At 48.8% G+C, this 67,679-nt stretch overlaps 3 protein-coding genes across 5 annotated transcripts in view; 1 reads left to right on the top strand and 2 right to left on the bottom strand.

Moving 5' to 3' along the window:
* Il17ra (interleukin 17 receptor A) overlaps positions 1-6,248 on the top strand; it is a 23,993-nt gene extending 17,745 nt beyond the window's left edge. For both annotated transcript variants that reach the window (XM_031383221.1, XM_031383222.1), the window contains exons 10-13: positions 654-665; positions 878-985; positions 2,521-2,562; positions 3,519-6,248. In XM_031383221.1, the coding sequence (XP_031239081.1) occupies positions 654-665; positions 878-985; positions 2,521-2,562; positions 3,519-5,020 (1,664 nt within the window). In that variant the 3' untranslated portion in view covers positions 5,021-6,248. The remainder of the gene's footprint in view (positions 1-653; positions 666-877; positions 986-2,520; positions 2,563-3,518) is intronic.
* Positions 6,249-11,613: 5,365 nt separating this feature from the next.
* Positions 11,614-16,987, bottom strand: Tmem121b (transmembrane protein 121B). Its single transcript, XM_031383223.1, has one exon. The coding sequence runs from the start codon at positions 16,729-16,731 to the stop codon at positions 15,007-15,009; it is 1,725 nt and encodes a 574-aa protein (XP_031239083.1). The 5' UTR covers positions 16,732-16,987; the 3' UTR covers positions 11,614-15,006.
* Positions 16,988-33,346: 16,359 nt separating this feature from the next.
* On the bottom strand, positions 33,347-56,393 carry Hdhd5 (haloacid dehalogenase like hydrolase domain containing 5). 2 transcript variants are annotated; one of them, XM_031383226.1, is made up of 8 exons: positions 56,208-56,393; positions 49,222-49,425; positions 46,548-46,660; positions 43,609-43,702; positions 42,172-42,202; positions 39,404-39,578; positions 34,488-34,676; positions 33,347-34,269 (listed from the first exon to the last, which is right to left on the bottom strand). In XM_031383226.1, exons 1-8 carry the CDS (start codon positions 56,364-56,366, stop codon positions 34,032-34,034), a joined length of 1,203 nt encoding a protein of 400 aa, XP_031239086.1. In that variant the 5' UTR covers positions 56,367-56,393; the 3' UTR covers positions 33,347-34,031. The 2 variants fall into 2 exon arrangements, with proteins under 2 accessions (XP_031239086.1, XP_031239084.1); XM_031383224.1 differs by having other exon boundaries at positions 33,347-34,315; positions 56,208-56,388.
* Between the last annotated feature and the right edge of the window lie 11,286 nt (positions 56,394-67,679).

Raw genomic sequence — 67,679 nt, forward strand, 5'->3', positions numbered from 1 at the left:
GTGTGTGTGGTCAGACACTGTCCACTGGAGAGGAGTCCTGACTGTGGGGAGAGGGAAGATTAGCTTAGAGCTGCTGGTGTTCATGGTGGAATACAGATGCCACCCCTAAGTTGGCCTCCTCAATGCCTTTCACTAGTTCTGCACCCGTAGGCAGAGGACTTAATCTTATCAACTGTTTCCTTGACTAAAAAATGAGATAGCTATTCTCAGAGAGTTAGAACTATGTACCATGGAAGTACTTTAACATGCCAAGTTCAAATATGAGAAAATTGAGGCAAGATATTAATTTGCCCATGTTCACATACCAAAGCCATAACCCCAGGTTCCTACTTGAGCTTGTAGGGGTTGGCAGCCACATGTCCCTGCTCTCTGCTTCTGCCACATGCAGATCAGACAGGGGCCAGTGTGACACTGTAGTGGAAGGAGCCCTGGCCCCCTTGGGAAGAGTGGAGTTTCTTAGAGCTTCAGCTGAAGGAGCTCCATGTGTAGCTATACCTGTGTGCAGTTAAGGTTGTCATTGGTATCTAATGGGTTGAGGTCATCAGTGGGCATCACTGGTAGGTTAAGGCCATTGCTGGGCATTTGTGACTGCTTTAGATGATTGCTAATCATTAAGACTAACCCTGTCCCTGTTTCCTTTTGTTCTATTACAGTTCATGAGGCAGGTAAGTCCTTCCTTCAGTCAGGGTCATTCCCAAGGGGCCACATGAGGTCCCAGCTGACCCCTGGGCCAGTCCCGAAGGCATGCTGCAGCCTCAGCTAGCCTCAGCTAGCCAGAGGGTGAAATCATCAGTGTGGTCTGGTACAGGCCGTAGCTGGCAGCGCCTGGGCTGGGGGGGGGTGTGGGTCCCTGCCTAGACTCACTCTGTTCTGTTAGTTGCAGACTACATTCCCCTCTGGGTGTATGGCCTCATCACACTCATAGCTATTCTGCTGGTGGGATCTGTCATCTTGCTGATCATCTGCATGACCTGGAGGCTTTCTGGTAAGGAGTACGCTGTGGCTTCCCTGTTTCCTGGAATTAAAGGCTAGCTCCATGCAGGACCTTTTGGAGTGTCAGGCTTCTCTCTGGCAAAATGGCAGTTATAATGATATGTGCATCGTGAGGCCGAAGTGAGGATTAAAGAAAGTAATGAAGGAGAATTCTTTCCTCAGAACCAGGCACATGGTGTTGCTCAAGGCTGTTCACCACAGTGATTTTTTTTTGTTAATGTTTCTAAAGTCAGCAGGTTGGAAGGACCTAGTGTGGAATTTCCCTGCACCAAGCCGTGCTGCTGTAGACAGCAGCCTACACAACTTCATCCCCAAGTCCCCAGCCTTTGCCTCTGAGGTCAGAGAGGAGTCGATGGGACAGCAGGGTGTGGCTGAAAAGACTCTGACCCTGAACTCACTCAGGAAGACCCTCACTCTTCCCCAGCTTCATAGTCACAGGATGCCTAACCTTAGACTGCATTTCCTTGTCTATAAAATAGGAGGCTAAGGCCTCCGAGAGCCTAGAGGGACTGTGTTCATTCCCTGCCTACTCTCCACTGGCTGAGTTTTAACAGGCAGAAGGTGTGTTGACTAGACTTTCCCTGTCCTAGGATAGAATGTATCTTTGGTCATCTGGGAAGCCTGCTTCTCCACTTGCTGATGTTCACCCAGACCATGGTTTATCTTGAGTTGTGGAGAGGGTCATGACATTTCATGCTGATGCTGAAACATGTCCAGCCGCTATTACATTTTCTTCTTCCCCGAGTGTCCCCACCACAGGGAAGAAAAAAGGAGGAGAAAACTCACTCACTAGTCATTAGAGTATCTGTGACAGTTCTGGGCAAAGGCCCAAAGAATGGGGACAGAAATTAAGATTCTAACTCTCTCCTTTAGGACCTGAGGTAACTCAGGGGTAGAGCACTTGCCCAATATGTCCAAGGCCCTGGTTTCCCTCCCTGACCACAAAGAAATAATCACATGTCCAAGGAGAACAATTACTTAAGAGTGTAGTTCCCGTTCTTTACCTCAAAGACACCAGGAGGAAATGTCGAAAGGGTCATGGGGGCTGCTTCTGTCAGGCAGTGTTGTAAGGTGTCTGCTTCCCGCGTGGACTGCCCTTCTCTCCAGTGGAGTCCGCTCACAGAGGCTTGAGCAGCAGAACTGCAGAAAGGGGCCAGGGAGTCCACCCCAGCTCAGGTCTGTGGCTCTCAGCTTGGACAGTGCTACAGAATAATCCAGACCCCAGCTGACTGAAGGGCAGCACTTCCCACATAACCTTGAGAATGTCCCTCCATAGCAGCACTCCTCAGAAACAATGAAGTGTCAGAGGCATTAGTCCCTGTTTACCCAGCTGACCCAGGGCTCACACCTACATACCCATATGACTTGGTCTCTGCAGAAGCCCAGAAATGTCTAGTGGTCACTGGCTGGGGCCTGCTCCCCTTGTTCATCTGTGTCTTTAAGCAGCCTTCCATCAGACACCTGTGAGCCAGTCAGTCTTTGTTTCTCTTTGGAATAAGCCACTCGATAGATTTCTTTTCCTTGCAGGAGCTGATCAAGAGAAACATGGTGATGACTCCAAAATCAATGGTCAGTAGTGCATGCTCTGTGGGCTCTGCCTGCTTTCTGAAGCCTGCTGGGTTCCTGGGGGAGATGGATCTATTGTGTCTCTGGTCAGACTCCTGAGTCCTTTCAGAAGGCCCCACCCCTACTTAGGTCTTATATCTCCACCTCATGCAGAGAGGGCTATTGGATGCTCCAAACACTGGGTCTGGAGTTCCTTTTTTAGTTGTTTAGACAAAGAAGAGAAGGTGAACATTTCTTGAAGAGAATGGGTGTTTATTGTCTGTGAGCACTGTACCTTTAATTCTTCTTATTTATTTTGATTTGGGGGCCTCATTATGCAGCCTTGGCTGGCCTGCAATTTTCTGTGTAGATCAGGCATAGAGATATTCCTGCCTCTGCCTCCCAAGTGCTGGGATTAAAGGGATTAAAGTGCACCACTATGTCTGGCTTCTTTTCATTTAAAATGATGAAAGTATCAGCCAGTGACCAGCTGGCGCTGTGTGGAGGGAATTGTGGTGGTGGTGCAGAAGGGAGAGAGATTGGTTCCTGTTCACACAGGGCCCTCACTGCTTCCCCACATAGCACAAGGCAATGTAACAGCATCTGGTCTACCAGAAGGCTGTTTGCTGAAGATAGAAAGCCAGACTCTGCCTTTGATGCAGATAGTTCATAGGCTGACTCTAGAGCAGTGGTTCTCAACGTTCCTAATGCTGCAACCCTTTAATAAGGTTCCTCATAGTGTGGTGACCCCAGACATAAAATTATGTTTGTTGCTACTTCATAATTATAACTTTGTTACTGTTATGTAGCCTTTGTACTGTTATTCATGACATAAATATATGATATGCAGGCTATCTGATACATGATCCTGTGAAAGGGTCGTTCAATCCCCAAAGAGTTAAGAACCTCTACTCTAGAGGGCGATGCCCAGGTTCAGTCCCGGGCATGAGAAGCAGCACATGTTTCTTTGTCTCTTACAGGCATCTTGCCGGTAGCAGACCTGACTCCCCCACCCCTGAAGCCCAGGAAGGTCTGGATCGTCTACTCTGCTGACCACCCCCTCTATGTGGAAGTGGTCCTAAAGTTCGCCCAGTTCCTGATCACTGCCTGTGGCACTGAAGTAGCCCTTGACCTCCTGGAAGAGCAGGTTATCTCTGAGGTGGGGGCCATGACCTGGGTGAGCCGACAGAAGCAGGAAATGGTGGAGAGCAACTCCAAAATCATCATCCTGTGTTCCCGAGGCACCCAGGCAAAGTGGAAAGCCATTTTGGGTTGGGTTGAGCCTGCTGTCCAGCTGCGGTGTGACCACTGTAAGCCTGCTGGAGACCTTTTCACAGCAGCCATGAACATGATCCTGCCAGACTTCAAGAGGCCAGCCTGCTTCGGCACCTATATTGTTTGCTACTTCAGTGGCATCTGTAGCGAGAGGGATGTCCCCGATCTCTTCAACATCACCTCCAGGTACCCACTCATGGACAAATTTGAGGAGGTTTATTTCCGGATCCAGGACCTGGAGATGTTTGAACCTGGCAGGATGCATCATGTCAAAGAGCTCACGGGGGAAAATTACCTGCAAAGCCCTAGTGGCCGGCAGCTCAAGGAGGCTGTGGTTAGGTTCCAGGAGTGGCAAACCCGGTGCCCCGACTGGTTTGAGCGTGAGAACCTCTGCTTAGCCGATGACCAAGATCTCCCATCCCTGGATGAAGAAGTGTTTGAAGACCCACTGCTGCCACCAGGGGGAAGAATTGTCAAACAGCAGCCCCTGGTACGGGAGCTCACTTCTGAAGGCTGCCTTGTGGTAGATGTCTGTGTCCGTGAGGAAGAAAGTGGAATGGCAAAGCTGGACCCACAGCTGTGGCCACACAGAGAGCTAGCGGCTCAGACCCTCCAAACCACAGTGCTGCCAGCAGAACAGGTCCCTGCAGCTCATGTGATGGAGCCCCTCCATCTTCCAGCCAACAGTGGAGCAGCTACCCAGCTGATGATTGCAGGGGACAGCGAGGCTTGCCCGCTGCTGGGGGTCCAGAGGAACAGCATCCTTTGCCTCCCCGTGGACTCCGATGACTTGCCTCTCTGTAGCACTCCAGTGATGTCACCTGACCACTTCCCAGGCGATGCAAGAGAGCAGCTAGAAAGCCTAATGCTCTCGGTGCTGCAGCAGAGTCTGAGTAGACAGCCCCAGGAGAGCTGGCCGAGGCCCGAGGTGCTCCTCAAGGACTGCACACCCTCTGAGGAGGAGCAGCGGCAGTCGGTGCAGTCAGACCAGGGCTACATCTCCAGAAGCTCCCCGCAGCCCTCCGACTGGCTAGCAGAGGAGGAAGAGCTGGGACTGGGTGAGCCAGTTGAATCCCTCTCTCCGGAGGAACTCCAGAGCCTGAGGAGCCTCCAGAGGCAGCTTTTTTTCTGGGAGCTTGAGAAGAACCCTGGCTGGAACAGCTTGGAGCCACAGAGACCCGCCACAGAAGAGCAGGCTCCCTCCTAGGCCTCCTGATCCTGCTATTAAGGGGGATGTTGTACTCTGTGTGTGTGTGTGTGTGTGTGTGTGTGAAGTGCCTGACTTGGGATGTGGACATCCGTCTGGCATAGTGTTGTATAGCTGAAGTCCCAGCACTTGGGGACTGAGCCTTGATGAACTCCTGAACCCAGGGATTCAGGGCCAGTGTGAAAACATAGCAAGACCTCAGAAATAAATGCAGACATCTTGGTTCTGATCCCTAGACACCCCCCTTTACCTGATATGAACATCTGGTCATCGATGCACAAGAATCCACAGCCCGTTCCCAGAGCTCATAGCCAAGTGTGCCACATTCCTTGAACATTTATTCTGGACCCCCTAGCCAGGCATTTGGAAATCAAAAACAAGTTACTAAGAAGCTTACAATTCAGTACGAATGTAAAGTTAGCCAGGATGAATAGAGAGCTTCTCTTGGCTGCAGAAGAACCCCCAAGAGCCTGGGGTGGGGTCTGGGCTAGAGGGGCTGCTTTCCTGGGAGGGGAGCAGCCTGTGGATTGAGTATTAAAAAGGAGCTAGAGCTCAGGGTGGAGAGAGCTCTGTGGGGCTAGGGTGGGAGCAGCTGGGGACTCCTTTCATGAGTGGATCTGTTGCCCTGTGGGGGAGGAAACTGCATGCCAGATATACCGAGAAGTCTTCTCAGAGCAGTTTTTTAGAAAGAGTCAGTATAGAAATGGGTGATGCAAAACTTGAGAAGCAGGAAGAGGCGTGTGAAATCCTGTGCTCGAGTGCTGGCTGCCAGTCCGTGGGAGGGCTGTATCATATGATTCTTCATGGGCTGCAGCCACCAGATCCCAGGAGCTTGGGAGTCTGAGATCCCTCAGCTCTACCTCAGGATACAGAGATACAGTGATGGAGTTAAGAAAGATGTGAGGGCAATGGGAATGGGGGCATGGCATGACAGTGGAGAACATGCTGGGTCCTCCCAGGTCAGAGGAAAGTATGTCACTTTATAAGGGATGAGGAGAGGTTGTTTAAGGTAGCTCCTGGGGCGCCCTCTTGGGGCAGACAGCAGCCTTGCGGCTTAGGTTCTAGTGAATGCACAGGTCTGTATGCCCTGGCTGCCCACTGCCAATTATCTATACTTCAGTGAGAAAAGGACCATGAAATGCTGTGGGAAGCGTGAACTCAGTAATTGTGTGTGTGCATATGTGTGTGCAGTAATGAAGACTTAATAAAGTTGCTATATTGGTAAGAATTCACAGTTGTTATTGAATCACCTCTTACTCAAGAAGTTCCTACAGACAAATCTTGCCTAGCATTAGCAAGCCCTTGCAGTTCCAAGTCTCAGACAGTGTGTGGCCTATATTCAACCCTGCAGCAGCCAAGTGAGAGAGAGAGAGCCCCTCCCACCCATTAGCCTTCTCCAGCTCTGTTTCTTCAGAAATCCAGGCAGCAAGGGTCTAGATGCCAGTCAACCTTATAGCATCCGCCGCCCCAGCTTCAAATATGAACTTAAATGTAAGTTCTCTGATTAGCAAACCAGCCCCACGGTGTCCAGCCTCACTCAGGGCTCACAGCCCCACATCAGCCCAGAACTGCTCCCCACGGTATCCAGCCTCACTCAGGGCTCACAGCCCCACATCAGCACAGAACTGCTCCCCTCGGTGTCCAGCCTCACTCAGGGCTCACATCCCCACATCTGCCCAGAACTGCTCCCCACGGTGTCTAGCCTCACTCACTCAGGGCACACAGCCCCACATCTGCCCAGAACTGCTCCCCACGGTGTCCAACCTCACTCGGAGCTCACAACCCTCAGCTTCTGGCTGCTGCCATTAGACCATATCAGTACATTGGTTCTTCTGCATGATTTCTTTCTCCTGAGATCTTATAGAGACATCCATGTAGTATAAAGTTCACAATTGTCCCTCTGCAGCTGAGTGACTTGGCATAGTCAGAGTTCAGTGACAAACAGTGTGATCAGCTTTAGAACACTTCCGTACCTCAGAAGCCTGGTCTCACTCCTCCCCTACCTCCTCAGCCCCAGGCAGTACCAGGTCTGCTTCCTCCCACTCTCTACACATGTTGGTCCTAAATTTCCCGTATCATAGGATCAGAATTCTCAGGGGCTTCTTGGCTATATCATTTCTTCATGCCCATCCCTCCTTAGAGGTCTTTGTTCATCATGAATGTTAGAAATTCTAGAAACTGGTATCTGCTGTCAGACAAACGCCAAGATCATCAAGAACATTAAAACCACTCCTTTCTGCTTGTATTATTCTAAACCATGCTTAATGAAACTGTTTTGGCCTGGCATGGTGGCAAATTTGAGTCTCAACAGAAGTTCCAAGCCAACCTTGGTTATAATAAGACCCTGTCTCAAGACAGGAAAGAAATTTAAAAAGGAGTTTCCACAGGTAAAGAAGCTTGCTGCTCAGGCTTGCTATCCTGAGTTCAGTCCCCAGGGCCTGCTTGGAAGGAGACCCTGTGTGATCACAGCAAAGATTTCACAATGTGTACATACACACACGACATGTGAGTATGTAGGCACATATGCCAGTAACTAGGAATAAGTGGACCCTTGCTTGGGTGGCTAGGTGTGGCTGCCTCAGAAAAAAACAGAAAAAGATGGCTGAAGAGCACTTGCTGCTGCTTCAGAGGACCCAGGCTCAATATTCCACACCTACATGGCAACTCACAACTACCTATAACTCCAGTTTCAGGGGACCCAGTGTGCTCTTTTGATCTCTTCAGGCACTAGGCACACACACAGTGCACATCTTTTTTTTTTTCCCTTTCTCCCTCTTGCTCCAGGCCCCCTCTCTCTGGCCCCCTGTTCACTCTGGCCCATAGTTTTTTTTTTTTGTTGTTGTTGTTGTTGTTGTTGTTGTTGTTTGTTTGTTTCTCATTATGGATGGTTGTGAGCCACCATGTGGTTGCTGGAAATTGAACTCATGACCTCCGGAAGAGCAGTCAGTGCTCTTAACCACTGAGCCATTTCTCCAGACTGTCTTTTAAGATTTTATTTGCAAGGAAGCCCCCCACCAACAGAAGCTGTCACCACCATGTTCTGCTTTTCTTGGCTCTTTGCCTATCTCCTAGAAAGTAGCAGAGGGAGGCTTAGCGAGTAGAACACATCAGCCAGCATGTGACCAGAATGGGCATGGGACATGTATCCTTGACAGGCACTTCACTGCATCTCCAGGCAAGCTCCTGACTTCTTTTTCTGGTTTTGAGCCTAATCAAGAAATGAGGTGGGGAATTTGGGGGACGATGAACAAGGAAGGAGTAAGGGACAATTAGAGGTGACCTAGGCATCACTTGATATAGTGTTTCAGTCCAGATCTAGTTTCTTGGCACTGCTTGGGAAGGCCCACACTCAAGTTCCTTAGCCACGTCTCCAGCTGCATCGGAGCTGACATCTGTGATGGGAGATGAAGATGGGTTCGGTTAGTTTTTACTTACCTATAAAAATAAAACAGGTAAGAACTGCAGTTCAGTGATAGATGGCTCGCTCAGCCTGAGACCCTGGGTTACGTCCCCAGTCCCGGAAGTAAGACAAGAAAACATAAAAATAAAGTAGGGACCAAGGAGGGGGATGGTGTCCTGGGGATGTAGTGGACAGTTAGATGCCGGAGTATTTAGACTCCCACTCTAAGTAAGTGGAAGAACAGGCTTTGCCCTACCCCAGCACCTCCGGAGGAAACCTGCTCACCAAAGGCCACCAGACGACACCGTGGGCTCCGGCCTGTGAAAGAGAGCAACAACCCGAGAGCTCTCTGTTAGCCGATAAGTTCCTTACAAAGAGCATCCCGGCCCAGAAGCTGAGCAGCTTTAGAGCGACAACTTTCCTAGGCTCCAGGTTGCTCTCTCTAAGCATTAGCTCCTACCTCATAGCTTATCTGTAGGGGACCGGTGAAGTTCACATGAGAGGAACTGACATCTCCACCCCAGGAAGCGCTAGAAACATGTTCACCACAGCCGGGCCCCTCTGTGGCTTCCCCACCACATTGCTGCCTCTCCCCAGAAGCTCAGCGGCTCCCTTCCTCAGTCTGAGCCTCTGACCTGGTTCTGGGCTTGAGCAGCTTGTGTATCCTCAGGCATTGCTCAGCCTCTTCTCCTGCTGCTTCCTGCCCTCTCCCTCTAGTGTTTGCTTTCCGAGATTATCAAAGCTAACTTTGCCCAGGATTGGCTCACACCAAGTGAATATATCATTGTGGGAAAGTGGCCACAGGGCAGAACACTAGAGCTTGTTATGTTATAGGATTCTGTTACAGAGGCTAACACAGGAGCTGGCAGGGAAGCATGCTCCTGGCTGTCCACGTTATCTCATACCCAAGTGGCTCCCAGGGCCCTGTATTTGTTCCTGCTCTTTCTCCAGCTATCTATATCGTGGCCTCTGCTGGCACCAGGTCTCCACTCCAGCCCTTCCCATTTTGGACAATGAAGGTGGGTGGTCATTGCATGGAGACAGCCTTTGTCTATTATTGGACCTTGACATCCTCTCTGTCCTTGCTTATGGATGAGTAAAGGTCTTGTCCAGCCTGCCCTGTCCACTCCTCACCTGGATACTTTTCCTAAAGGGTCACTCTTGGGTTATGGGCACCTTAGTAGGAGCTAGCATCCAGGATCCTTCATCTCAGACTGGAGAAGAAGGGAATATAGCGGTGGCCTGAGGAGGGAGTGACCACACCTTGGCAAGATGCCTTCTTTGGTTGACTTTATTCTCCTCTTCCAGGAGACCTGCTCAGAAAGCGAAATCAGTTTTGCTTTCAGCTGCAATTGAGCTTAAACGCAGGGAACGTTGACCCCACTGAGCATCTGACATCTGAAGGCTCCTGTGAAGTGAAGGTCTGAGAAGTGACAGAGCCAGGGTTAAAGTGGCTGGAAGAAGCCTTTGCTGGCTGTAGGTAGCCTTCACTAGCTTCTTCTCTCCCAGTGCCTCAGGAGAAGGAGCTGAAGCCACCCGACAGGTGACTGTTGAGGAATGAGCTAGCTGCTCGGCACCTTGGCCTGGTGCCCCAGGGTGTGATTTTGTCCTCTTCCTTGACACCAGTACTGCACCACTGTTTACCCTGTCCCCACACTAAACCCTCCAGCTTTCCTGGGTGTTTCTGAGGAACTCCAGATGACCAAAGCGCCAACAGGCACTACTGGCTTACCTGGAAGATATTTCTAAATATGTATGACTTAGGAAGAAATGAAAATGTGCTATCCTGGAGATTATATATATATAATATATATATAATCTTTTTAAAATGTTCTTTTATTTATTTGTGTACTAATTTGGTGTGTGGTGTGGTGGAGGGTACATGCACACACCGTGGTGTACCTGTGGAAGTCAGGAACAGCCCTGGGACACAGCTCCATCCATCCTGAGGGCTCCTGGCTCAGTGGCAAGTGCCTTAACCCTCAGAGCCATCTTGTTTACCCACTGCATTCCATTTTTTGTTTGTTTTGGTTTTCGAAACAGGGTTTCTCTGTGTAACCCTGGCTGTCCTGGAACTTGATCTGGAGACCTGCCTCTGCTCCTGAGTGCTGGGATCAAAGGTGTGCACCAGTACTGCCTGACTTTTCCCCCTCTCATTTCATTCTCTTTTCTGTGTGTGTGCATTGCTCTCTCTTTTTTAAACATTTATTTATTTATTTATTTATTTATTTATTTATTTATTTATTTTATGTATGTGAGTACACCAGAAGAAGGCGTCAGATCCCATAACAGATTAGTTGTGAGCCACTATTGAACTCATGACCTCTGGAAGAGCAGTCAGTGTTCGTAACCACTGAGCCATCTCTCCAGTCCCTCTCTTTTCATTCTTAACATGTCCCTTCAAGCTACCATGGCTCCTGATTTTTGTTTTGTGTTTACATATTTAAATTATTTACTTCTTTGATCTATATATCTGTACGTCACCTGTGCCCCATGCTTGGGGAGGTAGGAAGAGAGCATCAGATTCCCTGGGACTGGAGTTGTCCCCAGAGACTGGTGGTTATCATCCTCCCACTGGGAGTTGAACCTGCATCTTTTGGAAGAGCAGCCAGAACTCTTGACTTTTGAGCCATCTCTCCAGACCCTGCAACTTTGGGTGAAATCCCAGTGGTCTGCGTGAGAATCTCCGGTCTCCTTCCTGTGTTTTTGTTTGTTGGTGTTTTGTGTTGTTTTGGAACAATGACCTTACTTATTCCCTTTGCTTCCGCTTGAGCGAAGAGCCACATAAGAAGAAAGAATAGATGATTTCTTGCTGGGCATGTTGCTGTAGTCCCAGCCACTGTGCAGACTGAGGCAGGAGGATTCCTTGAAACCAGTCTGAGAGTATAGTGAGAACCTGTCTCATACAAGCAGATTATCTTTCCTGCTTTCCACCCTAGTAAGCTACTCATGGAGTAAAAGAAAACCCGAAACAACTGGGAAATTCCTCTGTAAACAACAGAAGGTCTGAAGAGACGGCCCAGGCCCACCCAAGCCCCAGTCGCTGCCCCCCCGAATCACACGCCAAATACTTCGCTAAGGTATGCCCACAACACCAACACCAACCTACAAAAATAATGACAAATGTTACAGTGACATTTAAGAATTCAGTGAGGAAATCAGGACAGGAATGGTCTTAAACCACACAGGAAGCTTGTCATAAGTCTCAAGTTTTTATTTTCAGAACAGAGTCTGGTTTTATTTTTAAAAAAGAGGGGGGAGAGTGATGAATGCTAGCGGGGTGACACTTCTTTGCTTCTTCTGGGCTCATTTTCCCAGCTCTGTGGCCCCCACACCGGCCTGCTTCCCAGGGCATGTTTAACAGGAATAGTCTTGGTTGGACAAAGCAGGGTACACCTGTTTTCTTGGGAGGCTAAAGAGGGCTCCCTAGACCCCCAAATTCTAACCAGCCCTGGAAACACAGTGAGATGCCCACTCAAAGAAATGTTTCAAAGGTGGGGCTCAAGCCTTTAGAGAGAGCACAGACTGAATAAGACTTGGTGTTGGGGATGCTGCGCAGCAGGCTGACGAGCAGTTGCCAAGCGTGCTTGAGGCCCCGGGTTTACTCCTCAGTACTACAAAGTAATTAATTTATCTTTAAAAAAAAAAACAGATACCATGGGCTGGAGAGATGGCTCAGTTTAACCACTGACTGCTCTTCCAGAGGTCCTGAGTTCAAATCCCAGCAACCACATGGTGGCTCACAACCATCTGTAATGAGATCTGATGCCCTCTTCTGGTGTGTCTGAAGACAGCTACAGTGTACTTATATATAATAAATTAATTAATTAAAAAACAAAAACAAAACAGGTGCCATTTGAAGCTCAGGTATTAAATGGCCTTCTGCTTCCATGCTTAGAGGAGCTCGGAGGCTAGGAGCCCACAAGGCTAAATTCTGAGCCCAGGGTTCTTTTCCATGATCCATTTTTCGGGCACAAGTCTCAGGACAGTGTACTATTCTGGTCATGACCCTTTGGGGACATCTCAAGTCTAATCCCTAGCTACAGATACCCTAGAAAGCAAGAGAAGAAACAAATAGGCCTTACTAGTAGGTCATGTGTGAATGGAACAGGGGAATGACTGAAAAGACCCAAAATAGATATCCCAGAGGAAGGGCCCAGCCCTGAGTCAGAATACTTACAGAAGACACATTGATGTGCAGGACTTGTGCTGGGCCTTCACTAGGCCCTCAAGCAGTCCTGGCCTCTCTCACAAGTGGCCACATGACCATGTCTCTTGATGTACCAGGGAAATGCCAGCCTTCTGTCCTAAATCCAGTCAGTGACAGTCTCTCAGCAGCATTTCCACAGCAGAGGGACAGCTATCCAAACAGTAGAAAGAGGGTGGGTTGGGGGCCAGCCAGAGCCGGCCATGGCTCAGAGATCATTTCTTTTCACAGTCATTGAAATTAGGTAGCAAGAAACACAGCAAAGCTGAGAAACAGACAGAATACTGGGAGCAGCTGCAGCCCCCATCCAGGCCTTAGGCCTAGGACCTTGAGTCCAGTCAGAAGGAGAGTCAGCCAGCATGAGGAGAAAAGGCAGGCTTACTGTGGAAAGCAACTAGTTGACACTGGCTGAGGTCAAGAGAGCAGGAACGTAGGGTGCAGACTGTAAACACCCTCCACAGGGCCCACGCTAGCTGGGCAGGCCCATGAGTGTTCCGGTTCAGCCTTCCATGCTTCTAGCCACATAGATTTCCTCAGCCCATAGCCCCAGGAGGCTGAGTAAGAGGGGCCCCATGCAGCCCTTGGGGAAGGTCCCCTTCTCAGAAGGTCCTGATAGAGTCAAAGGAGATAAGGGACTTGGGCCTGGCGGCTGAGTTAGTAGTCAGTGACTTAGCACTTTGGGCTTGCCTCTGTGCTTCAGTCTTTAGAGAACCCTGTGATGCCTGTCTCTCAACTGAGTTCGCAAACCTTCCTCAGCTCTCCCAGCCTAAGGCCAGACACAGTACAGAAGCAGAGCCCTCCTCAGCTCCCCAGCCTAAGGCCAGACACAGTACAAAAGCAGAGCCCTCCTCAGCTCCCCAGCCTAAGGCCAGACACAGGATAGAAGCAGAGCCCTCCTCAAGTCCACCTGGATGGCTTCTCCTCTGTCTACGTTTACGGCAGCATTACGACCAGGGCTTTCAAGCCCCGAACCCAAAGAATACTACCCTAGAGGCCTAAACAGTAAAATGGTATGGCATCCAAACCTAGCAGGCAGCCGAACCACAGATCATTTTTTTTCTGGTCCCTCGTCTAGATTCATTACGCCACATACAACTCCTAAAACAGGAGAGGAAGCAGAATTCTTAAGGTTTTGCTTCTCCCCCGTCCCCCAAATCCCATCGCCAGGGTGAGTATATCCTGGCCTGGCTCCTTGTGCCTTCTGAACCTTGATTGCCTTCAGAATACATATCCTGCCTTACAGACTCCAAGAATGACATCCCTCATGAAGCCTGCAGGAGCCAACCCCGACTTCCCTTGAAGGACAGACTAAGGACAGACCCTCCAGGAGGACCCTGTTGGGGAAGGCTAGGCAGGTTTCTGCACGGTGCCCTCTCCCTGATGAGACCTGAAGCAGGGGAGAGGTGAAAGGTCATACCTGCTCCGCTCTGTGCCAGGCTTTCTAAAGGAGCAGGTGGTGTTCTCCTGGGTCCCTAAGAGGCCTGACCTCACATACACTTGAACCCACTAAAGCAGTTGCTCTGAACCCAATTCCAACCCGGCCAGCACCAGCACAGGGAGGAGAATTATTCTGCTGCAGAGGGAGGAACCAAGGGAGAGCAAGCCAACGGCTGACACTCCACAGACCCTGTAAAATCTGGCACCAAACCCCAAGGGGATCCAGTAGCCCCACTGAATGCAACTTCTGAGGGTTTGATTTTTTTTTTTTTTTTTTTTTTTTGCAAGCAGCATCAGTATGTGATGCACTGGAAATGGAAGCACAGAGGTAGAAATTATGCGCTCACCCAAGAAAGGGTGGTGTTTGGTCCTTCCACATAGACCTGTTCCTCCCGAAGCTGAGCAGACAGGAGCAGGAGGGAGGACCCTGGGTGAGCTTCTGCCTTGGAGTACAGCAACCCAGCAACTCCTGGGGGTTGCGGTCATCAATTCAGGCAGGAGAGCATGGTGGTATGTGTGTTGTGAAGCAAGGCCTCTCTAGGTCTCCTTCCCACTCCAAGGGGCATGGGACTGACACCCAGAAAATACACTATAGACGCGCGCGAGCACACACACACACACACACACACACACACCCCAAAGGTTACCCTCCCTGCCTGAATGCCTTTCCTCCATTCTCTCCCGCAGGAATAGGAATCAGGATGAAGGCAAGAAAAGCAAGTGGCACATGTATCCAATCCCTTGTATGTCAGGACAGGGAAGACTGGCGAATCATGGGCCCTTCTTCCTCACGATGTATTGCTGGTCTCCCTCCAAGTAGTCTCTACCCATGGGGTGCAGAAGAATTCACTGGCCTTCTGCCTAGTAAACAGTTACCTCCAAACACAGCCAAGGGGACCGGAAATCCTAAAGCTAAGATCAGGGCCCCTGCCCTTCAATGCTTCAATTCTGAGAGGCCACAGCTAGAGTGTTGACATAGCCATGAGGGCCCCCTTCATTTTCCAAGTGGCCCCGCTGGGAGCATCCCTGAGGTGGTGGTGGAGGAGGTGGTGGAGGAGCAGAGGGAGGAGCACCATAGCTGCTTCTGGCCCGACTTGGGGATACCCAGCTCCCCCGGTCCCAGCAGCCCTCCAAGGCCTCCAGGCCACGGCAACCAAGGAAAAAGAGGTTCTTGAGCATGAAGATGGACAGCGGCTGTTGGTAGCTCACGACCAGGAGGCTGCGCAGCGCCAGCAAGGGCACGTCCACCAGGCAGCCGCCCAGCAAACGCAAAAGGCGGCTGCAGCTTCCAGGCCCGGAGGCCTGGCCCCAGGACGGCGCTGCCGCGGCGGTGTTCAGCTCGTACAGCCAGAGCACTGGGGAGGCGAGCGTGAGGAAGTAGACCGCGATGAGCAGGTAGCGCAGGTGCGCGGGAAGCGGCACGCGGCCGTCCAGCATCAGCTCCACCAGCGTGAAGCTGTCCAGCAGGTCCAGACACGTGCCCAGGAAGCAGCCCGCCGCGCGATGCTGCTGTGGCTGCAGGAGCAGGGGACCTGCCGAGCCCGGGGGCGCGCCCGCCTCGCTGATGGCTCGCACTAGGCTGTAGAGCAGCGGCACGGACAGCGCCATGGTAAGGCGAAAGCCCGTGGTGCCAAAGGGCGCGCGCAGCTCGATGAGGTCCAGGATGGACGTGCCCAGGATGAGCACGACCTTAGGAGTGAAAGCGATGGAGTAGATGAGCCAGGCCAGGTACGCAAAGGCGAACTCGCCCGCTGCCCCAGCCGTCCCCGGCCCGGCCCCGGAGCCTCCAGAACCTCCTCGACCTCCGCGGGCCTTGGCCCCGGCCCCTGCCGCCGACGCCGCAGCGGATAGGTGCAGAGGCGGAGCCGAGTGGTGGTGGAGCTGGTGGTGGTTGTGCGCGCTATTCGCCGGACCGCCCCGACGGCCCCGGCTGTTCTTGGCGAAGAAGATGGCCCAGCCCACCACCACCACCAGGTCGGTGGCGATCCAAGAGCACCAGTACAGGTCAGTGACAGCGATGAGGTACAGGTCCAGCAGACCGCCCTGAGCCAGCAGCAGCACCACAGACAGCGCCTGGTAGCCCCAACGGCACCCCGGGCTTGGCGAGCAGCCCCGGCGCCGACCCCTGCGGCCCGAGCGAGCGGGGCGGCCGCAGCAGCAGCAGCAGCACGAGCAGCAGGAGGCGCCGCCACCGGTCCCCGTGCCGCCTGCGCCCGCCGCCGAGCGGCTCCCGGGGCCCCCGACGGTGCCGGGCGCTGCGCCCGCGCCGAAGTCCGCGGCGGTCATGCTGCAGGAGGAGGTGGGCGTGGAAGTGGAGGAGGCGGCGGCGGGTGCGGTGGCGGAGACCGGGACGCCCCCCTGCGCCGGGGGCCCCGGGAGCGCGGCGGCGGCGGCGGGCACCAGTGGCTTGCTGATGCTAATGCTGTCGTCGTCGTCCTCTCGCTCCGCGCCGGTGCTGCTGCTCGGGGAGCCGCCGCCCCCGCCGCGTCTGCCGCCGCCCCCCCCGCGGCTGGTGCTGGTGCTGGTGCTGCTGTCGCCCGAGCCTCTCCGGCCGCGGGAGGAGCCCCCCCGGAGGAAGAGGGGCTGGAGCCGGGCGGCGGCGGGGGGCGGCGGGAAGGAGGCGGGCGCGGACGAGAGCGCGCGAGGGTGGCCCAGCGCCGGGTGCATTGTCCTCGGAGGGGCTCCAGGGGCTGCCCGGCCTCTTTCTCCCCGCCAACCTCGGGCTGACGAGGCGGCCGAGGGGAACCCGGGCCAGCCGCTGCCGCCTCCTCGCCAGCTGCTGGAACTCGCACCCGGGTCGGGAGGCGGAGAGATCCGGACTGGAGCGGCCGGACTGGGCGAGTGGAGCCGCGCGGGTGGCTGGGCTGGGGCAGAGCCGGGGAGCCGAGCAGACCGCCGGGACTGGAGAGGCGGGGGCGGAGGAGGGGAGCGAGCCCAGCAGGCAGCAGAAAGAGTTGGCAGCGGGGAAACCAGGACTGGATTCGAGGCAGAGAGGAGGCGAGAATAGAGGAGGAGAAAGCCTGGCTGGCTGGATCAGCAGGAAGGAAAGGAGGGAGAACCGAGGCTCCGGAGTAGAGTTGAAAGCGTATCAGGCCAGGCGGGACAGGAGCATAGGTTTCCTGAACTCGCTAGCTCCACAGCCCTAAGGGCTGAACCTGAACTGCTGGGTGGCCTGGGTCTCAGTGTAGACCCACCCCACCTCCGTGCCTCCAAGCACCATGATCCTTCCTTGCCTATCAGGAGGAAGCACAGGGTCAACTTTCTCCTCTGTGCGCCACCAAGCATCCTGCCGCCTTCTTCAGTAAGGCCAACCAACCATCCTGCCGCCTCCTTCAGTAAGGCCCTGAGAACTCAATGAAAGTGATTAAAAAGTTAAATTAAAAAGAAGCAGGAGGAGACTGGGGATGATGTGTCTCAACTGGTAGAATGACCCGCCTTGTATGAATTCAGTCCTGGGTTCCAACCCATCACCAGAAACCAAACAACCTCCCCCACCCCGCCAAATTCTATTATTCAGAAGGAGCACCCCCAACCAAATGCTGTGTATTCACACATCCAAAACTGTCCTCCCCCGGGAGTTCTTCAGTTTCCAGTAAATGAAAAGGCTCCCTGAACAGAACTGCTGAGAAGAGAGCTTAGGAAGAGGGTGGGGTGCAAGCACCACTGTCTAGTCCTGGGGTAGGGAGGCCAGGGCCACTGCGCGGAGCCTGTTCAGGAGACCTGGGGTGGGGCGGTTGCTTACTTAGTCAGGCTCATCTTTGGTATTCTAGGAGGTTTGTACCTAGCATGCATGCGGTGCTGGGTTCCTCCCCAAACCCCATATCTGATTCCAGGTCTGAGGCGGTAGAGCAGAAGGTTCAGAAATCCAAAGTCATCTTCAACTACATTGCAAGTTTGAGGCCAGCTTGGGCTATGTGAGACCCTGTCACAAAAACAAAAAAGCTAAAGCAGGAGATGAAATAACAGGAAAATATGGCTGAGGAAGAAGAGGGGGGAAGGGATCTTTCGAGGTATGGAAGCATGCATATGAACAGACTCCAGAGGAGCCTGGTGTCACAGGCCAGCTCCTTCGCAACCCAAGGTACTCAGGAAGCTGAAAGAGGAGCATTGAAGGTTCAAGGCCAGCCTGGATGGTTCCGTGGGCTGAGTCTGCCCAGGGGCTGCCCTCCCCCTTTCTGCCCCCCACCCTAGGTAGGAGCCCTGCAGGGCAGGAGGTAAAATCCTGCTTTTAGAGGTAGGGAAGAAAAAAAAACTACAATAGCATTTGGGGCTTACAAAGGTTCTGGGGTTTCTGTGTAATTCCACTCCCAGTTCATAGGAGCAAGTTAGGAGCTTGCCCTTGTCTTCCTCCTCCTGCTGCGGACTTTATGTCCCCTGCCCTGATTTCACTGCCTCAAAGCTGGTACCTGCCAGAGGGGAATCACCATACTGCTGGCCACAGCCTTACCAACCCTTATCTGCAGTTTTTGTTGTTTGGTTAGTTGGTTTTCATTTTTTGAGACAGGGTTTCTCTGTGTAGTCCTGTGTGCCCTGGAATAATGATCTCTTCTCTCTCTCTCTCTCTCTCTCTCTCTCTCTCTCTCTCTCTCTCTCTCTCCACACACACACACACACACACACACACACACACACTTCGGCTAGTATCAGGGAGCAAAAGTGCTACTCTAAATCTGGTCTTCACAGGCCTCATGGTATGAGAGCTTCAGCCATGGAAGCTGGTGCCAAGGCCACCCTCTGGAGGCAGGGTGGAAATGCCAGCTTTGAAGGTGTAGCCTCTGCTCCTACACGTCCCACCAAGTCCAGCAGATATCTGCGCTGAGCCAGTCCTGGTAGAAACGGGGCTTGGGGAGCCTCCAGCTTCTAATGTGAGTGATAATAGACCAGCTTCCTAGTCTTCCCCAGGGGAGATGCCAGCCAGTAGTGAACACGGAGGCTGGCCTGAGATTCCTCGTCAAGTTGATGAAGTGGATGAAGAGGCAAAGGCCGCTGGAAAAGGCTGAAGTCAACGAAAAAGCATTGGGATTCCTGAGAACACTGATGAACCAGTCTCCCCGCCCCCGGTGCTCCTGCCTCAGACCCACCCATCCTGCTGAACCCTCTCGTTCCCAAGACCAGATGATTTTACTTTAAATGTCCATTGAAGTGTATTACCAGCCAGTGGGGTTACCTTTCTTTTTATTTTATTATTATTAACTTATTTTGTGTGTATGAGTATTTTGTCTGCATGTGTACCATATGCGTGCTTGGTATCTGCAAAGGTCAAAAGAAAGTGCTGGAGTCCGTGGAGCTGGAGTTACAGATGGGTGTGAGCCATCACTTGGATGCTGGGAATCAAATCTGAGTCCCCTGGGAAAGAAGCCAGCGCTCTTAACCAATGAGCTCTCAGTTCTCCAGCCCCTACAGAGTTGATTTTCTTTAGCTGAATTTCCTGTAGCGCCCAGGGCTCTGAGCAACAAGCACCCACTAATCAGGATAATTCAGGGTAACTCTGGGTAGCTATGGAACAAGCTGGTGGCCAGAGTACTGGTGGCATCTCTCCTCTCTTTAGATTGGATAATTCTCGGGCTTCTTACACACACACACACACACACACACACACACACACACACACACAAGGGGTGGGGGATTTTGACTGTAAAAATATCAAAGGATCTAGGAAAAAAAAGAAAACAGTCACAATATCTCTTATAAGCACTCAGGGGGTATCTATGCTGGATGCTTTCTGTACAACACTTGGAGAGAATGACCCGAACCTATCCAGATCACTTTACCAGTGAAGAAGAGCAGGTTACCTAGACCTCTGCCCATCAGCCTGGCTGCCAGCTCTCCTCACAAACCCAGCTGTGAGAAGCTCACAGACCTGCGAGGAAGAGGTCAGTCAGAGCCGTTTCCCCAACCATTCCTCACATCCTAGACGCTGGGTTAAGTTCCTCTGGCAACAGAACACCTTGTGCTTCTGACCTACAAAGCCAATGGCTCATGGCCTTCCCAAAGAACAAGAGACAAACCAGGAGGAAGAAGTGGCCTTGTCCAGCTCAGCAGCGGAGGAAGGCTCAGCGGGGCAGGGCAGCCTTTCCTTGTACTAGTCATTGCCCTGTTCCCAGATTCTTTCTCTGCTTGGAATCACTGCCTCTCACCCTTAGAGCAAGAATAAAGGCCGGGTTCAAAGGGAGCTGCCAGAGCGCATGAGGAGGCCTCTTGTGTGAACATGAGAACAGACAAGTGAAGTTCACTGGTTCTTAGTCGCAGTCAGCATGCAGAGCACCTGAAGAGCAAACCCTGCAGGAGATGGAGAGCAAAGCAGAAGACTCAGCTCATTGAGGACCTGGAGCTTCAGAGACTAGGCACTCCCGGAGAACACATGCTGAGACTCAGCTCATTGAGGCCCTGAAGCCTCAGAGACTCGGGGCACTCCCGGAGAACACATGCTGCAGCTCCACAGACACAGAGAGCTCTTCCAGAGGGGTGTGCCCTGAGCTGCCCACGAAAAGTCTCACGAGGATGCCACCATCCACAGGGATAGTCTTCCCATGCTTCAGCCCCTGAGCTAGGTGCTGGGCTCCACGGATGTTCTCTGAAAAGTGGAAGCAAGCTCCTCTTAGGAGTAGGGAAGCCAGCAAGCACTGAGCGGTGTGGATAGTAGACTAAGTTCCGTATCCCCCATCACTTAAGCCCTGAGTCAGGAGCCAAAGCAGTAAGGCCTGCCTAGATGAGAGCCATTCTGAAGGAAAGGATGTTGGCAGGAAGCTGGGCTTGGGGTGAGGGATGGGGTACAGAGTATCCCAGAAGCAAGATGGAGAGCCAGATCTCTGAAGATGGATGCTGTCTGGTGAACTACATATTAGCAAAATGTCCATCTTACTAGAGAGCTAAGCAAAACACAGCAACCTTGTAATGTATAGTTCATCTAAAGAGAGTACAAAGGACAATTTTTTTTTGTTTGTTTTGTTTTTGGTTTTTTGAGACAGGGTTTCTCTGTGTAGCCCTGGCTGTCCTGGAATTCATTCTGTAGACCAGGCTGGACTCGAACACAGAAATCTGCCTGTCTTTGCCCTCCCAAGTGTTGGAATTAAAAGCGTGCGCCACCACTGCCTGGTGCAAGGGACAATGTTGTTTATTCCTGAGACAGGGCATCACTTGTAGCCCTGGCTGTCCTGGAACTCATCATGTGGACCTTTTGCCTCACAGAGAGTCTGCCCTTGTGCCCCAGGGGCTGAGATTAAACGTGTGTGCCAGCATATCCACTCCTCTTGTTGTTGTTCTATGAGCCCCAAAGCCCCGGAGCCTCACACAGTCTAGCACTCCACCATGCTGAGTATCTCCAACATGGTTGTGCACCATGCACATGAGTGTGTCTCCACAGGCCAGAAGGCATCTGATGCCCTGGGACTGGAGTTATAGCTACTGAGTTGCTGTGTGGGGAGTTCTGCACTGGTTCCCTCTCCCTGCTGTGACACTATACTTTATTTTTGTTTGTTTGTTTGTTTAATGCATATGAGTACACCGTTGCTGTCTTCAGACGTACCAGAAGAGGGCATCGGATCCCATTACAGATGGTTGTGAGCTACCATGTGGTTGCTGGGATTTGAACTCAGGACCTCTGGAAGAGCAGTCATCACCACTGAGCCATCTCTCCAGCCCCTTGTTTGTTTGTTTGGATTTTTTTGTTTTTGTTTTGTTTTGTTTTTTTCAAGACAAGATTTCTCTATGTGTAGCCCTGCCTGTCCTGGAACTCATTCTGTAGACCAGGCTGGCCTTGAACTCACAGAGATCTCTGCCTCCCCAGTGCTAGGATTAAAGGCATATACCTCCACGACCTGATCATGATAAAATATCTAATGAGGGCTGGAGAGATGGCTCAGCGAGTAAGAGCACCGACTACTCTTCCAAAGGTCCTGAGTTCAAATTCCAGCAACCACATGGTGGCTCACAACCACCCACAATGAGATCTGACACAGCTACAGTGTGCTTATTTATAATAAATCTTTGGGCCAGAGCGAGCGGGGCTGACTGGAGCGAGCAGGGTTAACTAGAGTGAGCAGAGGTCCATTTAAGACAGGATAATTTTGATTCACTGTTTGAAGGGATATAGCTTACCGGGGTGGGGAAGGCATGGTGTCAGGGAGATGAGGCGACTTGTTGGGTCTGCAGTCAGACAGAAGAAAGAGCTGAATGCTGGGTCTCAGCTACTTACACTTTTTCTTCAACCTGGGCCTCGGAGCGGGGCTCCCTTCCTCAGTTACGCCACTCCGGAAACACCTCATGGGAGGCACGTCGCCTATGGTTCCAGTCAGTCAAAGTGACAGTGAGCATTAACTGTCACAGCCAGGAAAAGAGAAACCAGCAATAACAACAAATCTAGGCAGGGAAAACCTAAATTTCAGCATCTCCATATTATTATTTAAAATTTCTAGGTCCCCACCAACTCGTGTGCTTTTTCTGGAGACATGCAATCTCATGTTGTTCAACCTTGCCTCAAACTTGACATATGGCCAAAGATAATATTCAACTTCTGATCCTCCTGTCTACCTTCCTAGTGCTGGGATTATGGGCATGTGCCACCCTGCCTGGTTTATGTGGTGCTGGAGACTGATGCCAAGGCAACCACTCTACCAACTGAGCCAAATCCATAGACCTGGATCTAAGCTCCTTGCCTCCTTCCTTTCCCTTCCCTCCCCTTTCTCTTCTAAGCTGCTTTTGTTGGGGTATTTTATCAGTGAGTACATTCTAAAGGCAGATTATCTAGGCTCAAATCCTGCCTCTACCACAGAGAGAAGCTTGTCATAGAATTTATTTAATCCCAATCTGGGGTTTCTACTCCACCTTGATCATTCGGTTCCCAGATAAAAGACAGACAACTTTTATAGTTTACAATAAGCCGTAAACAGCACAAGAGCTGGGCAGGTATCTACCCTCTCTGCTATTAGAATGTACTTTCCCATGGATAACTCCAAGTTATTACTTAGTATGTTTCATCTGGGCTGCTCTTAACTCCAATTGGCCAGTCTCCAGGGCAGAGTAGAAACTCTGGCTTAGAATTAAATACATTCAACAAAAGAAGCAGATTAGCCACAGTTCTCTAGGAACCAAGCATAATGTATTAGTCAGGGTTCTCTAGAGGAACAGAACTGATAAAAGAGTGTGCATGTGCATGGGTGCATTTGTGTGTGCATGCATTCAACAGAACGAATACATGTTAAAAGGAGACTAATTAGACCAGCTTGCATGGTACAGTCTGGGTGCCCAGCAATGACCGTCTTCAAACTGGGAACCTATCTGCTCATCTATGAAGATGGAAGCCCTGGCACTCAGTCTGGAACTGAGGACTGAGGGGTCCTGGACAGCCACTTGGTCTTCAGGTCACACTGGATGGCAGAAAAGGCTTGGTTCTGCTATTGGTAAATTACGGTGGCAGCAGCAGGCCTGGTGAGACTCACCACCAAGACATGAAGACAAGCAGGCAAAAAAGCAAGTGTTCATGTTGGACTTCCTTTCTATTGACTGTCAGTTGCCACTCACATTTAGGATGGGTCTTCCCATTGTAAATAATCCAGTCAAGGAAACCCCTCCCAGACATGCCTAGAGGGCTATGTGTCTTGTCAAGCTGACAGTATTAACCACCATAGAAGCCAGTGTGGTGGTTGGTCTTAGCTGTCTACTTCACTGGAATTAGAGCTATTTAGAATCTCTAGATATGCTGTGGTGGCACCTCCAGGGAGTACTGACATGTTGGACAGTGGCTGGGGGGCGACAGAGGAGGATGCCTCGAATGTGGATGGCACCATCCAATGGGCTGGGGTTGTGGATGGAAAAGTTATAAGAGGAAGCGAGCAGATGCATGCAAGCAGCACTTCCTGTTAAGTGTGTCCAATGTCGCCCCCATGGCCCACAGCATCCGTCCAATGACAGCTTCTGCATTTCACAGCATGAACCAATACCACTGACTCTCCAGGAGCTTAGACCACACCTTTCCTTTCCTCTAAGAAAATGAGCCTGTTTTTATTTGTTCATTTCTTGCATCTGAAGTATCCTCCAAATACATTGTCGGCCGGAGATTCTTCACCATAATCATTAACCACTGCGCAACTATAACCAGCCACTTTACTGGGTTAGTTATACATTCTCCACCAACTTTGCAGAGCCTATTCATTGCCCTAGTTTCCTGCCATCCATTAGGTTGATTTGGGGTTCAGCACCTAGGGTCTCCACTAGCTTGTCAAGCATAATGTATTAGTCAGAGTTCTCTAGAGGAACAGAACTGATAAAAGAGTGTGCGTGTGCATGGGTGCACTTGTGTGTGTGCTCATGTGCATGCAGGCAGAGAGGGGTATGTGTGCGTGATGGGATTCAGTAGAGTCACTTACAGGCTGTGGTCCAGGTAGTCCACCAATGGTTAAGACCTTTCCGACAGAAAGTTCAAGAATCAATAGTTGCTGGGCATCTCAGCTAGCCTTCAGTAAACACCAGACTCCCAGAGAAGCAGGCTCTAATGCCAGTGAAGGAAAGGGCTTGTAAGTAGAGCGAGGGCAAGCAGGCCTTTTCCATGTCCTTTGTAGGCTGCCACTGGAAAGTGTGGGCCAGACTAAAGGTAGGTCTTCCCCCTCAAAAGATCCAGATCAAAGATGGATCTTCCCACTTTAATGATTTTTTTGTCTTGTTTTTTTCAAGACAGGGTTTCTTTGGCTGTCCTGGAACTCACTCTGTAAACCAGCCTAGCCTCAAAGTCAGAGATCCACCTGCTTCTGCCTTCCAAGAGCTAGGATTAAAGGCGTGTGCTGCCACCGCCACCTCCACCACCACCGCTGCCACCACCACCAGCCTAGCCTCAAAGTCAGAGATCCACCTGCTTCTGCCTTCCAAGAGCCAGGATTAAAGGCATGTGCTGCCGCCACCACCGCCGCCACCAGCACCATCACCACCAGGCATCCAATTCAATGATTTAATTAAGAAAAATTCCTCCCAGGTTGTGGTGGTTTGTGTAGGTATGGCTCCTATAGACGCAAGTGTTTGATGCTTGGCCCATAAGGAGTGGCACTATTAGGAGATGCAGCCTTGTTGGAGTATGGGTGGCTTTGTTAGAGGCAGTGTCACTGGGGGTGGGCTTCGAGGTCTCCTATGCTCAAGCTAGGCCCAGTGTGCCACTTTCTCTTCCTGTTGCCTGTAGATCCAGATGTAGAACTCTCAGCTCCTTCTCCAGCATGTCTGTCTGCACGTTGCCATGTTTCATACCATGATGATAATGAACTAAATCTCTGTAACTGTAAGCCAGTCCCACTTAAATGTGTTCCTTTACAAGAGTTGCTGTGGTCATGGTGTCTCTTCACAGCAATACAATACTAAGATACAAGTGTACCCAGCTGATTGGATTTTAGTTAATTCCTGATACAGTCAAGTTCACAATCAAGAATAGCCATCACACACAGGCTCGTCACAACTGAATGCAAGCACACAAAGATGGGCTTGGCACCACATTCATCTAAAACCAGATGTTTCTACAACAAATATAGGCAAGTACAGAATTAAGATCCAATTTAATATAAAGCTTGATTTGCTAGCTACTGAGCCTCTGTCTATCGGCCATACAACCTGATTGGTGGGTGCCCCACAGCACTTGCTGGGTGAGAATAAGAAAGAAGGAGAAGGAGGAAGAGGAGGAGGAGGAGGAAGAGGAGGAAGAGGAGGAGGAAGAGGAGGAAGAGGAGGATAAGGAGGAGGAAGAGGAGGAGAAAGAAGAAGAGGAGGAGGAGGAGGAGGAGGAAGAAGAGGAAGAGGAGGAGAAAAGAAAAGAGGAGGAGGAAGAGGAGGAAGAGAAGGAAGAGGAGGAAGAGGAGGAGGAGAAAGAGAAAGAGGAGGAGGAGACAGCAGCAGCAGGAGTGGAGAAATAAACAGACCAAGAGAGCAGCAAGGAATGCCATGGCTATGTTATAAATGTTGGGAGTCAGAGAGGGGGTGGTGGGAGAGTGTTTATTCTCCAAAGAGAAAATGGCACAGGCTTTAGAGTTGGAGAAACCTGGAAGCAAATGCTTGCCAAAGTTCTGTCAACTTCCTAGCAATTCACACTCTGAGCCATCTTCCACCTCCAGGCCCCAGAAGCTGCCAAGAGCCCCAGGCAGAGAGACAGGCCTCCTAGCATGACCCACCTCAACAGAACAGGAAGCACTGGCAAATGACAGAGTGTTTGAAACACACACACTCACACACACAAAATTATTTTAGCAGAGGTATTTTAAATTCCTCCCTCAAGGCAGCCTCCAGTTGCTACAGCAACCCCGGCTCTGTAGGATGTCCTGATGTCCTCATTACCAACATGCCCCTGCACCTGCATGAGGCAGTCCAGAGGTGTTCTTCATCAACTCTGGGGTCTGCCATCAGGGGACCACTCAAAGTGCCCAGTAATCACATCTGTTCACTGCCATGCCTCACAGATGCTTGGTCCCATATTGATAACTTCATTAAAAATATGGGTTCATCAGGCGTGGTGGCACAAGCCTGTAGTCCTAGCACTGGGGAGGTAGAGACTTGAGTCCGAGTGTTTAAGACCAGCCTAGATTATGTTGTGAAACCTATCTCCTCAAAGCAAACTACAGGTTCATTGCCTAGCTGGGCGGTGGTGGCACAGGCCTTTAATCCCAGCACTTAGAAGGCAGAGGCAGGTGGATTTCTGAGTTCAAGGCCAGTCTGGTTTACAGAGTGAGTTCCAGGACAGCCAGGGCTACACAGAGAAACCCTGTCTCGAAAAAAAACAATAACAAAACAAAAAAACCCAGGTTCGTTGCCTACCATATATTATTTCCTGGGTTTGATCCCAAGGAAGGGTTAAATGGAAGTGGGGAGGGGTTATGGAAGCCAGGTGTGGTGGTGTATACTTAAAATCTCTGCACTTGAGAGGCAAGGGCAGCCCAGGAATTCAAGGTCACCCTTCGCTATAAAGCAAGTTTGAAGCTAGTCTGGACTCCAAGACTCTGTCTCAACACAAAACATAAGTGTTGGAGTCCTTGCTTAGGATGCTATTAGTATGCAAAAAATGGTTTTCTGTTTGATCTTTTTTTCAAGACAGGGTTTCTCTGAGTAGCCCTGGCTGTCCTAGAACTCACTCTGTGGACCAGGTTGGCCTCAAACTCAGAGATCTGCCTTCCTCTGCTTCTCAAGTGCTAGGATTAAAGGTGTGAGCTACCACATCAAAATGAGCTTTTAAAAGGCTTACATATCACTCAAATTGATAATCTGGCCTTTGACTTGTGGTTTTTTTTTTTTAATTATTTATTATTATAAATGAGTACACAGAAGAGGGTGTCAGATTTCATTATGGGTGGTTATGAGTCACCATGTGGTTGCTGGGATTTGAACTCACGACCTTCAGAAGAGCAGTCGGTGCTCTTACCTGCTGAGCCATCTCACCAGCCCTCCGGGTTTTTGTTTTTTAAAGATTTATTTAATAAATGTAGCTGTCTTCAGATCCAGTAGAAGAGGGCATCAGATCCTACTACAGATGATTGTAAGTCTCCATGTGTGTTAGTGGGAACTGAACTCAGACCTCTTGAAGAGCAGTCAGGGCTCTTAACTGCTGAGCAGTCTCTCCAGCCCCTATTTGTTTGGTTTTGAGACAGTTACTCTATATAGCCCTGGATATGCAGGAGCTCCATTTGTAGACAAGGGCGACCTTGAACTCACAAAGACCCACCTGCTTCTGACTCCAGAGGACTGGGATTAAAGGCATGTGCCACTATCGCCCAGCTGTTTTTGTTTGTTTGCAAACAAGGTCTCTACAGCCCTGGCCGTCTGTCCTGGCAGCCCTTTGTTGCTCCATCAAAACATGTACAGGTCACATTCTCATTCAGTTTGTAATTGAGCAAATGAAGGCAGTTGGTTAGTTGTTTCCACTTCTCATTTAGCTAAATTAGCCCCTTAGGGACAGGACTAGACCTGCTGGCGGGGAGCCAGAAATCCTGTATGATGTCTTAGGAACACAAGCAAGAGGGAGGAATGACCAGTGCTCCAGCACCCTAGGACCTGGCCAAAGGATCCGAGCGACAGACCTGGTGCCCTCACATGGCCATACTTGGCTTTGCCCTCCTGTTCTCCTAAATACACAGTTGCACTCCATACAAGCTGAAAACGCTGGACCCAAGGAGACGCTCCTGGACTGTGGCTCCACTGAGCAGTGCTTGGAGAAAGACAGAGGAAGCCCAGAGCCTGGGGAGGTCTCGGGGAATACACAGACCCAGTTAGAAGACTGACTACGGGCCTAGTCCCTCTTAAAAACAAATTGTTTGCCTGCATCTCTGTCTCTGCACCATGTTTGTGTTGTGCCTGCAGAGGCCAGGGAAGGGGATTGAATTCCCTGAGACTGGAGTTGCAGGTGGTTTTGAGTCACCATATGGTCCTGGAAATAGAACCCAGGTCTTCTGGAAGAGCTGAGCCATCTCTCCAGCGCACACTTGCCATGGCACATCCTCAACGCCACTACTCAGTTGATTTCAGTTCGTTTCCACTCAAGAATGGCATTGCTGCCAATGTTTGGTCATTACCATGGTGCTGAGTGCTACCGGCCAAACAACATGCCTTTGTTTCTGAAACGAGTAGCTGAATGACTTCTGCCTTTGGACCTTATTGGTAGGATGTGGACTACGTTAAGCACTGCCGCTGTGTAGTGGGGTTTGTGAGGCTCCAAACTCTATGAACTCCTGATGCTCATTTGAAAACTCGCAGCTGGGGACACGGCTCACCAGGTAAATGTGCTTCCCACACAAGCCTGGCCACCTGATCTCAATGTCCAGAATCCACACCAAGGAGAGAGCACCAACTTGACAAAGTTGTCTTCTGACCCGCGCACACTTGCCATGGCACATGCACACCACATACCCAGAGTAAATAAAGCTTTGCAAAATTTGGAGCCAGATGTGGTGGCTTCTTCTGATTATAGCAGCAGTGGGAAGGTGGAGACAGGAGGATTATAGGGCTCACAGGCCAGGCAGACTAGCCAAATCCTGAGCTCCAGGTTCAGTTAGAGACCCTGTATTACAAAATATGGTGGCTCAGAGGTTACAAGCACTTGCTGCTCTTCCAGGTGACCCACGGTGATTCTCAGCATCTGCAAGGGCATTAACAACTGTGATTCCAGTTCCAGGGGATCTGATATCTTCTTCTGATCTCCATGGGCACCAATCACAAACATGGTACGTGGCACACAGATAGGCACAAAGGCAAAACAACCATGCACATAAATAAAACTGTAAACATTAAACAAAAATAAAATCAGGTGGGAAGACACTAGCATTGACCTCTGACCTCCAAATGAACATAGGTATCCATGTCTACTCATATCCCACGCATGAGCAATCTCGTGCATGCACACACACGCACAAACACACACACACACACACACACACACACACACACGAGAGAGAGAGAGAGAGAGAGAGAGAGAGAGACAGAGAGAGAGAGAAAGAGAGAGAGAGAGAGAGAGCAAGAGAGAGAGAGAGAGAGAGAGAGAGAGAAATAATCAAAGTCCAGAAGTCATGGCACGAGTGTCTAGTCCTAGAACTTGGGATGTTGAGGCAGAATTGTTGAGCTGGCAGCAGAATGAGCTTCAAAGCAAGACTCAGAAGAATAAGTAAACTGGGCTGGGGTATAGTTCAGTTGATAGAGTGCTTGCCTGGGATGCACAAAGGCCTGGGTTCAATGCTCATCACTGAGCAAACCACATGTTGGTGGCACATGTGGTGGCAGAAGGGAGGTCAGAGTCATCTAGACTACCTAGCAAGCCTAGAACGAGCCTAGGATACACGAAACCATGCTTTTAAAAAAGTAAATTAAGGGGCTCTCCTGGAGAGATGGCTCAGTGGTTAAGAGCACTGACTGCTCTTCCAGAGGTCCTGAGTTCAGATCCCAGCAACCACATGGTGGCTCACAACCATCTGTAATGAGATCTGATGCCCTCTTCTGGTGTGTCTGAAGACAGCTACAGTGTACTTATTTATAATAATAAATACATCTTTAAAAAAAAAGTAAATTAAAAGCTAGGTGGTGGTGCATACCTTTAATCCCAGTTCTTGAGAAGTAGAAGCAGGTGGTAGAACTCTTAGGAGGTAGAACTCAGGCGGATTTCTGAGTTCAAAGCCAGACTGGTCTACAGAGTGAGTTCCAGGAATGGCAGGGCTACCCAGAAAAACCCTGTCTCAAAAACAAACAAAAAGTAAATTAAAAAACGAACCAAAACAAACAACACAGCACGAGGTATTGTTTAGTGGTAGAACACTTGTCTAGCACACTCAGAGACCAATGAACAATGGTAACAGCAGGTCAGTGCCTTCTGTACCAGGCTGTAGTTGCATTCCTTGATTCTGGTCCAGCATGCACTCCAGTATCAATCCTGTTACATAGAACCTGACTCATTTTAACATTTGAAAATTACTGCAATCACTTTCTTAGGGGAGGAAGGGCACAGGTACCACGGTACATGGGGAAGTAGGGGTAACTCACCGGAGTCAGCTCTCCTTCCACCACGTGGCTCCCAGGCAGGGAGAGAATCCAACCTGTCAGGCTTTGTACAAGCACCTTTACCCACTGAGCCTCTCCCTGGCCCCCGAGCCTGAGTTCCCTAAGTATCACTGTACTCTCTCCCTGGCCCTTGAAGTTAGTGGTGCCTGGGAGACCACACTGTAGTCAAACAAACTGAACTAAAAGTCCTGGGAATGTTCCAGAAAGTTCTTCAAAGGGAAGGGAACTCTTTGCCCTTTTCTCCCTTGTGGAAGGATCAGAGCCAAGGATGGTGGGGACAAATTCCCAAATCCTCAAGGACAGCCCCGAGACCTTTTTGTAGTCAGAAAACGCTAAGCCTGGACTTCCCACTGTCTAGGGAAATGGTTCTGTAGGAGAACTTCTGTACTTTAAAAAACTTACGGGACTAGAAAGATGGTTCAGTGATTAAGAGCACTGACTGCTCTTCCAGAAGTCCTAAGTTCAATTCCCAGCAACCACAAGGTGGCTCACAACCATCCGTAATGAGATCTGATGCCCTCTTCTGGTGTGTCTGAAGATAGCGACAGTGTACTCATATACATTAAATAAATAATAAATCTTTTTAAAAAGCTTATAGAAAACTTAATTCTTCTTTGTATTTTGAGATGAGGTTTCATGTAGAAAGTCTGGCTTGACCCTGTTAATCCAGTCAAGAATAACCTAGAACTCTGGATCCTCCTGCTTCTACCCCCTAAGTGATGATTACTGTATGTGCCCCATGCCTGGTATATGAAGCACTGTGGAGCAAGCCCAGGCCCTCTAGTAAGTGAGCTACATCTCCAGCTGTCATTTATTTATTTTTGACACAAGCCTACAGCACAGATACTGCAAACACAAACCTAATATTCAAAAAACCAGAACCTTGAAGAGAAGTGAAGGGTACAGGACCATACAGCTGGGGACTGGAGAGCTGAGGTTCATTCCAGGTTGACCTATCGTCTTCATTTCTGTCACCCTCGCCAAGGACAAGGAGATCCTATAGGTAAGCAAGCAGGGTCAGCAGCAATCCTGCCAGGTGCCAGTCACGCATGACCCAAACCCACGGAGCTCCTTTTAGTAGAATAAAATAAGTAAGTGTTTATTCAGGTCAAGGAATGTGAGTACTAGGAGGAAACAGTGGGTTAAGGGAGACAGAGTGCTCTTTCGTAGAGGAGGTCAGGAGAGTCTTTGAGGTATCCTGCCCCACTAGCTGGAGAAAGGAATGGTGTGAGACAGATGGAGAGAACAGCAGAGGCCCCAAGTCAGGACAGGCAGGGGACTCTGTTTGCACAGATGAGCATGAAGTGATGGAGGGAATGTGGTAGGCAAGGGCCACAGGTGGTGGGATGGCAGGATGGATGCATTTCTATGCTGCAGGAACCTGGTGGCACGCACTTTAATCCCAGCATTTGGGAGAAACCCTGTCCAAACAAACAAGAAAGGAAGGAAGGAAGGAAGGAAGAAAAGAGAAAGAGGAAGAAGAGGAAGGGGAGGAAGATGAGGAAGAGGAAGAGATGATGATGATGATGATGATAGTGGAGGAAGCCTGAATGTATGAAGTGCTTAAGCTAATGTGTATTGTTGACATGAGCTGGCCATATCAAGAACCCTGACCTAGCCTCAGACACGCAAGAAAAGTGCACACACGCCCTATCCATACCCACTGAGGATGGCACGGCCTTCCTCTGGTCCGTGTGTAGATGCTCACAGTGAGAGCAAAAAATGCCCCCCATAGCTTTCTCGTCTGGGGTACTTACAGCCTCAAGTCGGCTCCCGTATAGAGCCCGGTCCTACTGAGGTAAGCTAACGCTGCCTCTGGGAGACTTGTGAGGTGCTACATCTAAGTGGGTATGCTTGGCTTTGGGCACAGCCAAGCGCTGGTCAAGGGAGTGGACATGGAGCAATTTCTTCATTAAGCTTCTCTGATGACAGCTCTCCATTTCCTATTTCATGGGCTACCCCCTGTCTCTTTTGCTTCTCATCTCTAAACAACGAAGCATCCAGAGGTGTCAAGTAGTCAGATATAGCCAACCAATGGTATTTTAAGAAAAAAAGGAAAGCCGCGAATGGTGGTGCCTCTGTGATCTAAGCACCTGGGAGGTCAGGAGTTCAAGGCCAGCCGGATGAGAAGGGAAAGGGACGGGAGGGCAAAGGAAGGGATGAGAAAGAGGGGAATGGAGGGGATGGAGGTCGTGTCCTATCAAGTGACTACAGGAGTAAGATAAAGGGCAGGGACCCCGAGTCTGTTAGTCAGGGTTTCTTTTTTAATTTGTTTTTAAATTTTTTTATTTAATTTCTTGGGACAGTATTCTGCTGTGTCCTGGGTAAGCCTCAAACTCAAAATCCTCCTGTCTCAGCTTCCAGAATGCTGAGATTAGGGCTACGTGCCACCAAGTCTAAATCTTGGGGCCTACCTAGTAAAAGGTCCTCAACACCCAGGGGGACGAGCCTTTAACGTATGGACCTCTGAAAGGCAGTCAATGTCCAAACTAGAGAGGCAAGAAATCTGACAAATGCCAAGCTTGGGGAAGAGACACGGGGAGCTGGGGTAGGGTTTCTCTTTGGGGACAGAATGTAAACGGTACTGAGGAGACATTACTAGACAGAGCCCCGCCTGGGGGTGGGAGGACGGACAGCAGGAGAAGGAGACACCACCATACTTAGGGAATGAAATGCCACAAACTCTTCAACCCAGGAGGAGTACCCTGTGTACCCCTGCCCCAAGCCTCCCCTCACAGGGCTTCTAGAACATTCCACACAAATCTTCACAAGACACAACATAACAGATATTAGGATAGTTTTTAATTTAAAAAAAAAAATCCTCAAAGTCTCTGGGCAACACTGTAAAATACAGTAAGCACTATGGAGAGTGTCAGTCACACCCCTCCCTGGCACAGTGCTTCCATCAGTGTGACCAGAGGCTCTCCACAGGTTTCCACATAATTGTACACTGTGCCCTATTTTTAAAGTCCTTACTGAGGCAGACGTGACGGCACGTACCTTTGACCCCAGCACTGGGGAGGCAGAGACAGGCAGAGCTGGGTTTCAGGACAACGTGGGCTACATAGTGAGTTCCAGGACAGCTGGAGCTACAACAGTGAGATGCTGTCTGGAAAAAAAGGTCCTCACTCAGAGGAGGACACTGAGGCACATCTCTAGGCACAGAGGTGAAGGGACCAGCATGAGGTCAGACTCAAGGCAAGAGACGCACAGGAAGGGCCCAGAAATCCATCCCTTCTCCTGAAATGCTGCCCAAAGGGCATTCTGTAGGTACTGAAGCCGCAGTCGTCTTTGTTCCAGGAAGCAATGGCAAGAGACCAGGCTTGGACTTGATGCCTGTGATCCAGACCTCAGCCTGGCACACAGGATTCCCTGAGCGCATGTCCCAACAGCCCCCGATGCCTCTGCTCCATCTCCTTACTCTCAAGCCCAACCCTCCTGGTGGAAGACCAGCTGCACAGCTTCATTTACATCATGAACGATGTGGGAGGCCTGCAGGAGCTCTGGACTGAAGCGGAAGTCTCGGTGCCCGTGGAATGGAAGCTCTTCCCTTCCAGGAGCAGGCACTTGGGAGCCTGGGTCCTGAGAACTGTATATGCCAGTGCATACCAGGATGGAAGCACAGCTCTGTGTTGCTGAAGGCCGCTGCTTCTGCTGTCCACCCATCTGCTGCTCCTCCTCTCCATGATTTGCCATTTGCAGGTACTGATGGAACAGGTTGGCACCATAGACATCAGACATGGGGTTATCACTGGCAGGGCAGCAATACCAGAGAGCAAAGAAAGAAAACCTCAGTTTAATGTTTCAAACTACCAGAACAGAGATCAGCCTGGGGGTGGTGTGATTCAGCTGTGGGGAAGCCAGGGTGGTGTGGGCAGATGGAAAGAAAAGAAGCTATGAGAATAGAGATGTAGTGGACTTACCCTATAGCATACAGATTCCTGATGGGGGCGGCCCAGCCCCGCCTCTCAGCCTGCTGCCTGATCACTTCCTCTGCATACAGGTAAGTGAGGACGCTGGGTTTGCCCATCAGGCCCTCGTATTTCAGCTCATTGCCTGTTACTTTCCGGTAGATGGTTTCCAGGCATAGCAGAAAGGCGCCATGACCAAACCTGCCCAAGAAGAGATCTCAGCAACTCAGCCTTGAGGTCGCCTGCCACTCTCTAAGCTGTCTCCATGAAACTAACCTGTACCCCCTTCCCTGGAGTCATTCACATGAAGAAACTGAGGCAAGAGCAGGCAATTTCCCCAGGGAGCAAAACTAGGGTGAAAACCCTGAAAGTCTCACTCCTAAAACATAGTGTTTGGGGTTTTAAAAAATTAATATTATGCATGCACGTGTGCCACGGTGAGCATACAAAGGTCAGAGGACAGCTTTCTGGAGTCAGCCTCTCATTCCAACTCTATTTGGGTCCCAAGGCTCAAACTCAAGTTGTCAGCTTGAGAGCAGGCATTTACCCACAACACCATCTTACCTGGCCCCAAACCCTAAGACTGGGTGCTGTGCCACAAGTGTTGGCTGCCAGAGTGTGCTCGCTCCCCTGAGGCTAGGTGTGGTCACTTAGTCTATACGTTACACACGTGAACCCCACAGTCAACAGAACCAGAGGTGCTGGACTGGCTGTGACACAAGGCCCTGAAAACAAGGAAGCGCACTCTGCCTGACCTTACATGGCCCCACAGCGCAAGGCTTGGTCCCAGCTGATGACACCTTGGCTGGTGCTAGAGTCCTCAGTAAGCAGAGCCTAACAGGAACCAAGTCACTGGAGCATGCTCCCCCCTGCCTACCTCATTGCTTCCCAGCTATCAAAAGGCAACCATTTTGCTCCACAGCTTGCGTCCTATCACAGTGTTAGGGTCCCCACAAGCACCAAATCAATAGAGCAGAAACTAATCTTCCTCCTTTTAAGTTGTTTATTCAAGTATTCTGTCAGTGTAGCAAGTTAACAGCCTACTCTACTGCTTCCTGACATCTGAAATGCTAATATGATGGCTGGCACTTAGCCAGCCATGCTGGACTATATAGGCAAGGCTTAAGGAGGCTGCAGAAAGACACACGTGTCCTTAATAAAGAGCTGCACACGGGGGCTGGCAACATGGTCAGCAGGTAAGAGCACTGACTGCTCTTCCGAAGGTCCTGAGTTCAAATCCCAGCAACCACATGGTGGCTCACAACCACCTGTAATGAGGTCTGACGCCCTCTTCTGGTGCATCCGAAGATGGCTACAGTGTACTTATTTATAATAATAAATAAATCTTTGGGCCTGAGTGAGAGAGGCCAACTGGAGCTACAGTGTACTCATATAATAAAATAGATAAATAAATCTTAAAAAAAAAAAAAAAAGGCCAGACGATGGTGGCACACGCCTTTAATCCCAGCACTTGGGAGGCAGAGGCAGGTGGATTTCTGAGTTCGAGGCCAGCCTGGTCTACAGAGTGAGTTCCAGGACAGCCAAGGCTACACAGAGAAACCCTGTCTCAAAAAACAAAAACAAAAAAAACCAAAAAAACAAAAACAAAACAAAAAGGAGCTGCACGAAGCCTCAGATTGCTAGCTTCTTTAATAAGAAAGCCAATACACCACCTTGTGTAAAGTGCTTCTGTATTCTGTCCTCAGTGCTGACCCATCCCTAACTGACACTGTGCTTGGTATCATATTCAATGTCACTCGCTTACACTCAAATTACATTTCCTGGGTGGGTGTAGTGATGCAGGCCTTTGATTTCAGCACTTGGGAGATCAAGAAGCAAGCAGATCTCTTCAAGTTCAAGTTCAGCCTGTCTTATATAGGGAACTCCAGGCCAACTGTCAGAACTCAGTCAAAAGACTGAGCCATGGTGAACAATATCTTGGGGAACTGTGAGAAAGGCTCCAGGAAAAAAAGAAGAGGTACATTTGGTTCCTGGATGTGACTTTGTACCTCTAATGCAAACATTCACATTCAATTTATAAAGCACGCTTATTCTTGTTGGATGTCAGAACACAGCTATAAAACCCAGTCTGATCAGTGTGCGCTGCATCTGGACATGGCCTCCTGCCTGGCTTTCATGCTTTCCCAGAGATAATCTATAGTACGTGCCAGTGTTTAAATTGGTCTGTCCTGAGAAAGATCTGGGAAAGGCCTGTGCTGCTAATATTTAGTATGTGCTTACTGGTGTTTATTTACATGTTTGTCTGAACTCAAAACAACCTTCCCTGGATCACTGCTTTCTTTGTCACCATTGTGTATAAAAGTACAGTGAGCCCGGGCAGTGGTGGCACACACCTTTAATCCCAGCACTTGGGAGGCAGAGGCAGGCAGATTTCTGAGTTCAAGGCCAGCCTGGTCTACAGAGTGAGTTCCTGGACAGCCAGAGCTACACAGAGAAACCCTGTTTCAAAAAACCAAAAAAAAAAAAAAAAAAGTACAGTGAGGCTAAAGGAAGGCTGTTCACAGCATTAGACTATACAGTCTGCCCATTCTTCCTTCCTTTCTTTCTTTCTCTCTTTCTTTCAGATTTATTTATTATATATAAGTACACTGTAGCTGACTTCAAACACCCCAGAAGAAGGCATCAGGTATCATTATGGGTGGTTGTGAGCCACCATGTGGTTGCTGGGATTTGAACTCAGGACCTTCGGAAGAGCAGTCAGTACTCTTAACCACTAAGCCATCTCTCTAGCTCCTCACCCCATTCTTTCAAGTCCTCAGGTCCCAGGTCTCCAAGAATCAGATTTGCCAATTGACCAAAGTCAACACCAATCAGGCTAAACAGTGAGACTCTATCTTAAACAATACAACATTACAACAACAACAAAAGAATTCTATTTTCTTCTTATTTTGTGAAGCAGGATTTTGTTATATCCTAGGCTGGCCTGGAACTACACATGAAGCCCACACTAGTGTCAAACATGTGGTTCTCCTGCCTCTGTCTTCTCTTGCCAAAATTACCACTATGTACCACGACAAGCAGCTAACTTTGAGATTATGAAGTAAACAGAGGCAGACATGGTGACACATGCCTGTAATCCCAGCACTCAGAAGTCTGCTAGAGAATAATTATGGTTTGTTTTTTTTTTTTTTGGTTTTTCGAAACAGGGTTTTCTAAGACAGGGTTTTTCTGGATCGCCCTGCCTGCCCTGGAACTCACTCTGTAGACCAGGCTGGCCTCGAACTCAGAAATCCGCCTGCCTCTGCCTCCCAAGTGTTGGGATTAAAGACATGCGCCACCACCGCTCGGCATAATTATGATTTTTAAGGCTAGCCTGGACTACACTGTGAGTCACAAACAAATCAAAGTTAAAGAGTGAGACTCTGTCTCAAAACAATACAAAAATAATTGAATAATACAAAATAATACAAAAATAATTGAATAAAAATAAAAATTACATTAAATCTGGTCCACGAACCGTTTCCCCATGCTTCTCAACTTGCAGCTACATGCCTAACCCTCGCCTGATCCCTATCTTGAATCAACATATCATGACTGTGGTGGCCTGAATAGGTAGTGTTTGAATGCTTGGCCCACCGGAGTGGCACTATTAGGACCCGTTGCCTTGTTGGAAGAACACTGTCACTGTGAAGTCCTATGCTCAAGCTCCACCCAGTGTAGAACACAGTCCCTTCTTGCTGCCTGCCAGTCAAGAAGTAGAACCCTCAGCTCCTCCAGCACCATGTCTGCCTGGACACTGCCATGCCTCCCACCATGCTGATAACGGACTAAAACTCTAAAACTGAAATGTTTTCCTTTATAAGAATTGCCTTGGTCATGGTGTCTCTTCTAACTCAGAGAAAATACCTAACCTCAGGCTACAGAATATCCTTAAATGTGACAGGAACTGTGGGGAAATTGAGGCAGGAAGGTAATGAGCTGAAGTCATTGAGCTATGTGGTGTAGCGCCATCCTAGCTCACACAAAGAGAAAGAAAAGGAGGCAGAGCCACAGGAAGGAAGCCCTGCATCTTTAAGGCCTAGTCTTGGGTCTAAACCACCCTCTGCTGACGGCACACAGCCTCTACAAGTCCATGACAGAGAGAGAAGATACTATATTCTGTCATCAGCTGGCTTCACAGCAGGCACTGAGGGCCACAAAAGAGGTACCTATCAGCCCGGAAAAGGCCATGACACAGGTGCAGCACAGCTGGTCTCGGCTCTTGGCTCCACAGCCTGGGAATTATCCTGGTTTATGGTCCCAGCTTTCCCATCCCTAGGGTGGATATGAAAGCAAACAGAGAAGTGACAGGACCAGCATTAGAAGATCCTTTTTTTTTTTTTTTTTCCTGAGACAGGGTTTCTCTATGTAGCCTTGGCTGTCTTGGAACTCACTCTGTAGACCAGGCTGGCCTCGAACTCAGAAGTCTGCCTGCCTCTGCCTCCCAAGTGCTGGGATTAAAAGCGTGCGCCACCACTGCCCGGCTAGAAGATCCTTGCATGCATACAGACTGGTATCCCTTACAGCTGCCCATCCGATGGTGTGTTGAGGTCGTCAGGGATGGGGCACATATTAAAAATCACTCAAAAACAAAACAAAATGCCGGGCAGTGGTGGCACATGCCTTTAATCCCAGCACTTGGGAGGCAGAGGCAGGCAGATTTCTGAGTTTGAGGCCAGCCTGGTCAACAGAGTAAGTTCCAGGACAGCCAGGGCTATACAGAAAAACCCTGTCTCAAAAAACAAAAACAAAAAAACAAAACAAAACAAAACAAAAAATCAGTCAACACATCTTCATGCTCAGCAATCTGTAGTTTTAGCTTAATAAGTGATATGAAGAAACTCTTGAAAGCTTTTACTCTCAGAGGGCAGGTTATGGTGGCGTCTCCAAGGCTCACGAGGTAAAAGCCAGGGACACTGTGTTCTCACCTGGGCATCTTGGCTTCAGCCATCCACAGGAGGTCCATGTTGCTAGCCAGGACAGGGAGGTGGGGGTATGGAGCTCTAGCCAGGCTGGTTCCAGGATTTCCGTCGCTAAGAAGGACATCCATAATCAGCTGCAGGTTTGTCTCCCAGCGGACCGGCTCCCCAAGGAGGAGGACCCCTAAAATTCAAAGGCACAGGGGTGAGGAAGCAGGGTCCTTGCCCTGCCCTTCGTGGTGGGTGGGTTGAAGGCCCTTCAGAGACTACAGAGGCCAGTTAGCAATACCTACCTGAGCTAGAGATCTTTACTAAGGTCACAACTGAGCAGCCCTGGCCAAGCCATGTCCCAGTGTGCCCTGGGTGAATAGAACTCACCCTAAGGGTGTCTCACAGAAGCAGCAGATCTCATGGCCTATGAGATGCCCTACCTATACCTCACCCTACAAACTCTACTGCACTCTATGGGGCTAGCCTCCCTCAGTCACATTTCTGAGCCATACGTGAGAACTTGGAATGAGGGAGCCATGTGGAACTGCGATAGTTACTCACTGCTAAACTTCAGTTGCCTCAACTAGATCTAAAATAAAAAGAAACACAGGCCCTGAAAGTATGCCTCAGTAATCAAGTGCTTGCCTAGCATGAACAAGGCCCTAAATCCCAACCCTAGTAGTACCAAATAAACAAGTAAAAACTAAGGCCCAGCAAGACAGCACACACCACGTGACAGCACGGCCACTTGAGGGGTGGATACGGGATGCTAAATAGCTCAAAGTCAACCTCAGCTATTGATCTAGCCAAAAATCAGAAGCCAGTGATCACTACATGAGATCTTTTTCCCAAAAAAGATCAAGGCCAGTCAAGGCAGTGAGAACTCTGTCTCAGAACACAGCAAAGTAAGGGGACAGAGAGAGAACTCAGTGGCTAAAGTCATTTGCTGTCCCTGCAAAGGACCCGAGCTCAACGCCCAGTGCCCATGTCCAACAGCAAAGGACCCGAGCTCAACGCCCAGTGCCCATGTCCAACAGCAAAGGACCCGAGCTCAACGCCCAGTGCCCATGTCCAATGGGTCACAAACACCTGTAACTCCAGATCCAAGCATCCAATGACCTCTTCTAGCCTTCACAGGTCCCTGAATACATGTGGCATGTACACAGACACATATATGCACCTAAATAAAAGTGTGAACTGGCCACACCCCTTTACTCCCAGCATTCAAGAGACAGGAGGAGGCTCCCTGTGAGTCGGAGGGTGGCCTGGCCTACATAGTGAGTTCTCGGACAGCCAGGGCTACATAGAGGCCCTGTATCAAAAAAAAATATTTAAAAAATAAAGTTAATTGGGAGGCAGAGGCAGGCATATCTCTGAGTTCAAGGCCAGCCTGGTCTACAGAGTGAGTTCCAGGACAGCCAGGGAACACAGAGAAACCCTGTCTCGGAAAAATAAATAAATAAATAAATAAATAAATAAATAAATAAATAAAGTTAAAATTAAAAGATGGAGGACCCATTTTGATTGTCACAATTGAACACTCGATAGAGAACTCTACACAGGCAAACACTGTCCTATCCTAGCAGTACCCCAATCCTCATCAGGACTGCTGGAGCAACTCCATCTTATATCTAACCACAAAATGCTCTAACTACTTATTTATTTACTTTGCATGAGTGTTTTGCCAGCATGTATGTATTTGCATACCTGATGCAAGTTTGTGGATGCCTAAAGAAGGCACTTGGTTTATCAGGAACTGAATTTACAGATGGCTATGAGCTACCACGTGGGTGCAGAGACTCAAACCTAGGTCTGCAAGAACACCAGCTGTTCTTAACTGCTACGCCATCTCTCCAGCTGTCCAAAGTATTTCTGTACACTTTAACAATTTTTAAGTGATCATACAATCAACCAAGAGACTCCTAATATTTCTTTAAAATTTACCACAAATTAGCTGGGCAGTGGTGGCACACAACTTTAATCTAGCACTCAGGAGGCAGAGGCAAGCAGATCTGTGAGTTTACAGAGCAAGTTCTAGGATAGCCGGGAGAAATCCTATCTCCAAAACAAAACAAAAACAAAAAAATTACCAAGAATTGTTCTCCATTTTAGAAATCAGCTCACCAGTGGCAATTCTGCCCACGTACCTGTATTAGAGCTATAAACACAGCCTTACCCATTGCTGGGACATTCCTGGTCACTGTGTTTAGAACAATCATTTACTTCTCAGATAATTACAACACCAATGTCTCACCAAGACACTTTCCTTTCACTCCCTGGCACAGCGAGGGCACAAGACTACACTATACTACTTTGTTTGGTTTTGAGATAAGAGTCACTGTGAAGCCCCAGACAGCCTTGAACTCCAATCTTTTCACCTCAGCCCTACAAGTGGGAGGCTACAAACATGCACCACTACAACTGGCCACTGACTACTTTCTGATAGTGGGAAAGTTATTTTACTTCAGGACAGCAACAAGAAGTTACAATGTCTTTATTGTCCTAAGCCTCACTGTGCTAGACTGTCCTTGCCTATGGACAAGTAACTCTTGAAAGTTACTGTGCTTATAACTCAGGTAAGTTAAGCACTGTAGAGAAGGAGAAACCCCAACACATGTCTCAGAGTATGGAGTGGACAGCCAGGGCTATGCCTCAGGTGAGCCAGGGGCTGATGTGACAGAGGGAAACAGCCCACGCTACCCAGGCACGGGGCCTCTTTAGCCCACGCCCACCCAGGCACAGGACCTCTTTAGCCCACACCCACCCAGGAACAGGGCCTCTCTTACCTTCGATGGTAGGGAAGTCATTCCTCAGGTGCTGCCAAAAGACAAAGAGGAGGCCAGTCAATGCTAGTCCCGTTCCACTCTGAGCAGTTAAGTCTCCAGAGTTGAGGAGCAGGAAAGACAGGTCCTCCACAGGTCAGAGACCACTCCCAAGGACCAGCTCAAGCCAAGAACTAGACAGAACTTAGGAAGAAGATGCACAAGGGAAAGAAAACCAAGGCCCAGACTGGACTCAATACAGGCTGAGAGATGCCATGTGCAAAGTTGGCCAAGAGGGTTGGTGGTCAGCTGTGCTGCTCCAGCCCGGAGAGAAAACAAAGTCCTGGCCGAGCAAGGGCCTCTAGTGTCAGGGAGCTAAAGGAGGGCCAGCCTGTGGAGAGGAGCTCTCTTGTGTGTGAGGACGCTCATCCTTAGGCCAGTTCTAAAGGAGGGCCAGCCTGTGGAGAGGAGCTCTCTGTGTGTGAGGACACTCATCCTTAGGCCAGTTCTAGAGGGTTTCTCTTCAGCAGCCTTGGGTTCACTCTTCCCTGAACCACTGCAGTCTTGGCTGACATGAGTCACTTCTCCTGTGCCAAGCTCAGCCTCGCAGCTATTCTGAGATGTGTTCCCACTCTAGATTCTCGTTCATCTCAGAATTTTAGTGACTCAAGAAAAAGATCTCAAAGGACGGGATCTGCTCTACAGCTAGAAAATCCTGGTAGGAGAACTTATAACCTATTTTCTATTAAATTAATGAAGTAAGCTTATCTGTCTACAAATGTATTTCATCAAATCCTAAATTGTTAACATAAGCTATTAAATGTATAAAACAATCTTATGAGAATGGGCCAAGAGGCACCTTAGGAGACAGGCAGTTATATTCCAAAGGGCCAAAGAGGGCCTGGAACTGGTGATCCCAAGAAATAAGAAATCATGGGCTGAGGTGTAGCTGAGTTGGCAAAGACTTCAAGCCTGTACAATCTGGCTTTGGCCACCAGAACTGTAAAAGGAAATGAAGCCACTTTCTTCACCTATGGTCCTTACAGCAGGGCAGTGGAAAAACAGAGTCCTCACAAGGCAGCCTGGCTGTGCTTCAGGATAAAGGAGCAGAGTGAGTAACTAACAGAGCTTAGTGGCTCCCCTGGGAAACCTGGGGAAGCCACCAAGGTGTACTGCAGACTGAAGCAAATGCCAAGACACTGAACGGAGTTGCTAGGTAATTCTAACAAAGCAGAAGGCTAGAGTGTGGAGCCCACTGCTTCTCTCAGCCATTCCTACCTAACCAGGGAACACAGTCCTGGCCAGACACACCTTTGCAAGAACACCAGTGCAGAAGCAGCTCCTTGCAGAAGGGTGGCAGGACCAACCCAAGGAACCGACACTGAGAAGAAACAGGAAGACAACCACACAAGAGCCCGGGAATACCGTGAAGGGTGAGGTAACCCACCCTGTCCTCATTACCATGGTCTTCGGCCGCCGCTGAAGGTCCACCATGTCCAGCTCCGGGAAGGCTTTTCGCAGCTCGTCTACTGTCACCACATTCTGGAAACCTAGTCTGCAGCCGAGATCAGGGAAGCAAAGCTACACGGTTCTGGGAAGATGCTTTTATACATACACCAGATGACAAGAGGGCAGAACCAAACCCAGGCCAGGCCACAGCAGGCAGGCAGCTGTCATAAATCCCACAGGCACCAAGTGCAGGCTGTGGCTGCACAGATAGAGCAGGCGCATGCAACACCAGTGTAGCCCCTTGGTACCCACGAGGGCATATTCCAGGTACTAGACTCTCTATCTACACCAGCAAGAGCCAGAGAACAGAGGCCAAACCCCACTGTGAACTCAAAGAGCTTCTGCTATGTGCAGGGCCATTCCAACTGGTGCTTGTGAGTAATACGACCCTAAGTACTGGGCTGTGAGGAGCTAGGCAAAATCAAGTAACTAGTGAATAGCTATTTCCTCTGAATTGAAACATTCCCTCCTGGAGGGAAGTGGGAGTCCCTTAAAGTTACCAGAGCCACAACCTCCCTCAAGCTATATGGTTATACAAGATTCTGGGGGAAGAGACACTCCCATAGCCAAGCTGCCTTCGAGCTGTGCAGGAAGCTCCTGGGATGCATCTTTCACCAGGCATCACTCATGCCACCCTAGGATTTTCTGAGGTGTGCCTTTCACGCCAGCTAACTGCCTGGCTCATCAAGCCAATGGTCAGTCTTTGTTTCCCTATCTGGGTTGCATAGATGATTGTTCACATCTCTCCAGGAAAAGTCACACAACAGTCACAAATATGGGAAACTACAACACTGACAGTCAAATCTCATTCGGCAAGGAAGGGACCGTCATGCAGAAAACCATGCCAACTCCAGCCTGCTCTCCTCTAAGAGCTGCCTCCATCTTCCTGTCCTTAATTCCATCCCATCTTAACTAGTCTCAGATAACACTCAAAACCAGTATCCCCCAAATGATCATTCTAACAGATCCACCCACAGCAGTAAAGCCTGCACCAGCTCTCCACTGCTCTGAGTTTAGGACGAGACTGTCCAGCCCCAGCCTGCCTTTCTGTCCTCTAATGCCCAATTCCTCTCCTTTTGACTGATACCATGTCTTCCCAGGAAGTCTTTACCACCTCCCAGGACACCCAACCCTCTAAAGCTAAAGGCTGCTCCTGCTTCAGGTGTACCCTCTGCACTTCAATGCTCAAACCTAGAGCCCATCTTTTCAGTTTTTCAAATATGTTTACTTAGCTGGGGAAGGGGCACGGCGGATGTCCACTGCGTGGAACCTGGAGACCTAACTCAGGTGGTAAGGCTCAGAAGCAAGGGCTTTTACCTGTTGAACCACTGCCTGGGCCCTGTGCCATCTCTTCTTCTTTGTGGTACTTGAGACTCAAACCAAGGGCCTCAGCTTGGTACACAAATACTCTCCAACTAGGGTTCATCCCCAGCCCCTGTGCTGGAACAGTTCATCTTTTTTTTTTTAAATTACATTTATTTGTGGGGATTATGAATGTCAAAGAACAACCTGTGGAGTCAGTCCTCTCCTTTCACCTCCCGAGTCCTGATAATCACAGACAGGTGGTCAGACTTGGTCACAGTGCCCTCAGAGCTGAGCTTGCTTCCCACCCCTGTGATGACTGTCATCTTGACTGGACCTACATTCACCTAAGAAACATGAATCAGAAAGCACTTTTTGGAGATGATCCAGGTGTAAGAGATCTGAGGAATTTCAACACATACTGAAGCTCTCTCCAGGAACGCTCAGGCTTTCAGTGCCAGGTTGGGACTGCTGAGGCTCAGTCAGTGTGGACTGAGCAGCTACAGGGCTCATAGGCTCTACCAGCAGACGGCCATTTCTCAACTACCCAGCACCTATTGTGAAGGAAAAGTGACTAAATCCCATTTATAATGTATGTTTACCCTATCAGTTCTGTTCCCCTAGAACACCCACTCTCTTACACACACCTCTGCTGTTTGTAGGTGCTTCCCCTCCCAAGTATGGCTCCCCTGAGTAAGTCACATTCCCCACGTTCTTACCTGGGTCCCAATGTGTCTCAGAGCACAGCCTAGCAGAGTGCCCAGGAAGCATCCAGGGCTCATGAACAAACGCCTAAGGTCAGGGACCACGTCCTTTGCCTTCTGAGTATACATGACCAACAGTGCGCTATTCCCAGCAGGGGCTCACAGGGATGGATGGAGGCTGGAGCGAGACCCCCCCACTTAGGGCGTGTCTGCTTAGAGCAGTGGCTCTCAGGTTCCTACCACTGCAACCTTTTAATACAGTTCCCCATGTCGTGGTGACCCCAACCGTAAAATTATTGTTGTTGCTACTTTATGACTGTAATTTTGCTACTGTTATAAGTCATAATGTAAAATCTAATGTTATCTGATATGTGACCCCTATGAAACGGTCATTCGACCCTAGAGGGGTAACAACCCACAGGCTGAGAATCATTGCCTTAGGGATTCTCAACTTTTTACTGGAGACACAGAGATCAAGATTGCTCAAGATTAAGTCAGAGGTTGGATGGTGGTGGCACACGCCTTTAATCCCAGCACTTGGGAGGCAGAGACAGGTGGATTTCTGAGTTTGAGGCCAGCCTGGTCTACAGAGTGAGTTCTAGGACAGCCAGGGCTATACAGAGAAATCCTATCTTGAAAAACCAAAAAAAAAAAAAAAAAAAAAAAAAAAAAAAAAAAAAAAAAAAAAAGATTAAGACAGAGGACTCTGTACATTAAGCTTTGCAGATGGCTCTGATGTGGTCTGTGGTCTGGTCTGTTACCAACAGTCTCAAGGACTAACCACACAAACCATTTATCCTTGTTTCCCAATATCCTACCACACAACTCTGGCACCCCAAGCCTTCACCCTCCTCTCCATCCAGAACAGCAAAACAAAAAGGATACGCTCTGGCATTTTCCACCAGGGGTCCCTGCCCAGACACTAGCATCTGCTTGCTGTGGTACTTCATGAAGAGTTTCATGGGGCTGTGAGAAAGAATGACTTGGTCTGGATCCACCTACAGAGATAACCAAGGAACAGGAAAGCAGGGGAAGACAGGGTTGAGAGAAAATGACAGGGAGACAGCCACTGGGGTCTGTCACTGGGGGTGGGACAGGAGGGGGTCTAAAAATAAAACATTGTAAATCACCTGACACTTGCTAAGACTTAGCCACATAGCAACAAGGACTTACCTAGGGCTGGGAATGTAGCTCAGTGACAGAGCACTAACTAGCCCACTATGTAAGAGACCATGGGTTCTCCCGGCAGTGGTGGGCACGCCTTTAATCCCAGCACTTGGGAGGCAGAGGCAGGCAGATTTCTGAGTTCGAGGCCAGCCTGGTCTACAGAGTGAGTTCCAGGATAGCCAGGGCTACACAGAGAAACCCTGTTTCGGAACCCCCCCCCAAAAAAAGAGAGAGACCATGAGTTCAACCCATTGGTTGTGTGTAGGGGGCTGCCAAATTTAATTCTCCACATACAAAATAAGAGATGCATTAAGATGCAGTAAGATCCTGCTGGGCAGCCAGGAGGTGGTGGTGGCGGTGGTGGTAGTGGTGGTGGTGGTGCATGCCTTTAATCCCAGCACTCGGGAGGCAGAGGCAGGTGGATTTCTGAGTTCGAGGCCAGCCTGGTCTACAGAGTGAGTTTGGGACAGCCAGGGCTACACAGAGAAACCCTGTCTTGGGGAAAAAAAAAAAAAAGATCCTGCTGGGCTTAGCTCAGAGACCCCTCTGAGATTTCTTAATACCCCTGTTGGAAACCACAGACTTTACAAGCATGGTTTGGGGCTGGAGAAATAGCTTCACTGACTGCTCTTCCAAAGGTCCTGAGTTCAATTCCCAGCACCCACTCGGGAACTCACAAGCATCTGTAATGGGATCTGACGCCCTCTTTTGGTGCGTCTGAGGACAGTGACAGTGTACTGACAAGCATGGTCTGTCATCATGTATCTGTCTTGGACCTCCACATTGTGTTTTCACTTCTACTTAAAAACTGAGCTTACCTTTACCTCTGCAGTGCTGGGCACCGAATCAGGGCCTTGCAAATTAGAAGCAAGTATTCTATCACTGACTCATTCCAGCCCAAGATCTAGTTTGTGTTGTATGCATGTGTGTGCACATGTATGTGAGAAGATGCATGTGTGGAGAACCTGAGGTCAACACTGCTGTCTTTCTCAGTTACTCTCCACCTTATTTTTTGAGTCTCTCACTCAACCTGGAGCTCCCTGCTTTGCCAGACTAGCTGACAGGCTATATTGGCAGGCCAGCAAGCCTCAGGGATACAATTATCTCCAACCTTGGGATTGCAGATGTGCCACCAAGCCTGGCTTTTCAGACGGGTGCTAGAGATCTAACTCAAGCACTTTACCCACTGTGCCATCTCCTCAGCTCCCAAGATTTAGCTTTTTCAACATCTGCACTAACGCCAACAGTGAAGTCTTTATTATTATTTTGAGATGGAGTCTCACTACACAGCTCAGACTGGCCCCAAACTTGTGTTATCCTCTTTCCTTGGTCTCCTCTGTTCAAACAGAAGTGTGCATGACCACACCAGGTTCCTCAGAATGCTTTTAGGGCCCTTTATGGAAAGGGTTTCAATGTACTGGATTCAGCCTCTACCCTGGATTCAGCTTCCACCAATCAGCCTTTATCGACTCTCTTGGTTACAAAGAACCCCTTCTCAAAACTAAGTTCACCCTTACTGAGCAGGTGCCAGTCTTGGATGCAGTGAGGAACTATAAAGGGGAGATGCTAGGCGTTCGAAGGACAGCACCCATGGACAGGTCCATGTGCAGGCCGGGTGCATGGCTGGGATTTTTGTTATTTTCTTGACCCAAAGTCTCCTTGTGCAGCCCAAGCCACCTATAAAGCATAACCCTGCTGCTTCAGCCTCTCAGGTACCAGCCACTCTTTCTATTACTATTGTTAGTGAGAGCTGTTATTGCACAGCCCCATCTGCACTGTGGAATGCTGAACACAAGTGATCTTTGCAGCTCAGCTGGCAGAGCGCTTGCCTAGTAAGCAAAAAGCCCTGGGTTTAATCCCCAGCACATAAAGCAGGTGTGATGGTGCACAGCTGTGATCCCAGAATTAGTGAAGTGAGGCCAGACATCCAGAGTCATCGCCACCTACCACAGATACATGAGTCCTTGTCTCAAAAACAAACACTAAAATACAAGGGCAGAATCCTGTCCCCTTCCCACCTCCCCCCAGCAGGGTGTCCTGTAGCCCAGCCTAGTTGAGCAAGGCCCATGATGAGTGGACACCACTATAGCTAGTAATGCCATGCTGAGATCCAACTCATGGCTTCACATATGCTAGGCACAAATTCTATCAACCGAACTACATCCTCAGTCCCACAAGATGGATTTCTGTGCTCACTCAACCATGTGTGTACACATGTGTATGAAGACTCTATTGATGCCATCACAAGTCTAGGCTAGAACTTTAAGGACTTAGTCTCAGACTCCCACTGCCCCAACTGTGGACTCAACCTAACCAAGAGGGACGTAGGGCTGCAGTGGAGGTTTCAATAGGAATCTGTTTTTGGGTTTCCATGCCTCTGGCTGCCTCTTACCTTACACCTCAGCAGGGATGACAGCTCCTGAGCTTTGTTATGCTGTAAGATGTTCCCAGCATTTGTGACAAAAACCACAGGTACCCGCAACTGCCCCTGGGAGTTTACCAGCTTGCTGAATGCTTCCAGAGCAGCTGGGATCACTCTGTGGCCTCGAACCAGCACTCCATCAATGTCAAACAGTAAGCCAAAGGTGGGAGAACGCTACGAGAGGAAGGAGAGAAAACCGCACTGCATGAATCAGGAGACAGAAGAAACTCGGGAAAGAAACCACCTCACACAGGAAGGTTTGTCCTCAGCCCACTGTTGGAACATGGCATCAGAAAGAACAGAAGAGGAAGGCACAGCCTGCTTTCTTCCCTGTCCTCTCTTGGCAGTGCGAGAGATCAAGCTCTGCACATGGTAGGCAAGAACCCTTCCACTATACCAAGGCATGGGACTTCTGACTAGCCAAGCCCACCTGTAGCAAAGAAGTAAGTTTACCATGTTTATCAAACACAGAACTACCTCACTGAAATTAACTGCACCAGACACAGTGGCCCACACCTGTATTCCCAGCACTCAGCAGGCAGAGGCAGCCATGTCCAGCTTCGGCTACATAGTGTATCTGAAGCGAGCACTGGGTACATAGCAAGGCCCAGTCTTGGAAAAGCAAAATAAATATAAGCAATTTAAAACTGGAAACAGAACTAGAGAGGTGGCTCAATGGTTAAGAGCACTGACTGCTCTTCCAGAGGTCCTGAGTTCAATTCCTAACAACCACGTGGTGACTCATAACCATCTGTAATGGGATCTGATACCTTCTTCTGGTGTGTCTGAAGATAGCAACAGTGTACTAACATATATAAAATAAATAAATCTTTAAAATTGGAAATAGAGGGCTGGCGAGGTGGCTCAGTGGTTAAGAGCACCGACTGCTCTTCCGAAGGTCCTGAGTTCAAATCCCAGCAACCACATGGTGGCTTACAACCATCCGTAATGAGATCTGACATCCTCTTCTGGTGTGTCTGAAGTCAGCTACAGTGTACTTACATATAACAATAAATAAATCTTTAAAAAAAAATTGGAAATAGAGAAATCCAAAGAAAACATGAGTCCAGCATTTTAATACAACCAGTTTATATTTTCTCTTTTTTTTTTCTTTTTCTTTTTTTTTTCTTTTCTTTTTTTTTTTTTTTTTTTTTTTTTTTTTTCCCCAGACAGGGTTTCTCTGTATAGCCCTGGCTGTCCTGTAACTCACTCTGTAGACCAGGCTGGCCTCGAACTCAGAAATTCACCTGCCTCTGCCTCTCAAGTGCTGGGATTAAAGGCATGCGCCACCACTGCCCGGCTTATATTTTCTCCTTTACTCCTTTTTACCCCATAGCTATGATTATTAAAACATAATTCTATACCTGGTTCTCTTTGGGAGATTAAACAATTTAACCAAAAACACTGGCCTTCATAGCCATCTTTTAAAACAAATGTTTATGCATATGAGTGTTTTGCCTGGTTGTACACACTATGCACCATGTGTGTATCTGATACCTGACGAGGTCAGAGAGAGTGTTGGATCCCTTGGAACAGGAGTTAAGGGTCGTTGTGAGCCACCACGTGGATGTTGGTAATGGCACCCAATGGCCATCTATCTGGCCCCATCTTTTCTTTTTCCTTTCCCTCCCACCTTCCCCCACCTCCCACCTCTCTCTGTTTTTTGAGACACAGCCTCACTTTGTGTACCTGGCCAGCCTGCAACTCACTATTTAGACTAGGCTAGACTAGGCTAGCTTGGAGCCTCTGAGATCCGACTGCTGCGGCCTTCCAGCTCCTGGAATTGTACGTCACCATGTTGCGTGTCACCATGCCAGCCAAACCACCTGTTAAGGTTTTTAGTGCTCACTTCGCCAGCACACACACTAAATTGGAATGAAACAGAGATTAACAGCCCCCCCTCCCACCCCGCACAAGGACAATACACAAATTTGATGAAGTCACTGTGAATGCTGCCGCCATTGGAGATAGCTTTTAAGGGGAGGGGCAGGGGTTTGAAACAGTCCTGACTGTCCTGGAATTCACTATACAGACCAGGCTGGCCTTGAACTCACAGAGATCCATCTGCATGCACGGCCAAACCCAGCTGATTGGTTTTTTTACTACCTAGGTAAAAAGAGTTCCATTTTAGTTTATAAACTGCCTGTTAATATAAAAGATACGTCTCAATTATCAAAACAAATGAACTAGCCTAACTTGTCTGCCATTTCTCTTTTGTTGGTGCCAACTAGGTCAAGCCCTTCTTAAGAACATATACAGTCTATGCACAGTCTTATCTGTGGTGAGCAAGCCAAACCACAGGTAAGAAAGGGCATTGTGTCACAGGCCTTTAGTGCTAGCACTAGGAGGTTGGGGCCAGCCAGAGCTTTACAGTGAAGGCTCCAGCCCCTTGTCTCTTAGTTAACAGGACAAGGCGAGCAGCTAGCCTAGAAAACAAACCACAACAGTGGCATTTCACAAGCAGGAGTCTATTTAAAGCTTGTAAGTTCTCAGAATAAATGGAACTTATACAGCTAGGCAAGAGCTAGAGCCCTACCTCTCAACATACATGTAAGTCTGAAAAGTACATGTATTGTAAACAGGCCGAGTTTCTTGGAAGAGAATTTTGAGCTATCAATGAAAGCATTAAGTATGAAATTCACCTATCAAAACTCTGGCTGAGCAGTGGTGGCGCATGCCTTTAATCCCAGCTCTCCGGAGGCAGAAGCAGGTGGATTTCTGAGTTCAAGGCCAGCCTGGATTACAGAGTGAGTTCCAGGACAGCCAGGGCTATACAGAGAAACCCTGTCTCGAAACCCCCGCCCCCCCAAAAAAAAACCTCTGTTAAACTAAGTCTGTGGTACATGCCTGCAGCCCTGCAGCCCTGCAGCCAGCCCTTGGAAGACTTAGAGGATTCTGAATTCAAGGCCAGTCTAGGTTACCTATTGAAACAGTGTTTCAAAAACATCGGGCCATCAGGTGGCTCAGTAGGTAGTGCACTTGCCAAAGAAGCCTGACAAGCTGAGTGACAGCCACAGAATCTATAAGGAAGCTGAGAACCTACTCCTTCAGGTTGCCTAGGACCTTCACACGTGAACTGTGCCATGCACACACACATACAGTAAATAAATGTAAGCCAGAATAAAACATCACCTCTCCCAAGAAGCCAATCAACAGGACAGGACAGGAACAGCCCTGACTACAGATGAGGAGGAAAGACCCTTGAGAACACAGCACCAGGACAGTCTGTGCTGAGCGCTGCCCCTAGAGCGGAGGAGCATGGGTAGTAAGAAAGGCCTGGACCAGGGTACCTCACCTACAAGGATGGAGGACTAACCACAGGGCTCCTATGCCTTGAAATCTAAAACAGGAAAATGGCATCCTCAGGCCTGATTACAGAGGAATTGTGTCTACAAAGCAAAGAACGGGTTGACCGAAGGGAATCCGGTTGAGGTTATCTGAGGTCACAGCAGCCAGAATGGAGACGTCAGGACGTGGGTGAGCTGACCTCTCTGTCAATAAAGAAACCAGGCACAGGAAGACAGCATCACAGTTTCCCCTCACATATGGAATTTTTAAAAAGATGAGGCGGGCAAGCAGGAGGACTACAGGAAAGTTTCCACTGTATTTACCCCGTGATCTACATCCCTACTGCATTGCCTATGTGTAGGAAAAACGTCATACTGAAACTCACTGTTTTATATAATTCACATACACAAATAAAAAAAAAAAAGGACATTCCACAATGATAGAGAAAGGGACGCCTTATTACTAGGAAAGAAAACTGCTAGGATTGGAAACTGCTTAGCTGCAGGGGGAGAGAGAAAGGGCAACAGAAGTCATCATGGGTTTTATTTTGGGGACTGGGGACCATGAAAGAGAGTAATGCTGATGTGCATCAGTGAAAAGCGGAGCAGCAGGTGGGCAGTCAGGAAGGACCTGTGGGGCAGGTGTGCAGGAGTCAGGACTACAGGTGAAAATGGCTGTCAGGATGAAGAGATGCTCAGTGGTTAAGAGCACTTGCTCCTCTTCCAGAAGACCCAAGTTTGGTTCCCAGCACCTACATCAGTCAGCTCACAGCTGTCCACAACTTCAGCTCTAGGGGATGCAATGCCTCTGGCCACCAAAGGTATGTGCACTTGGGTGTGCATACCCACATGCAGACACACATACCCACATGCAGACACACACCCACATGCAAACACACATACCCACACGCAGACACATATACCCACATGCAGATACACACACCCACATTCAAACACACATGCCCACACGCAGACACATATACCCACATGCAGACACACATACCCACATGCAGACACACACCCACATGCAAACACACATGCCCACATGCAGACACATATACCCACATGCAGACACACACACCCACATTCAAACACACATGCCCACACGCAGACACATATACCCACATGCAGATACACACACCCGCATTCAAACACACATGCCCACACGCAGACATACACCCACATGCAAACACACATGCCCACACGCAGACATACAGCTGCACAAATGATTTTCTTGTTGTTGTTGAAAAGAGTTTCTCTGTGTAGCTCTGGCTGTCCTGGAACTAGCTCTGGCCTCGAACTCACAGAGATGCCCCTGCTTCTACCTCCTGAGTGCTGGGATAAAAGGCGTGTGCCACAATCACCAGCAAACATTTTTTTTTTAAAGTCTCTGTTCTCAGGGAAATAGGAAGAGCAGCACCATTTAAGGGTGGGACACATGAAAACCAGTCAGAGACCTCAGAGAAACAGCAGTCCAGGCAGGATGGGAAACCAAGGGGGCACAGATTAGGAAATGACGTTATGACTTTCTGTATCAGGTAAACTAAGGAGACCGACTAAGTAGTAGCTCATTTTCCTTCCACTAAGCAGGTAGGAGCTCTGGGGGGGAGGGGGGGGAGGAGTGGCCTTTACCCAGCTTATACATAGTCTCCCAGGCTTACTTAGCCCATGGGCCAAGTTGAAGGTGGGCAGGAAAACTGGAAAAAAGGAGAAGCCAACTCAAATCAGTAAGACTGTCACTTCTAACCACCAGAAAATAGTAGCCAGAGACACTTAGCAAGTCTCTCACCAATGCAGGAAATATACAAACAGAGCCAAAAGCCTCCAAGGCTGATCCCACTGCACCTCAGCTCAGGAGAGTATACTGGGCTCCATGCCAAACATGTAACAAATGTATTGTTCTTTAGTCTACCAAACTTTGAGGAAGTATCTATCCCCAAATGCCCTGTTATCTAGCAAAACTGTATCCCTCCCCCACCAAACAACAAACAAAACAGCCACAAAGAATGGACCAATTATTTACCTAACTTGTACAATGCCTGGGTTCTTTTCTCAGCTCCTTCCCCCTGATCAAAGAGCCAACTTCTGAGAGAATAATGAATCAAAGGCTTCTCTGCTGGTTTTGCAAGTGCTGGGTCCAGAATTCCAATTCAAACTGAGCTAGCAGCCAAGCTGGGCCCTTTTCATTACTCCTTGGGCTGTTCTGGAATTAAGTGAGGATTCTAGGAGGGGCTGAGGTCTCTGTCCAGCCACACGGCTCACATCACCTGCTTCAGCTCCTGGCTAGTTCAGGCCTACCCCTTGTTATCAGTCTACTTCCTCTAATCTGCGTATATCACCCATACCCAGTGGCTTTCAGGATCTCTGCAGCCCTTCCCTATTGCTCAAAAAATTCCTAATGGAGTCCTAACTAGGACTTATGGGTAAGTTTCAGAGTGACCATAAAAGCCCTTACTTTTTTTTTTTTTCAAGAGTTTTGTTCTGATTTTATCATCTCACTCTTTCCAGAGAGAATCAGCATACAGGTTTGAAGAGATAAGATGACAGGATTTCTCTATAAGCTCGCCATGACGCAGAGAAGCACTTCTCTTGGGATGTAAATCACTTTAGCAGTTCAATTTCATTTTTGTCCTACTGTGAATCCAAGCAACACTGTTCTGGATGCCTGAAACCAGGCCTAGTGGCACATACCTGAAAGCCTATCGCCTAGGAAGCAGAGGCAGGAGGATGGGTCATCAAGGATTTTTGGCTAGCCTGGTTTTCAGGGTGAGTTCCAGGTCAGTTAGGGAACATACTGAGGCTTCTCACACAAACACACCAACAAATCTATCCCCTTATAGTTTCTAACGAAGTTGAGAGAAAGTTGTTAGGCATGGCACTGTGGTTCCGTTTAAACCGCCTCTTTTAAAGGTTCTCACACAGTTTAGGGTTGAAATGATAAGAACTCCAGAATTTAAAGTCTTGCAGCCAAAAAGCTGGAGAGATAAGCAGGTGTGCCAAAACGCAGTGACTGTTTATGTGAAAGATAAAAATATGGAATTCATACTCTCTTAATTTTGGGGGAACTTACATTTAAAAAAAAAAGTCCAAGCCCAGCAAGATGGCTAAGCTGTTAAAGAGTTTGCAGGACAAGCCTGAAGACATGAGTTCCACACAACACTCGCTAGAAGGTGAGAACCCCAAAGCTGTTCTCTAACCTGCCTACATATACACCCCCCACACACACACACACACACGCACGATGATGATGATGATGATGATGATGATGATAATGATGATAACAACAGCTCCTTTGTCTTGACGGCTGCACACCTGAGCCGTACAGTTTACTAGTCATATTCAAACAGTTACCTTTTTAGAAACAAGAATCGGCGAACCCTTACTTCCAACAGAAGTGGAAACAAATTAACTGCTGAGGAACATTCCTGACCCGCGGGAAGGTGCTGCGAACCCACCCGAGACTGACCCGCGGTTGGTTCCGATCGTTTTCCCCCAGACAAGGACTCTTCCAGCGGGTGGAAGGTGCGCACCTGGACACCGCTTCGGGAAGGTCGAAGGGTTCTGCGGCTCCACGGTCTCCCGGAGGGCAGCCCCAGGCCAGGATGCTCGGTGCCCCGCACGGTCCTCCCGCCCGCAGGCCCCGCTCCTGCAGACCCCATGCGTCCTCACCTCAGCGCTGCTCACGATGTAGCCCCTCCGGGGCCCGCAGCCCTGGAGCCCCGCAGACAGGCGCACAGGCAGCTTCCACAGACTGCGCCCAGCGCCGAGACCCCCCAGCCCGGCGAGCGCAGCCATCGCGCCCGTTGCGCGCACGCGCACACTGCGCATCTCGCCCACTCTCGGGCTCCCTGTCCCCTCCCCGCGCACGGCCCAGCAACCAATCAGCAGCCTCCTGCGCGGGGCCTCTCGGGAGTGGTAGTCCGACCGTGGATCTCGGGCTCGCGTTCGGAGGCGGAGCGGAGAGCGCGCGGGCGACGCTGGCGTGTCTGCCGCAGAATGGCAGGTCTGGGTCCCTCGCTTCTCAGAGGGGAGACTTGGGGTCAGCGAGTCGATGTGCGCGGCCACCAGCGCTGGGAGGACAGACACCTGACCAATCAGTGCACCTGCTGATTTACGGGGCGTGTTCCTCGGCCGCAATCTCGACTCCAGGTCCTCTGAGCTTCATCCAAAGAATGTTGAATGGCGTGCTTCTCCTCCTCCTCCTCCTCCTCCTCCTCCTTTTTTTTTTTTTTTTTTTTTTTTTTTTTTTTTTTTTTTTTTTTTTTTTTTTTTGGTTTTTCGAGACAGGGTTTCTCTGTGTAGCACTGGCTGTGCTGGAACTCACTCTGTAGACCAGACTGGCCTCGAACTCAGAAATCCACCTGCCTCTGCCTCCCAAGTGCTGGGATTAAAGGTGTGCGCCACAACCGCCCGGCTGTTTCTTACTCTTTAAAAATCTTTTACTCGGTAAACATGCGTGACCGTCCTACTTCCTGCAGGCTCTGACCCAAAAACCCGGGAAGGCCACATATTGAGTGATCTTGAATCACACTTGGTAGGGAGGCTTGGGAATTGGTGTACGAAACAAGGTAAACCGGGCAGTAGTGGCTGGTGCATGACTTTAATCTCAGCACTTGGGAGGCAGAGGCAGGTGGATAGAAATCCACGCCAGCCTGGTCTACAGAGTGAGATCCAGGACAGCCAGGGCTACACAGAGAAACCTTGTCTCGGGAAAACAAAACAAAACAAAACAAAAAAAAACAACAACAGCAACAACAAAAACAAGGTAAAAAGATCACTGTCCTGAGAAGTCAGATAATGAATTCAACAAACATGTGATGTGTACAGCTAAGCACTCTGCAGAAAGAATACTCTTAGGTCAGTGAGAGAGGACAGTAGAAGTCCATCTGGTCATCCTGAGGTAGAGCCTGCTGCAGAAAGAAATCTCTCTTCACGCTGCTTGAAATGTGTGAGGTGCTCCCTCCCTTAGTCTTTGACCCGTTCCTGGATATAGTCCTACAAAAAAAAAATTAGTGAGCCTAGAGGAGAGAGGAGGTGGGGTGGAGGGTCAGGAATGGACAAGGACTCCTCTAACTCACTTCGGTTGTATGCATTGCTTCTCAGCTTTGAGGACTAAGTTCATAAATCAGAATAACCACTGTCGATGAAAAACTAAAAAATGGCTAGCTCGCTCCCTCTCTCTCTCTCTTTCTTTCTCTCTCTCTCTCCCCCTCTCCCTCCTCTCTTCCGCACCACTGCCCCCTCTCTCCCTCTCAGTTAAACCTCTTACACGTGGATCTGTTAAAAAAAAAAGAAAGAAAGAAAGAAAGAAAAAGAAAAAGAAAAGAAAAGAAAAACTAGAAGATGTATTGCTGTTAGTCAAACCCACCATAGCACACAGCACATAAACCCAGCCAGGAGATTACCACTGTCCAGGTTAGAAACTAATTTAGGAAAATGTGAGATGGTGGCTCATACCTATAATCCAAGAGTTCCAGAGGCTGGCAAGAGGATCACCCCAAGACATTATGAGATGATGATGATGAGGAGGAGGAGGAGGAGGAGAAGGAGGAGGATGGTGATGATGGTGATGATGACTGTGATGATGATGGTGATGATGATGGTGGTGATGATGATGATGATGATGGTGATGATAATGATAATGATGATGATGGTGATGATGATATAAAGGTTTAGCAGCTAGAAGGTTTTAAATGTATTCACACTTGTTCTAGTGACAGCCTCTCCTGTGAAAACACATATTTTACCCTTCACCAGATAGGAGTCTTCAGAGCTCAGCCTTCAATCCATCCTGCCCTAGTTGGAAATGCAGCTGGTGATGGGGTTCCTCTGAAAGCAACAGTATACATGCATAAAAGCATCTGAGAGAGAAAGTGTAAAACACCCCAGCTTCCTTCCTGAATGGCTTTTTTTTTTAAAGATTTATTAATTATACATAAGTACACTGTAGCTGTCTTCAGACGCACCACAAGAGGGAGTCAGATCCCATCACAGATGGTTGTGAGCCACCATGTGGTTGCTGGGATTTGAACTCAGGATCTCTGGAAGAACAGTCAGTGCTCTTAACCGCTGAGCTATCTCTCCAGCCCCCTGAATGGCTTCTATGGGAGTTCATTGAATTGTGTAGTCTGGGTCTGTGACTTTTTTTTCCCAATGCTTTTCTAAGAAAGTTTAAAACAAAACAAAACAACAACAAAAAAAAAAAAAAAAAAAAAAAAACCCTGGACCTTTAATCCCAGCACTCTCAAGGCAGAGGCAGGTAGATTTCTGAGTCTGAGGCCAATTTGGTCTACAGAGGGAATTGCAGAAGAGCCAAGGCTACACAGAGAAACCCTGTCTCACCCTCCTCCTTCCCCTTCCCCCCCCCAAAAAAAATCAATGACCAAAATACTAATGATCCTTTAAATCCTAGAAAATGATCACTTTAAAACTTACTTATCCAACCCAAAAGCTTGCAAAAGTATCTTATGACTTACAGATAAATCATCACACCATAATTTCTCTTTACTTGTGTATTTGAAGGTTTTACCTGCATGAATGTTTGTGAACAGTGTGCCTGTCTGTCAGATCCCCTGGGATTTGGATAGTTTTAGCCATCATGTAAGTGATGGGAATCAGACCTGGCTCCTGTGCAAAAGCAGCAAATGCTCTTAACCAATGAGCCCCCTATCCAGCCCTCGTAATTCTTTTAAAAGTCAATTTTCATATGTAGTTGTTATTCTTTTCTTTTTCTTCTCTTTATTCCAAGGCAAGGTTTCTCTGTATAGCCCTTGCTGTCCTGGAACTAGCTCTGTGCTGGAATTAAAAGCATATGTCACCGCCACTGCCTGGCCTTTGTTTTTCTTTAAAGACGAGTTTTCAACATGTGATTCTCAGTCTGGAACCCACTATGTCATGAAGGTAGGCCTGGGATTTACAGAGGTCCACCTGCCTCTGCCTGTCAAGTGCTGGGATAATCCACTATGGCCAGCATCCCCCAAGGAATTCCAGACTGTGTCAAGATTGAGTTAAAACTTCATCCCTTGCTGCATTTGATTGTCTTATAAGCTCAAAGGAACTCACTCTGTAGAAATCTGCCTGCCTCTGCCTCCCAAGTGCTGGGATTAAAGGCGTGCGCCACCACTGCCTGGTCATAGGAGATCTTTTTAAACAAAGACAGTGTAGGGGCTGCTCTTTCAGAGGACCTGGCTTAACCCCCAGCACCCTCATGGCAGCTCACACTTGTCTGTAACTCCATTTCCAGGGCTTCTGACACCTGACACAGACATACATGCAAGTCAAAACACCAATGAACATAAAATAAAATAAAACAGAGATAGTTCCTAAGTGCCTGTTAGAACAAGGCTTTAATCTTTGATGAATAGTTAGGTAATAGTTTGATGAAATTTGTAGGTAAGGAAATGTCTGCAGATTCCTAACATGTTTTAGCTATATTTATACCTGTCAGATATTTAAGATATACCATGCGTGTTAGGAAGAAGCATGACATCACTGGACATCACAGAAAAGAGCAAGCCTCTGGTCCAGTCTGTGCCACTGAATTATTTTCCTTTGTTCCTCCAGAAATAAAAGAAACTATTCATTATCTCTCTTTCCTCTTCCTCCTCCTCCTCTTCCTCCTCTTCTTTCTCCTCTTCCTCAGGGTAAAGCAAATACCTTTTGTATCCAAAACTGCAGTGATAGGGTTGACGAGAGATCTTTGGCTCTCTGGTGACCTGAGTCTCATCTCTGGGATTCACATGGTAGAAGGAAGGAACTGACTTCTACAAGTTGTCCTCTGACTGCCACACATGTGCCATAACATGCACACACACGCACACACACATATATACACGCCAACTTGTCCTCTGACTGCCACACATGTGCCATAACATGCACACACATGCACACACACATATACACACGCCAACTTGTCCTCTGACTGCCACACATGTGCCATAACATGCACATACACACGCACACATTTCTTTTTTTAATTAAAATCTGGGGGTGAAGGGGCAGGCTAGAGAGCTGGCTCAGGGGTTAAGAACACTTGTTGTTTCAAAGGACCCAGGTTGCATTCCCAGCACCCACATGGAAGGTCACCACCACTTCAAGCATCAGCACGTGTGGTGCATAGACACACACAAAGGCAAAACATTTGTACATATAAAAATAATAAAAACAAATCTAAAAAGGAAGCCTTTTGGCCAGGTGAGTGGTAGTTGCTGACACCATTAATCCCAGCACTCAGGAGGCAGAGGCAGATGTATCTCTGTGAGTTAGAGGCTAGCCTGGTTTACAAAGTGAGTTCCAGGACAGCTAGAGCTACCCAGAGAAACCCTGTCTACTCTTCCAGAAGACCTGAGTTCTAGTCCCAGCAGCAGGTTGCCTGTAACTGCAGCTCCAGATGATTCAATGGCCTTTTCTGGGGTTGGGGGTTCCCAGATCTGCAGTGAGGTCAGGGCTGTGGGGTTCTCAGGTTCTTGGACATCTAGGTGCTTCTGGGAGTCACAGAAGAGCCGACAACAGAGTTGGGGGTAGGAGATGCGGACTGGGGACAGTGTCTAGCCTGGGGTGTGGGGAAAAGAGAGCTCCATCCGTCCCAGCAGTGATTGTCTTTAGCTTGACAGAGGCAGGCTGGGAGCGCAGAGAAGCCTTCTACAGGAAAATTAAGCTGCAGCTCTGTAGGTGAATGCCTTCTCCATGGCTTCCCATGGTGGATCTTGATGAAAGAGACAGTCCATGGTTCTAAACTGTTTATTGACTGTTCACAGCGGGGAAAATGGATGCATACCTATACCCTATACCATACCCACCTCTCAGGGTGGACCTGAGATTAAATAACTTCTGTAGATTAAATACATTCTGGAGGAATGTCTGGGAAATGAAGCTTATTGGCTAAGCCCTCAGGGCCTCTAGGTACCTCATTAGCATGGAGCACTCTGTTCTGGGGCTACCTACATTACCACAGGTCATGTGAGTAGTGTGATAGCCGCCACCAGGAGTCTGGCGGGAGTGGGCGGTCGCCTAAGTCTCAGGTGTGTGCCTACTGAATCTCTGGGTCTCAACCTGTTCTGCCTTACCAAGCTTCCTGGCATGGCTTTACCATCCAACAAATAAAAATAAATATTACAAAATAACCCCCCAAGTGGTAATAAAGTTTGCCTAAATCTTATGGCAGACAAAACTTTTGTAGTTTAACAGTATGTAGGTAGGTAGTCTTAATTTGTGGAATTGTATCATATATGAATTTTAATTCTCTTTTAACATGTTAGTAGCTTTTTTTTTTAAAGATTTATTTATTATTACAAATAGGAACACAGACGCACCAGAAGAGGGCATCAGATTTCATTACAAGTGGTTGTGAGCCACCATGTGGTTGCTGGGATTTGAACTCATGACCTTTGGAAGAGCAGTCGGTGCTTTTACCCACTGAGCCATCTCACCAGCCCAGTAGCATTTTTTTTTTTTAGATTTATTTATTTTATGAGTACACTGTAGTTGTCTTCAGACACACCAGAAGAAGGCATCAGATCCCATTACAGATGGTTGTGAGCCATCATGTGGTTGCTGAGAATTGGAACTCAGGACCTCTGGAAGAGCAGTCAGTGCTCTTAACTGTTGAGCCATCTCTCTAGCTCTGGAATTTTTTTTTTTTAATCATGCTTAACTTTATTGTGTTTTAGGGGTGGGAAGCTGGGATTGAGTTTGGGTGTGAGTTCATGCCTGTGGACATCAGAGAACTTGCAGACATTAGCTGTCTCCTTTTTTCTAACTTGGCAGCAAGTACCCTTACCTTGAATCATTTCTAGAGCTCCTAAGCTGACTCTTTTTACCCTGGTAGTAAAAAACCAATCCGTTGGGTTTGTCGGTGCATGCAGATGGATCTCTCTGCGAGTTCAAGGCCAGCCTGGTCTGCATAGTGAATTCCAGGACAGTCAGGACTGTTTCAAACCCCTGCCCCTCCCCCCAAAAGCCATCTCCAATGGCGGCAGCATTCACAGTGACTTCATCAAATTCAAGAGTCGAAAGAGACCGTGCTGGGGCTGGTGAGATGGCTCAGCAGGTAAGAGCACTGACTGCTCTTCCGAAGGTCCTGAGTTGGGATCCCAGCAACTACATGGTGGCTCACAACCACCCACAATGAGATCTGACACCCTCTTCTGGTGCATCTGAAGACAGCTACAGTGTATTTAGAGCAAGCAGGCCAGAGCAAGTGGGGCTGTCCTGAGTTCATTTCCCAGAAGCCACATGATGGCTCACGGCCATCTGTATAGCTACAGTGTACTCATACACATAAAATAAATAAATAAATCTAAAAAAAAAAAAAGAAAAGAAAAAAGAGAAAGAGACTGTGCTGTAAATATAGATTCTGGATTAGGAACCTTAGGTCAAGATGAATTACTACAAATGAGGACAGGCATGACTTCAGAAAGGATGCACTGTCGCCTGGCCAAACATGGCTGCCAGGGTTGTATAGCGTGACCCTGTCAGAGAGAGGAAAGAGAGAGAGAGAGAGAGAGAGAGAGAGAGAGAGAGAGAGAGAGAGAATATACTATTTCCAGTTTCTAAAAGTGGGGTAAGGATGGGAAACTTATAAAAGAAAGTGATATATGACAAAAATGGATTTAAAACACTAGACAACTGCCAGGAGGTGGTGGCGCATGCTTTTAATCACAGCACTTGGGAGGCAGAGGCAGAGGCAGGTGGATTTCTGAGTTCCAGGCCAGCCTGGTCTACAGAGTGAGTTCCAGGACAGCGGGGACTACACAGAGAAACCCTGTCTCAAAAAACAAAAACAAAAACAAAAAGATTTATATATTTATTTTATTTATATGAGTACACTGCAGCTGTTTTCAGACACAGCAGAAGAGGACATCAGATTCCATTACAGATGGTTGTGAGCCACCATGTGGTTTCCGGGAATTGAACTCAGGATATCTGGAAGAGCAGCCAGTGATCTTAACTGCTGAGCCATTTCTCCACCCACTTCAGCTGTTTCAAAGTTTTGCATCTATCTATCTATCTATCTATCTATCTATCTTCTATCTATCTATCTATCTATCTATCTATCTATCTATCTATCTATCTACCTATTTACCTACATGCCTATCCATCTATCTATCTATCTACCTATTTATCTATCCATCTATCTATAATTTATGTATGGAGGATAGAAGGGCACATACATGTGGCAGTGTATGTGTATAGATCAGAGGACAGCTTGCCTGAGTTGATCCAGGTCGTCCACAGTTTTGGTTTGGAGGAACAAATTCAGATCTTCAGGTTTAGTGACGAGTCATCTTTCCAACCCTTGAGACAGTTTTCAGAGGTATTGATTTCCTGGTTTCTTCCTCGCCTTGTTCGTGGTTGAGATTACAGGAAGCCTACAGGCCGGTATACATTAATTTTATATCCTATTATTTTGTTAATAGTGTTTATCATCAGTTCTCAGAGAGTTCTGGTGGGGTCTTTAAGGTCTCGTGTTTAGAATCCTATCATCTGAAAATAAAGATACTTTGACTTTTTTTTTTTAGCAGCAGCCCTGTGGTCCTACTTTGGACCACACGGGGGCAGCAGCAGCCCGCAGCCCGCCAGCTACAGGTGACCCGAGCAGCTCGCCTCTGCCAGGGTCCCTCCTGCGGAGCTCAGATCTCACTAGTCGCCATTTGCTATCCACATGCTGCGGACTCGGGCCATTTCCGCAGAGGGCCACAGCTGTCTGCAAGCTGGGGTCGGTGGGAGGGGGCTGGGCTGCTGGAGGTTTCTGGGGCTGAACTCTGCAGGGGTCCCTGGACAAAGGGAAGGCTCTTAAACTGAGGGCCTGGGCTTCAAGGGCCTTTCCCCCTTGGTGAGGGAGGGAACAGGAAATCGAGGATGCTTCCGGGCTTGGGCATGGTCAAAGGAGAGCCAGAGGTCAGAGTAAGGGTCAGCTGTCCCTGGAGAAAAATAGCTGCTCCTATCAGAACTGAGGCATTTTGGCTTCAGGAGCAAGGGAGGTGTATGTGGCCTTGCACGAGGGCAGAAAGGGCGCAGGCCATGTGAGCCAGAGAGTGATCTTGCCCTCCTCCAACTGCTCCCCTCCCCTTTATATAGAAACTAGTCCTGGAGAACCCCGGAAAAGCACCTCAGCCAAGAAGAAAAACAGCAATAAAACCCAGCTTCAGCAAGCCATCTGACACCCACTGTGCAGCCGCGGGAGCCATCAAAACACAAAGAGGTTAGTTAGCCAGGAGGATCTTTCTCTCCCCCGACAGCTCTAGTTCCTATAGAAGTGCTCCCAGGCCCACTTTCCTGCATCGATCTGACTTAACTCTCAGGGAAGTCAACCGAACTAGGACAGGGACAGGCCACGCCCTGACGAGGTCTCCAGACAAGGATGTGTATAGGTCATTTGGAAGCTGGCTGGGGCCCCTGCTACAGCCGGAGAAGGAAGTGATTGGGCAAGATGGAGAGCCTGGCAGCGTTGGGCTAGCCTGGCCTCTATGGGCCAGTGTTTCTGACGGCAAAAGCAACCTCATTGCACTTTCACCCTATTCCAGACGCCTCGGGCCGGTTCAGCTGCCAAACGTTTTATTTACACCCTTCCCACACAGAGGAAGGACAGAGGAGGGCAGGGTATTTTTAGGATGGCTGCTATTTTAAGCAAGCAATACCTGTGAGAATACTATTTCTGGGCTGGGATGTGGCTCAGTGGTGCAGCACCGGTCTCAGAGGTGGGAAGTCCTGCATTCAGAACCCAATGCTGGACCCAGAAACAAATGCTGGACCCGGGAAATGGAATTTGTGCTGAATAGTTTTTTGTCAACTTGACACAAGCTAAAATCATTTGAGAGGAGGAAACCTCGGTTAAGAAAATGCCTCTTCCTCCACCCAGCTGTAGGACATTTTTCTTTCTTTTCTTTCTCTCTCTCTCTTTTTCTTTTTCTGGTGTGTGTATGTATGAGAAAGAGAGGGAGGAGGGAGGGAGGGAGAAAGAGAGAGAGAGAACAAGGTTTCTCCATGTAGTCCTGGCTATCCTGGAACTTGCTCTATAGACCAGGCTGGCCTCAGCTGCCTCTTGTGAGTATGCCACCACTGCCGCCTCCGCCGCCGCCGCTGGCTCTCCGGCATTTTCTTAGTTAGTGATTGATGGGGGAAGAGTCCAGCCCAGTGTTGGCATCCCTGGGCTGGTGGTGGGGATTCTAGAAGAAACAGGCTGAGCAAGCTAGAGGGAGCAAGCCAGTAAGCAGTACTCCTCCATGACCTCTGTATCAGCTCCTGTCCCCAGGTTCCTACTGTTGGACTTCCTCCAGTAATGGACTACAATGTGGAAGTGTAAATAAACCAAGTAAGCCCTTTCCTCCCCAATTTCCTTTTGGTTGTGGTGTTTCATCCCAGCAATAGTAACACTAAGACATAATTCATTTGAAATCTAAACTATGTTACTGGGCACATAAGCCAATAAACCTCAGGGTCTCTCAATTCCAAAGCAAGTTCAAACAAATCAGTAAAGAAAAATAATCTTATTCAGAATTTGGATAAAAGCTGGGGCGGGGGTGTTATAATTTCCTCTCATATAACCGACGGATCAAAGACTAGAACAGGAAGTAAACTTGACTGACACAGGTTAGCTGATTTCTTTCCTGGAACAGAAATGACCTGAGCCCTGAATAAATTGATGCCAGCCCCAAGGTTTGTTTAAGGAAAGGTCTTTCTTGTAGGTATGAGGGCAGCCATAGCCAGAGGCATCTGGAAGGGTCCAGAGGAGAGAGAGTAGTAGACTGAACATGGCCCCCAGACTGCACTTGGGCCTGGGGGAGGGTGAGAAAGTAAGAGAAAGTAGTGACCAAGAGGAAGGAGCAAATGAAAGGTGAGTACATAGGGGAGCATCAAGGTTAGTAAGGACCCAGAAGCTGAGAGAGGGGGCAGGGAGGAGAGCTGAGCAGAGCCGGGATGCCAGCATGGCCTCGGCATCTGCGAGTCCTTGAGATGCTAAAGGAACCTGGAGGTCAGAGTATACACTGGTGTGCTAGTAACATCACAGCCATTTGTCCTGAATTTCTTTTTTTATGTTTTTGTTTTTGTTTTTGTGTTTGGTTTTTCGAGACAGGGTTTCTCTGTGTAACCCTGGCTGTCCTGGAACTCACTCTGTAGACCAGGCTGGCCTCGAACTCAGAAATCTGCCTGCCTCTGCCTCCCAAGCGCTGGGATTAAAGGCGTGCGCCACCACTGCCAGGCATTTCTTTTGGACCTGACAAGTTTTGCCTTGTCTCTGTCCTCTGTTTCAGATACAGGACATTTTGTTTTGTAGTGGGGTTTTTTTGTGTGTGTGTTTGTTTTTGAAACAGGGTCTCACTGTGTAATCCTGGCCAGCCTGGAACTCATTATTGTAGACCAGGTTAGCCTCAGACTCACAGAAATCTGCCTGTCTTCCCACAAGTTTGAGGATTAAGCTACGTTGTTGCTTTTTGTTTGTTTTTTGAGACAAGGTATCATTTATCCTACTCTGGCCTTAAATTCAATATATAGCCTCATAGAACCTTGAATTTATGATTCATCCTCTTGTCTCCTCGCCCCTAGCTTTAGAATTACAGTCAGGTAACACTTTACCTGGTTTACACGTGTTTTCCATTTCAGTTTAGGCCAGGGAAAATGGGTGGAAGTCTAAAGGCTCCAGATCTGGAGCTGAAGTGATGGTTCAGAGGTGAAGAGCCCTTCCAGCTCTTCAAGAGGTCCTGAGTTCTAGTTCTAGCATCTGTATGGGTGTGGCCTATAGTTCTGGCACCCAGGAATCCACCACCCTCTTCTGGCTCCTGTGAGTACTGCGCTGATGTGTACAAACCAACACATTGTCTCACACATTAAAAATAAAATCAAATCTTGGAGTGTTTTCTTTGTTTTTTGAGACATAGTTTCACTGTGTAGCTCTGGCTATCCTGGAACTCACTATGTAGATCAGGCTGGCCTCTAACAACCTATATCCTCCTACCTCTGCCTCCAGAGTGCTGGGATTAAAGACATGAGCCACCACATCAGACTAAATAAAACCTTAACAACAGCAACAAAAATCCCATTTTTGGAAGAGAGTGTCTCCTCTCCTGCATGGCTTCTGCATGAACTTGTGATTGCAGATGGTTGAGGCAGGTGACAAGCTCTTGTGATCATGCACTTTATAAG

Source organism: Mastomys coucha, unplaced genomic scaffold (assembly GCF_008632895.1).
Source record: "Mastomys coucha isolate ucsf_1 unplaced genomic scaffold, UCSF_Mcou_1 pScaffold20, whole genome shotgun sequence".
In the NCBI taxonomy this organism is placed as follows: domain Eukaryota; kingdom Metazoa; phylum Chordata; class Mammalia; order Rodentia; family Muridae; genus Mastomys; species Mastomys coucha.

Excerpts from the sequence above, each read along its gene's own strand:
- Tmem121b (XM_031383223.1), bottom strand. The coding sequence starts at position 16,731 with ATGCACCCGGCGCTGGGCCACCCTCGCGCGCTCTCGTCCGCGCCCGCC.
- Hdhd5 (XM_031383224.1), bottom strand. The coding sequence starts at position 56,366 with ATGCGCAGTGTGCGCGTGCGCGCAACGGGCGCGATGGCTGCGCTCGCC. Across the intron at positions 49,426-56,207 it reads ACATCGTGAGCAGCGCTGAG|CGTTCTCCCACCTTTGGCTT; the intron begins GTGAGGACGCAT and ends TTCCTCTCGTAG. Across the intron at positions 43,703-46,547 it reads CTGGTGGAAAATGCCAGAGC|ACTAGGTTTCCAGAATGTGG; the intron begins GTATCCTTTTTG and ends TCTCGGCTGCAG.